A 72,089-nucleotide genomic window follows, 5' to 3' on the forward strand; every position below is an offset into this window, starting at 1 on the left:
GTCCCTTCTGGCTTTGGAATCTATGAATGGCTTTCCATTAAATTCAGTAGCCATAAAAGCAATAAAACAAAGACAGCTCCCCCTCAGTAGAACCAGAAGCAGCTGTTTGTGATCAGGCCTGCTTGGAGTCTTGAACATTGTACAAACTAAAGCTGCAGCGACTTGAGTTAATGCAGAGATTTTACAGCGCTAAAAGGTAGTGTTCTAGAATGCAATTCTAGAATGCCCAGGAAGCACCAATTGGATTGCTTTATCCAGTCTCTCCATCTTTTCTTTTTAAGCAGTGTTGCCATGCTCCCTGGCCTGACTAATCACTGAGTAGAATGCGACATTGTTACTGTCACTGTGCTCTTCAGCTTCTTTAATACGTTTTAAAATCTAATATTTACAGTAGCTGGGGGTCTATCTAGGACAGGGGTTCTCAAACTTCATTGCACCACGTCCCCCTTCTGACAACAAAAATTATTACACGACCCCAGGACGGGGGACTGAAGCCTGAGCCTGCCCAAACCCCACTGCCCTGGGTGGGGGGGCCAAAGCCCAAGCCCCACCGCTCTGGGCATGGGGGGGTCAAAACTGAAGCTCAAGCTCAAGGGGGCCTGCAAACTGAGTCCTGTAGCCCAAGGCTGAAGCCCTCTGGCTTTGGCTTCAGCCCTGGGTGGTGGAGCTCGGGCTTCAGCCCAGGGCCCCAGCAAGTCTAAACCAGCCCTAATGACCCCATTCAGAGGGGGCAGTGACCTACTTTGTGGTCCTGACCCCCAGTTTAAGAATCGCTGATCTAGGAGGTCTTTCTGCTGGGATGTGGCAGCCCTACCACCTCAGGCTTTGATCAGTGCTGCGGCTGTGACTTGTCCACAATCCTAAAATTAATAGGTGTTTGAGGAAGGGCTGTTGGTTAATCACTGGGCAGCATTCTACCTGCTGGGTCCATGCTGAACTAGCTCCCCCACTGCCTTTCCTGCTCTCTCAGAAAAGAGGTAAAACCAGTGTCCCCCTGATCAGTCATGGTCTCTAACAAGCTAATGGCATTTTTGTCACTAATAGGGATGTTCTAGTGGTAAAAGCCCTGTTTAGAGGATTATATTCACTTTACCTAAAATCCCCTTGTAACTCTCAGAATTATTCTTCATTTTGCCTCCTATAAATCATGCTGTGTTCTTTTACTGGTGCAAAATGACTGACATATTCCATGCTGTAATAAGGGTGTGAGTGCCTGTGAGAAGTTTTGCTTTATTTCCAGGTCCAGGGTAGGGGTTGCAAAGGTAAATAACTATGTCTTGTGTCAGGGTTAATATACAATGGTCCAGCTGCGTTTCATGGTGGATAAGAGTGAAACCTCTGTAGGGAGATTTTAAAAAGCATTTGAATCCCCTGACTTTACGGTTCTGTATAAATATAAAGTATTACTATTGTTTTAAAAGATTTAGCAGTTCAGAGGTTCTTTGTAGTTTTATTTGCCTTGCAGCCCTCATCCTCCTGCCTGACCAGCACTAATATGAAACAAAAATGTTCCATTCCCCCCCTCCGCCCCCTTTTGCATTGTTTCCCTTGCTATCTTTTTCTCTTCCTGTCAAATAACTAAGCAGGAGATTTCCTGCTTGATGGTGTGCCAAGCAGAATTCCAGCTCCTTTACTCTGCCCCTTTGAAAAAAAAAATCTGACCCCAATTTCCATAACCAAAGAAGAGACAGGTTGCCATTGTTTGTGTTTCAGAGCATGACTGTTTTTCTTAGATTTGCACCCAGTAAAGAGAAATGATGCTGTTATTCAGTATAGAAATTATCCCAGTGACCCCAGCGAAAGCAGCAGTAACAGGGACATAGTAAGCTTACTCCTGCACATGGTAAGATTACTCCTGCATACAAGAACCTGTGTCTTTAGCCAATACCTTTCCCCCTTTTCATTTTCTTTCAGGCCTTGTTTAACCCTGGGAATTGCCTCAACAGGCATAAGGTGGCCATCAATTGGGTATCCGCATCAGGGCTGACCCTGCTGCGTGTAGACAAGGACACGCAGAGCTTTGCACTGAATGACCTAATTGAGGTTTACCTCTGCTTCTAATTGGGGTGAACTTTAATTAGCTCAATCAGGGCAAACCTTGACTTGCCCTGCTCCATTATTATCATCATCTGCATTAAAAGTACCTAGAGGCCTCAACCAAGATCAATGGCCCATTATGCAGGCTGCTGTACCAACACAAGGTAAGAAAACAGTCTCTGCCAGGAAGAGTTTAAAATCTAAATAGATAATATAAAAGGTGGGAGGAAAGAAAAATCATATGGCCCATTTAACAGAAGCACAGAGAGATGAAGGGTCAAATATTGAAAGGTATATTTAGGCTCCTAACCATGCTGATAGGCACCTGGGCCCAGATCCTCAAAAACATGTAGTTGCCCATTGAACTCAGTGGAGTTAGGTGCCTAAATATCTTTGAGGATCTGGGCCCGAGAGAGATTTCCAAAAGCATTTCAGTGCCCAAATCCCATTGAAATCTGCATCTTTAGGTGCCAAAATAGATTTTAAAATCTGGCCCCCAGGAGACTCTTCCAAGGTCACACAGGAAATCAGTGGTTGAGCTGAGAATGTAACCCAGATCTCCTGAGTTTCAGGCCAATGCCCAGGCCATCCTTCCTCTCCATTCATATATTACAGCTCTGGTGCAGTTACATCAATTGCTGGACACCGATGGCTGAGCTGGGCTATTGCCAAGTATAAATAAGGCCACAGACTAGAGGTGTACTAGTGTTGAAAACAAGACATCTAAGAAATTATAGAACTGGCAAAGAGAGAAAAGGAGAAAAACAGAAACAACAACAACAACTGAAGATATACTTGATGGGTTTTGTGTAATGATGAACTAACCTCAACAGGTAAGAATTTCAGTTTGGTCCAGAAAAGCGTTCTGGAGTGTAACACTGTGCTATATCTGATGTGTATTTGAACTTAAGGCTCGCTTTCCTCATCTCTACCCTTCCCAAGGATTGCAAGACCATGATGTAGTTGGAGGGGCTAGTACGTTTCTGTGACCCGGAGAGCTAGACTGCTGGTAGCATTGCTACCATAGGATCTCCCAAGCCAGGCAGGTCTATGGATAGGGGTCAGACTAAGGAGCAATCTACTGAGCCTGCAGGTTAGGGGTTGGGCATAATGTTAACTCTTTTATCCCATAAAAATCACAACTGATAAGAAACTCTCAAATAAGTCTCATCTGTAAAATGGGGATAACAACTCTTAGTTACCTCACAGGGCTTTTATAAGGCTTACAGGTCCAGTCTTGTAAGTTTACTCATACAAATAATCCTTATCATTGGAATATTCCCATTGATGTCAAGACACAACTCAAATCAATGACAACTACTTATGTGAGTATGGGTTGCAGGATCAGGCCCCCATTCTTTTTGGAAACTGCTTTGAGACACTCAGAAGAAAGGTGCTCAAGAAGTGCATTTATGAGGACGATGATGATGTAACATGTTGCTCAAATATGTCATATTTCCCACTAGAAGTTGGTCTATGTAAAGATCAGAGTCTACTGCTGTTACCAGCTCATGGAGTTACTCCTTTAGCTCAAGAAGCAGAGAACTGTGATTTTTAACTGCTGAAGATCTTGGGTTCTATCCTTGCTGATAGTCCCTGGGTAATAAACCTCTTTGATCTTGAATGCCAGTTGCAAATCTCATAACATCAGTCATAAGCTGAGCTGGAAATATCAGAAGAAGAATTTTTCCCATTGTATGTCAGCTCCCAGCTGAGACAGGAAGTACAAAGAATGTGTTTAAAATAAAAAATTAGTCACGCTTCTTTGTACCACACTAAAAGTTTAGATTCAGTTAGGGCTTTGGGCGATGGTGTTCGTCTCATATCTTACTTTATTAGAACTGGTTCACCCAGACCCAACTGTACAATAAACTGCAACAACTGGGCAGTATTCGTGGAGTTCTGTATTGCTGTGCAATGTGCATCAATTGAGGAATGTTAGGATATATGTTGACAGAGAGCAGTGGAGGCAGCTTTAGTTGGATTATATTGACATGCAGCAGCTAATGTTGCTTTAGTTAGGTGGTATGTTGATAAATATCAGTTGAAGTAGCTTTAGTCAGTTTGAATGCTAATGCATAGCAATTGTGGTAGCATCAATTGGGTTGAGTGGTGAAATAAATGAATTGTCACTGCTTTAGCTTGGTTAAGAATACTAGCTGCTGTCATCTTAAATTCTTCCACAGTGGTTAAAGTAGACTAAAGCCCTGATTCAGGAATGCACTTAAGCACGTGCTTGAATTGTTTTGATATCAATGGGGCTAAAGTTTGTGCTTAAAGTTAAGCACCCTTCATAGAATCATAGAATATCAGGGTTGGAAGGGACCTCAGGAGGTCATCTAGTCCAACCCCCTGCTCAATGCAGGACCGATCCCCAATTAAATCATCCCAGCCAGGGCTTTGTCAAGCCTGACCTTAAAAACTTCTAAGGAAGGAGATTCCACCACCTCCCTAGGTAACGCATTCCAGTGTTTCACCACCCTCCTAGTGAAAAAGTTTTTCCTAATATCCAACCTAAATTTCCCCACTGCAACTTGAGACCATTACTCCTCATTCTGTCATCTGCTACCACTGAGAACAGTCTAGAGCCGTCCTCTTTGGAACCCCCTTTCAGGTAGTTGAAAGCAGCTATCAAATCCCCCCTCATTCTTCTCTTCCGTAGACTAAACATTCTTTCTGAATGCAAACCCAGGGCTGGGAAAATGTTAGGAAAACTCTACATATAACTTATGAATCCGGAGAGCAAAGAAATCTCACATTCACAAACCCTGTGGACAAAGACATAGGCCTTGTATACACTATGAAATTAGGTCGAATTTATAGAAGTCGGTTTTGTAGAAAGCATTTCTATACAGTCGATTGTGTGTGTCCCCACACAAATGCTCTAAGTGCATGTAGTCGGCGGAGTGCGTCCACAGTACCGAGGCAACTGTCGACTTTCGGAGCATTGCACTGTGGGTAGCTATCCCACAATTCCCGCAGTCTCCACCGCCCATTTGAATTTTGGGTAGAAATTCCAATGCCTGATGGGACTAAAACATTGTTGCGGGTGGTTCTGGGTACATATCGTCAGGCCCCCCTTCCCTCCCTCCCTCCATGAAAGCAACAGCAGACAATCGTTTCGCACCTTTTTTCCTGGGTTACCCGTGCAGACACCATACCACGGCAAGCATGGAGCCCGCTCAGCTCACTGTCCCGGTATGTCTCCTGGGTGCTGACAGACACCGTACTGCATTGCTACACAGCAGCAGCTTTTTGCCTTTTGGCAGCAGACAGTGCAGTATGACTGGTAGCCATCGTCGCTGTACTCCAGGGTGCTCTTTTAACTGACCTCGATGAGATCGGGGTGCCTGGGCAAACATGGGCGTGACTCAGCCAACTTTTAAGTTTCATCTCATGGCGATTCAGTCCTACCGGCAGTCCTACTGCACCGTCTTCTAATGAGCAGCCAGGAGACAACGATGACTAGTGGTTGTACTGCACAGTCTGCTGCCAGCAAGATGTATAAAGATAGATGAAGTGGATCAAAACAAGAAATAGACCAGATTTGTTTTGTATTCATTTTCTCCTCCCTTCCTTCCTCCCTCCGTGAAATCAATGGCCTGCTAAACCCAGTTTTGAGTTCTATCCTTGAGGGGGCCATTCTGTTTCTCGCAAAGTCACCCCCTTTGTTGATTTTAATTCCCTGTAAGCCAACCCTGTAAGCCATGTTGTCGGTCACCCCTCCCTCCATCAGAGCAATGGCAAACAATCATTTTGTGCCCTTTACCCTGGATTGCCCAAGCAGGAGTAGACGCCATAGCACAGCAAGCATGGAGCCCATTCAGCTCACCGCAGCAGTTATGACCACTGTAAACACCTCACGCATTATCGTGCAGTTTATACAGAACCAGCACCTGAAAAACCAGGTGAGGAGGCGACGGAAGCATGGTGATGAGGACATGAACACACTTTTCTCTAAAATCGCGTTCCCCCGCAATTTGGAGATCATGGTGTTAATGGGGCAGGCTCATGCCGTGGAACGCTGATTCTGGGCCAGGGAAACAAGCACAGACAGGTTGGACCAAAAAGTGTTGCAGGTTTGGGATGATTCCCAGTGGCTCCGAAACTTTCGCATGCGAAAGGGCACTTTTATGGAACTTTGTGACTTGCTTTCCCCTGCCCTGAAGCGCAAGAATACCAAGATGAGAGCAGCCCTCACAATGCACAAGCGAGTGGCAATAGCTCTGTGGAAGCTTGCAACGCCAGACAGCTACCGGTCTGTCGGGAATCAATTTGGAGTGGGCAATCTACTGTGGGGATTGCTGTGATCCAAGTAGCCAATGCAATCATTGAGCTGCTGCTATCAAAGGTAGTGACTCTGGAAAATGTGCAGGGGGGATTCCCTAACTGTGGTGGGGCTATAGACGGAATGCATATCCCTATCTTGGGACCAGACCACCAGGGCAGCCAGTACATAAACCACAAGGGGTACTTTTCAATGGTGCTGCAAGCACTGGTGGATCACAAGGGACGTTTCACCAACATCAACGTGGGATGGCTGGGAAAGGTTCATGACGCTCGCGTCTTCAGGAACTCTGGTCTGTTTAAATGGCTGCAGGAAGGGATTTACTTCCCAGACCAGAAAATAACTGTTGGGGATGTTGAAATGCCTATAGTTATCCTTGGGGACTCAGCCTACCCCTTAATGCCCTGGCTCATGAAGCCATACACAGGCACCCTGGACAGTAGTCAGGAGCTGTTCAACTATAGGCTGAGCAAGTGCAGAATGGTGGTAGAGTGTGCATTTGGACGTTTAAAGGGTCGCTGGCGCAGTTTACTGACTCGCTCAGACCTCAGCGAAACCAATATTCCCATTGTTATTGCTGCTTGCTTTGTGCTCCACAATCTCTGTGAGAGTAAGGGGGAGACATTTATGGCAGGGTGGGAGGTTGAAGCAAATTGCTTGGCCATTGAATACGTGCAGCCAGACACTAGGGCGGTTAGAAGAACACAGCAGGAAGCGATGCGCATCAGAGAAGCTTTGAAAACCAGTTTCATGACTGGCCAGTGTACTGTGTGACACTTCTGTTTTTTTCTTCTTGATGAAAACCTGCCCCCTTGGTTGCCTTTAAATTCTCTGTAAGCCACCCGCCCTCCCCCCTTCAATCACAGCTTGCTTGCAAAGGAAATAAAGTCACTATCATTTAAAAAACATGTATTGTTTATTAATTGATTATAAAAATAGGGAGATAACTCACAAGGTAGCCTGGGTGCGGTGTGGGAGGAGGGTAGGAGGGAAGGAAAAGGCCATCTTAAAACTTGTTGAATGACAGTCTTCTTTTGCTTCAGCTCTTTACTGGGGTGGAGTGGTTGGGTGTCTGGAGCTTCCCCCACCCCGCGTTCTTGGGCGTCTGGGTGAGGAGGCTATAGAACTTGGGGAGGAGGGAGGGCGATTAAATAGGGGCTGCAGCAGCAGTCTGTGATCCTGCTGCTGTTCATGAACCTCCACTAGAAGCTGGAGCATGTCCGTTTGGTCCCACAGTAGCCCCAGCGTTGCCTCATGCCTCCTCTGATCTTCCTGCCACCACCTCTCCTCACGTTCATCGGCCACTTTCCTGTGCTCTGCTATTGTGTCCCTCCACACATTCTGCTGAGCTCTGTCAGTGCCGGACGACTGCATGAGCTCAGAGAACATTTCATCATGCGTGCGTTTTTTTCACCACCTTATCTGAGATAGCCTTTGGGATGGAGGAGGGAGGCTTGAAACATTTGCAGCTCCTGGAGGAAAAAAAGGGAGTGAAGTATTTAGAAAAATACATTTTACAGAACAATGACTATACTCTTTCACGGTGAACAACACTATTCACATTACATAGCACATGTGATTTTGGTACAAGGTCGCATTTTGCATCTTATATTGAGTGCCTGAGGCTTTGGTGTTAGAGATCACACACGCAGTGCCAGAAATCAGAATTTGGCTTGCAGACGGCCATGGTAAGCCATAGTCTTTCGGCTTCTGCAACCTTCATAACAGCAGCGCCCTCCTTTCCCATACCAAGCAAAGCCCGTTGAGTTGGCCATTTAGTGCTGCGGTTTTCCTGTTAACGTGCAGCAGCAGAAACCAAACTAACCCCCTCCCCCCATCCAATTCTCTGGGATGATCACTTTTCCCCTCTCCCCACCACCTGACTGGTATCAGAGAAGATCCCTACTAGCCAAACACAAACAGCTCAGCGCCAATGCCGCCCCAACACCACGTGACTAACTGTGGGGAGGATTTCTTTTCAGCCACAGGCAAACAGCCCAGTAGGAACGGGCATCTCTGAAAGTCCCCTTAATTAAATTCCCCTATTTCAACCAGGTGACCATGAATGATATCACTCTCCTGAGGATAACACAGAGAGATAAAGAACGGATATTGCTTGAATGCCAGCAAACACTGGGACCATACACTGCCAGGCTTTGTCATGCAATGATACCAGATTACTTGCTACTAGCATGGCGTGGTAAAGTGTCCTACCATGGAGGACGGAATAAGGCTGCTCTCCCCAGAAACCTTCTGCAAAGGCTTTTAGAGTACCTCCAGGAGAGCTTCATGGAGATGTCACTGGAGGATTTCCGCTCCATCCCCAGACACATTAACAGACTTTTCCAGTAGCTGTACTGGCCACGAATGCATCCGAAGTCCTCAGGGCTACTTAATCATTAAAAAACGCTTGCTTTTATAACATGTATTATATTTTAAAAGGTACACTCACCAGAGGTCCCTTCTCCGGCTTCATTGGGTTGGGAGGGTATTTCAGTCAGAGTGATAAAAAGATCCTGGCTGTCAGGGAGAACGGTGTGCTGTGTGCTCTCCCCAAGCTCATCTTCCTCCTCCTCATCTTCCCCATCTGCAAAATCCTCAGGCATGGCGGAGAGTACCCCATCATCGGAGTCCACGGACAGGGGTGGGGTAGTGGTGGCGGCCCCCCCTAGAATTGCATACAGCTCAGCGTAGAAGTGGCATGTCTGGGGCTCTGTCCTGGAGCGTCCGTTTGATTCTTTGGTTTTCTGGTACGCTTGTCTGAGCTCCTTAAGTTTCACGCGGCACTGTGTTGCGTCCCTGATGTAGCCTCTGTCCCTCATGGCCTCTGAGATTTTTTTGAAATGTTTTGGCATTTCGTCTTTTGGAACGTAGTTCTGATAGCACGGATTCCTCTCCCCATACAGTGATCAGATCCAGTACCTCCCGTTCGGTCCATGCTGGAGCTCTTTTCCAATTCTGGGACTGCATGGTCACATGTGCTGATGAGCTCTGCATGGTCACCTGTGCTGATGAGCTCGCCTGGGCAAACAGGAAATGAGATTCAAAAGTTCCCAGGGCTTTTCCTGTACACCTGGCCAGTGCATCCAAGTTCAGAGTGCTGTCCAGAGCGGTCACAATGGTGCACTGTGAAATAGCTCCCGGAGGCCAATACCTTTGAATTGTGTCCACACTATCCCTAATTCAAAACGGCAATGTCAGTTTCAGCGCTAATCCCCTTGTTGGGGAGGAGTACAGAAATCAGTTTTAAGAGCCCTTTATGTCGAAAAAATGGCTTCGTTGTGTGGACGGGTGCAGGGTTAATTTGGATTTAATGCTGCTAAATCCGACATAAACTCGAAATGTAGACCAGGCCATAGGGATAAACCTGAATCAGTGACATGAGGAGGAATGAAATGGGGGCAAACAACCAAAATCAGGCAAAACATCTCATTTTCAATACATTTCATTCAGCTTTGCTGTGACAGTTTTACACAATCAAGAGTGAAAATGTTGACTGCTGAGTTCTCATTAGAGTGGTTTTATTTTTTAACTTCATGGAGTCATACATGGCAGAATGTAAGAACAAAGACAATTGGGCCAGGCCCTCAGCTGAAATGGAGTAGCATAGTCCCTACTGACTTTAATGGAGATAAACTGAGGATCTGGCCTTATCACTGTTTTTCTTAAGTGGATAGTCATCTTTTGGGTTTGAGCTCATCTGAGGGCTTAGCTCTCACTAGATTACTGGGAACCAGAGATGTGAACCATCTTTGGAGCAATGAAAATATCTTTTTTTATGATAAATTTCAAAAACACCTCAAAGAATCTCTCCCAGGGAGTGGAACTTAGAATCTCCAATTATGGCATTACCACAGCAGTTCCTTCCTAACCCACATCCCAGCTACAAACTTTCATCCTCGAATACCTCATAGGGTGTAAAAAACAAAACAAAAACACCTCTCCAAACATATACATGCTGCTGGGACTGCTCTGACTATTTAACATGACAGACAAAGTTGAAAAGTTAGTTGAGGTCAGGGTCTCAGGACGCAAACTTTGCATGCATTGAGGGAGGTTTGTGAAAACTCTTGGAAGTGCTCCAAAGAATTTGAAACTTAAAAGCAGTATAAAATACTTCATCTAACATGTTTTACAGTCTCCACATTACAGCCTATTAAATCTACCCCCAGTGCCAGTTTTGGAGAGATTTTGAGAATCCCTCTGAAGAGGTTTTTCCCGGCACCAGACAGAGTCTACAAGGAAACTGTGGCCTGCTGCTGTGCACTTTAGTTTCGGGGGTGGATGACAAGCCTTAGAAGGGGCTGCCTCATGGGAGGTCACACAGAACAAGCAAACGACCACCCCTCAAAAAACTAAACATAAAGTGAGCTATTGTTTGGTGAAGGCGTCACGGAAATGGCTGAGTCTGTCAGTGCTCTCTGATTAAACATATGCCATTTCCACCCTTTGGGTGTTTTCTTGACGTTTCCTTTGTTTTTCCCATAATGCACACGCATAGGACAAAGAGTGGTGGATGCTGGGAAAAGAGATTTTTGGTACAGAACAGGCTGGAAATAAATCTCATGGCTCGATCAGAGATTCTCTTTGGCAGAACCATCTTTGACTTACTAGGGAGCCTGGCAACAGACCTATCCATGCTCTGTCCTTCACCAACTGTCTTCTAAGTAGACTAAGGCAGACATGTGGGGCCAGACCAGCTGGTTTAAATCAGCACAGCCCCACTGACATTCAACTTTTGCAACTGTTTCTTTAATGCACCAATGTTAAATGGATCAAACCACTGAGGCAATGTTTTTCAAAGCTGCCTAACGAAGTTAGGCACCCAAATCCTATTGAATTGCCTTAAGAAAAGTTTAAAATCCCAGACTGAGTCTCTATCAGACGTTGGTACACTAGAGATAAAATGCACTGTGGTAGGAGATGATCTCAGCATCACTGTGTCCCGCCAGGAAAATAAACATCTCAGTTTGGTCTCAATATTTATTTTCCAACAATGCCTTGACTTTGCCTTTGCATTTATGTATCAGCACGAGACCATTATCCCATGACATTTCTTCCTTTCTACAAGTAAACAGCATGGAGGGAAAGGAAGAGTGGTCAAACCTGCTATACCTAAGATGAAATTGAGCAAAACAAAATGTAAGCTAAATATCAGGGAAGATTTATTATTCTAATTATTATATGTGTTACAGTAGAGCCTTGATCTCCCAACCAAGATCAGCACCCCATAGTGTTAGGCGCTGTATGTACACATCATATACAGCACCTGCCTTGAATAGCTTTACAATTTAAATAGACAAGAGAGAGACAGTGGGGAAAAGGAATTATGATCCCCATTTTACATATGGAGAACTTAGCCACAAAGGGTGAAATCTTTGCCCCATTGACGTCAGTGGGAATTTTCCCATTGACCTCAATGGGGTTAGGATTTCACCCAAAGTGATTTGCCCAAGATCACATCAGAAGTCTGTGGCAGAGCAAGGAATGAATTCTGATCTGAGTGAGTCCCAGTTCAGTGCCTTCTTAGCCACAAGGCCATCCTTCCTCTTATAGCTCATAGCAGTGTGGCCTATTAGATTGTGAATAATCATTTTAGGAAAGTGGGAGAGAGAGAGACAAGCAAATAATTTGCAACAAATAATTTATTGGAAAAATATAACCTCTTTTTCTCCCTTTCATCAAATCTACTTGATTTTCAAAATCATTCAACAACTTTTAATTTACATCATTTGTAAACTTCTATCTAAAACTCTTTAAGTATTTAATACTTGTTGGTCAAACTATGTTGCTTACTTGCAGTTGATTAGACAGGGCAACCTTGTTTCTGCTCCCTGATATGCTGAGCGTTCAAGCACTTCAGGTGTGACTGTTCACGTGAGCAAGTGCAGGCCAATGAAAGTGAAAGCCAGGAGAGTGCAGTGACCCCGTTGTGTAGTTTTCATTGCAGGACCAGTTTGTTACAATGCAGTTTCTAGCCCAGATTAAGAAAAATGCTTTTATAAATACAACTTTGAAATTTGCTTTGTGCAAAAATTTGGGCTAGTAAAATTGAGCCATGAATGCAGCCAAAGTGAATTAATTACAAAACTCAAGTGAGTACAGTGGAACTCAGCAAATGCACACTTTGCTATATATGTACTTTATATTCCCTACAAAATATTGGCCACTCTTCACCTTTTATCAGACAGAAGCAAGAGTGAAGCATATGTAACAATATGCTATGGAATATAATACATAATTAAAACTAGTACATGGTAGACAAAATAAATGAACAAAGTGGGCCAGATTCATTTCTACACCGCAGCTGCCTTTGCATCATCAGGCAGTGCAAAGCAGCCAGAGCATACTGGTGCATCTGGCACAATTCATGTTGTTTTTACATTATCCTTGTTGTTTTAGGACCTGATCCAAAGCCCATTGAAGTCAATGGAAGTGAGTGGATTTTCATTTACAATGGGCTTTGAATTAATCCTATACTTGCTAATTCGTAACATTCAGTATTTCCCAGAAGGTCTCCCAGTCATTAGTGCAAATTACTCAGGTGCCACTTTTTTTTATTACCACTTTGTTTGATTGTGTTGTTATTGGTTAACATTGTGACGGCTGTATCCTTGTAATGGGGGAACCAACACCACCACAATCACCATCACAAGAGATATGGTAAAAGTTTCAAATGTGCTTTAGTGATTTAAGATCCCAAGAGTAAGAGTATTTAGGTGTCTAGCTCCCTTTCATTTCTAGTTACTAAAAGCAAGAGCAAGGTATTTAAATTGTTCAGTAACAGTAATAAAATGTGGCCAAATGCAAATACATTCAAATACTAATTACATTCAAAAGAGTCAGAGTCTGTTCCCAAGCAACTTGCAAATTGAAAAAGAGGCTGAAGTTGTCTCATAAGATTTTTGTTATGAATTATTTGCCCACCTCTAGGGCCTGTTTCAAAACCAAATAAAAGTAAAGGAAGTCTTTCCATTGACCTTAACAGGCTTTAGATTAGGCCTGTAATGAGGGTTATGTCCATGCCAAGTTTCAAGTTTTGTCCATTTTTGGTGTCGCCTTCTTCAGAAAGAAAGCAGTTAGTTTTTTGTTACAACCAGAAAAATGCAATTGTTCATTTTCTCCTCTCTCAAAAAGGGCTGGTAGGATTCTGCTCAAATTTCCTCTTCCAACTTCAGGCAGAGACTAAGTCCATGAAATTTCAGCCCAAAAGCTGAATATTTTGGAAAGTTCATGTGCAATTAAGAGCTGATAATGGGAAGTTACTACTTAGTCGTCTTAATTATTGAAAACTGTATCAGGTATCCACTACACTAGGGAGATCATGGAATTAATGCAAATCTATATTCCTTTATTATCTGAATTATAATTGGCACTGCTCATGACAGAAGTCTCAGGTAACCGGAGAGAGCTGCCTATACCTTCTTCATTCTATAAGTAATCAGTATTAATAAAAATAATTATATATGGAACCTTGTTTCAATATCATTTTACTATATATAATGACTTTCATCTCAAAGGATCTCAAACCACTTTACAAACCAAGTGGCCCATTTTTTTCAATGTCTTACTCAAGTATTCCTTAATCAGGCAATGTGTCCAATTGAAGTTAATGGAGCCTTTTGCTTGAGCAAGGATTAATTGCATTGGAATGAGTGTGTAGGCCTGGTACATGCAGGAATCGGTCACTGGACTCTGAAATGCAGTATCCAGTAGAAAATGGCAACTCTTTGAGTGCCGTATTGGAAGTTCATTGGGGTCAATGAAAGTCTTTCCATTGATTTCTTTGGAGTTTGCATCATTCCCTAACAGCACAGAATAAAACCACATAACAGTTTAGAACAGGAGAAGAAAAATACCACCCAAACCTGAAAATCAGGGGGAATCTAGGTAAGCAGAACTCATTACCTATAATGGAATTTGGACAGGAAAGCTGGATACTCTTGTCTTGTCTTGTTTTATACAGTACATTATGTATGTAGAAAAGCTACAGCAGCACACCAGGTGTTTTGAAATATCAAAAATTGTTAGCTTTGCAAAATTTGAAGGTAGTTCATGTGTGTTGAAACACAGTTTAGACACCCACATATTTTAGGAAATGTACCTACAGCTTATATGGAAAAGAGTCTGTAGAAGTGCAAATATTTTCTCTAAATTAACTGTTGCTATATGTACTGATTTGGAAAATCCAGAAAAAAAAATTATTTGGAGCAATAAGCAGGCGGAGGAGCTCCCCAGCAGAGATTGTCTGGAAGCGTGAAAACAAATTCATATGACTCTGTGGCCAGCCTCTTTGTGCTAAAATAAACAGTGGTGCCGTGTTTGTCTGGGATATATACACACACACACACACACACACGCGCGTGCCGTAGGTATATGTTGTTGATCTCTTCTTTGGATATAGATATCTGCCCCTAATTTTGGAGCCCGTTCTGTTTCAAGCAGAACTGGATGAGACAGAAGGCGTGAATGGACAGCCAAGACAGAGCACAGCCAAGGGACTGGCTTGGCTCTAGAAGCCAAAACGCAAACTGAGCCATTGGAGCCGGCTGTACACAGATGAGAAGGAAAATGCACAAAGTGATAAATAACTTTGCTCAGACCTCCAGGAAGGGCTGCCAGAACATTCTCGCTTGGCTGCGCTCTTCCTTGGCTCCCCCTCCCCCTCCTGAACAGACAAAGAGCTGCACCATAGCCACGCATGCATTTTGAGACTTGTTTGGGATGTCATTGGTACTGCCCAGCTGCTGGATTGCTCGGTGATCTTTCCCAGCAGATTCTGAGGTGAAAAAGGCCACTGCTCCCAAGAGCGTGGTCTTCCCTACTCTTCCTGTCAAGATAGCACACAGTCACAATGGGTGAAGGGGAAGTGGGGATAAAAACAGGAATCTTTCCATTAACTTCACTTGATTTTGGATCAGGCCCAATCCTTACTCCTCCATTGCTCTTGGCATTTTGTACTACTACTGCCCCCTAGTGTTAGTACATAGTGCTACACACGTAGTCAGGGAATATCCTGTTTCCAAAAGCCTGGGAACTCCTTACGCACGCTGGTGAGTAGTTGGATGCACAGATAGTCCCGGAGCCTTCGATAGGACTACTCATGTGGCTAATTGCTCACCAGTGCACATAAGGAGACCATGGTATGGCCCTTAAAGGCCAGTTGGATATAGTGCATGGGTCCACTCAGACCTGAAGTCAGTTTTCAGCACAAAATACAGTGTGCTATAAATGAAGCTGCACTTTCTCTGCTGCCCTATGGTGTCAAGTAAACTATTCCATTAATTTGGCTGAGTCTAATAACACTTGCTCTGGATGAAAGGAGAGGAGCTGACTTTTCAAGAAATTTGTCAGGGAAAAATAGTCTTGAGAGCACTTCTTGGTTTCAGCAAAAGTATGAGAAAAGCTGTTGTAATATCTCATCTGCTGTTCTGATCTATGATGCACATTAAGCAGATGTCTTCATTTAATTGCCCATGATTTCACCTACGTCTTTTTCCCCCTCTGAGGTTACAGTGAATGCAGGATGTACAAGTGGTTTAATCTGTTTCCCAGTGCATTATCTTACACTTGTCTATGTTGAAAATCATTTGTCAAGTCAAGTTATCCAGTTAGTACCATACTGAGTTCTTCAAATTATCCTATTCTTATCCAACCGAAATGATTTGTATGTCACAAACATTGCCACTTTGCTATTCACTCACAATTCTGCTGGCTAATACATATATTCAACAACACTTGACTCAGTACTGATCACTGAGATGTCCTGTATAACCCTCTTTAGTTGCTGAATACTGCCCCTTTATGCCTACTTTTTGCTTCTTCTCTTTTAATCATGACTGAACTGCTGGTTACCAAGTTTCAATAACAGCCTCTTGTGAGAGACTTGGTCAAATTCTCTTCAAATGTCTAAATAAATCATCTTCCTTTATCTCTTTGAAGCTCCAATTCAGCATAGACTTAAGCATGTGCTTAAATGTTGTCCTCAGTCAGCAAAGCTCTTAAGCCCCATAACTTTAAGCACACGCCCAAAGTTAAGCAAGTGCTTAGTGCTTTGCTGAATAGAAAAGACCTGCTGAATCAGGGCTTGACTCCCTTCACTGGTTTCCCCCCACTTTCTTCATCACATTTAAACTTGTCTTAATGTTCAAGGCACCACACCCATGCTTATGTGCTTTGTTGAAACAGGGTCTAAATCTCTGCTTCCATTTCACCTACTTTCCACCCCACTGCCTATATTCTTCCCATGCATCCTTTGGGAACACACGATTTTCATTTTCGTCCATATGCCATTTTCCTATGCTGGTCTCTCTATTTGGAGTTAGCTCCCTTAGCTTATTTGCCCACCAATCTTCACCTTTTCATTCAAACACTTTTAACCTGTGAGACCATATAACAACAGCCCAACAAAAATCTTGCAGGACCTGAGACCTGAGCCAAAGCCTCCCATTGATTTCAATGAACTTTGGATTAGGACCTGAATTTTCAAACTTCATTGAAGATACAGTTAGGGTGAGATCCCGGCCCTGGCAAAACTCTCTTTGACTTCACCAGGGCCAGTATTTCTCCCTTAGACTGTGCTTAATTTTTAATGTAAGCTTTTGGGGGCAGAGCAATATGTACTTCTGTGTTTTTATAAAGCAGCTGAGGCTCAATTTATAACCAATAACTGTAATATTCTTGATATTTTGTTTAACTTTTTTAAAGAATTCTAGCAGGTTGGGGAAGGGTGATTTGCCCCTATAATAGCTTCATTGTCCTATTACACGCCTCATTTCAGCACTATTTACATTTTTGGCACTGTATAAATAATAAATAACACTATGATGTTTTAAAAAACTGTGCTTTTCAAAAGAGAAATTTGATCCTGGCAAACACTGACCTATGAGTGTAACTTCAGTCCCTAGTAGCATAATGGAATGCATGTTAAGGGGGAAGAAACACATAAAGCCTGATTTTCAGAGATGCTAAGTGCCCCACTTGACTCCAGTGGTACTGTCAGGCACTCCGCACCTTTTATAATCAAGCACCTAGAGGATAACAGAAATGAGCAGGAAGACATTTGAGTTCAGAAAAAATAAATTACATCAGGCAAACCAGCTTGACTGATAGAACTCTAGACTTAAGTCCCACTCCAACACATGCTTCATAGGGGGGATTCTTACAGGCGTCCACGTGTTTTACAGGAGCAGGGCCTTAGTGGATGAAGAGGACACACAACCATCATAGGACTCAACCGCACCAGCCACACAATCAGGGGTCATTCACCCGCACATCTATGAATGTGATATATGCCATCATGTGCCAGCAATGCCCCACTGCCATGTACATTGGCCAAACTGGACAGTCTCTATGCAAAAGGATAAATGGACATAAATCCGACATTAGGAATGGTAACATACAAAAGCCAGTAGGAGAACACTTCAATCACCCGGGACATTCAATAACAGATTTAAAAGTAGCCATTCTTCAACAAAAAAAAAAAACCCTTCAAAAACAGACTTCAAAGAGAAACCACAGAGCTACAATTCATTTGCAAACTTAACACCATCAATTTGGGCTTGAATAGGGATTGGGAGTGGCTGGCTCATTACAAAAGCAATTTTCCCTCTCCAGGTATTGACACCGCCTCATCAATTATTGGGAGTGGAACACATCCACCCTGACTGAATTGGCCTCCAACACTGGTTCTCCACTTGTAAGGTAACTCTCTTCTCTTCATGTGCCAATATATATTTATGCCTGTATCTGTAATTTTCACTCCATAAATCTGAAAAGTGGGTTTTTTACCCATCAAACCTTATGCCCACATAAATCTGTTGGTCTTTAAGGTGCCACCAGACTCCTCATTGTTTTTGTGGTTATAGACTAACACGGCTACCCCTCTGATACAACGAAAGAGGTACTCTTGAGCAAGGCATGGGATACAGTGTCACAAAATCTCCCTTGTAAAATAGCTTCAATCTGAGCACTGTGATGTGGACTAAAAATGGCTAAAGGTCCACAATCAAAGGGTAATGATAAGTGGCAGCATACAATGCCAAGTTAGGAGAAGGTGCTCAGTGAGGTGCTACAAGGACCGGTGTTAGTTATAGTCTGATTTAACATTGTCATTAATGATGTGGAGGAGGGGATAGATAGCATGTTGAAGAAAAGTGCAAATGACACTAAACTGAGAGGTGTTATGCCAAGGAGAAGAGACAAAGAATACAAAGGGACCTAAGGCTGCAATGGGCTTTGGGATCGGGCCCTTCGATGCTAGAAATATGGGCAAGACATGGCAAATGGAATTCATCTTGGAAAACTGAATGTTAATACATCTAGGATTAAAAAATCAACCAACATAAAACACATATTGAGTGAAAGGGAGAAAACTGGAATGTGCTAGTATTAATTAATTAAATTAATAGGATGCACCAACTCAAAAAGCTATTGGTGTATAGAAAATAATAAATCCAGTGATAGTTTCATAAGCTCTATGGTACCAAAAACTGCCTGTGTGAGTTTGGTCTACATATTCAGAGGTATCACAAGATAGAGCAAGAAGGTGATATTAGACCTACTATACACAACTGTGGAGAAACTGTACCTAGAATACTGGGTTCAGTTCACGTGATGTCAATGAATGTCTTACGTGAGGAAAGATGTAACCAGAGATCCAGAGGAAAAAATTGCTACATTGCTTTGATGACCCAATCCGGATGCAGAGTTGCGTAGATTACCACAGTAATACCTTAGAATTATAATAGATAAAAAGATAATTAAGAACCTGCAACAATCTAAAAGTTTTAATAGCTATTTATGTATTTATTTTAAATTCTAGAACCAAAATATTCTCAAAGGTTCTAATTTGTAGAATCAATCAAGTTATAAAAATCTCTAAATTATGGATCTGGTTTCCCCCTACTTGAAATTATTTAGGTTTTTCAATCAGTTTCATGATATTTCTCTGGTCATATTATGGCAAGCTGGCATTTTAGTTCTACTGTAATGACCGCTAAACAGGAACAAAAGGAGGTGTAAAAGAATGTTATTGGTCTCTTTGACTGGGTAGAAACTGGCCATCAGATGGTTGGGAATGGAGAAGAAAGAAAGCAAAGGCCAGTTCCATGGATGGTGTAAAACGGTGTAGCTCTATTAACTTCAGTGGTGCATGTAAATTGACATCAGATGAGGATCTGGTACTCCAGGCATGTATTTTTTTTAATCTAGATTATATTTAACTGTTGATACAATTATAGACCTCAGCAGACAGAGTGAAATCTCCCCAGGTTTAATCTATTATGCACAGTTGGGAAAAAGTAATAGCCAGAGACTACCATGGCATTAGTGGGCATTAACATTATGCCAAAAAGGAAAATAAAATTCAGGTCTGGACTCTCAAAAACCTGTTGTTACAAAATTTACTGTCCAAAGGTATTAGTGATCAAACATGAGAGGCAGGATTGCCAACACATAGGGCACTGGACTGCGAGTCAGGAGACCTAGGCTCTGTTCCTAGTTCTGCCACTAACCTACTGTGTGACTTTGGACAAATCACTTCACCTTCTTGTGCTGCTCTTTCCCTTCCACCCATTATTTGTCTTGTGTACTCAGATTGTTTCAGAGTGTCTGAAAAGTAGGCCCCTTTGAAGTGCCTCAAGTTGGACACACAACAATGAGTGCACCAAAATCACTAAACATTTTTGAAAATGCAGACCACTGAATGCCTAAAAAGACAGGGCTCCTGTCTGGAAAATCTTACAGTCCATCACAAACAAATATGATACTTGGAAAAACACTTACAAGAGTTCTACATAAAACCAGTATATTCACAAATGTGTGGTGTATGTTACAAAAAAATAGTGCCACCTACTGGCATGCAGGATTGTGTAGCATTGTTGATAAGTTTATTGGGTCAATAAAGTTGTTTTTAAACACTCAAAAAGTTTCCTGATTTCAGTGTATACCAACAATATGTTAGACGTTAGGAGGGTGTCAAGGTTCCTTTCACACTCTGAACTCTAGAGTAAAGATGTGGGGACTTGCATGAAAGACCCCCTAAGCTTATTCTTACCAGCTAAGGTTAAAAACTTCTCCAAGGTACAAACTTTGCCTTGTCCTTGAACAGTATGCTGCCACCACCAAGCGTTTTAAACCAAGAACAGGGAAAGAGACCACTTGGAGACGTCTTCCCCCAAAATATCCCCCCCGCCAAGCCCTACACCCCCTTTCCTGGGGAAGGCTTGATAATAATCCTCACCAATTGGTACAGGTGAACACAGATCCAAACCCTTGGATCTTAAGAACAATGAAAAATCAATCAGGTTCTTAAAAGAAGAATTTTATTTAAAGAAAAGGTAAAAGAATCACCTCTGTAAAATCAGGATGGTAAATACTTTACAGGATAATCAGATTCAAAACACAGAGGGTCCCTCTAGGCAAAACCTTAAGTTACAAAAAGACACAAAAACAGGAATACACATTCCCTCCAGCACAGCTTATTTTACAAGCCATTAAACAAAAGAAAATCTAATGCATTTTCTAGCTAGATTACTTACTAACTTTGCAGGAGTTGTAAGGCTGCATTCCTGATCTGTTCCTGGCAAAAGCATCACACAGACATCATCCAAACACTTTGTTCCCCCCGCTCCAGATTTGAAAGTATCTTGTCCCCTCATTGGTCATTTTGGGTCAGATGCCAGCGAGGTTACCTTAGCTTCTTAACCCTTTACAGGTGAAAGGGTTTTGCCTCTGGCCAGGAGGGCTTTTATAGCACTGTATACAGAAAGGTGGTTACCCTTCCCTTTATATTTATGACACACACCCCAAATCACAGATAGGGTGAAACACTGTCTGTGATTTCTTCCTGGAGCTCTAGGAGAAAACAGAGTTAATAAGACACGTACACCTCTAAATATACTACTAACTGCATGAAGACTAACAATATTTTCCACATCTCGAGGACGATTTTAACCAGTTGATTATGGGAAACTTTCACGGGAGAGTGCATCAGCCACTTTGGTAGAAGCTCCTGAAATGTGTTGTATGTCGAAATCAAAACCTTGGAGAGCTAAACTCCACCGAATAAGTTTTTTGTTATTTCCCTTGGCAGTATGAAGCCACTGTAGCGCAGCATGGTCGGTTTGCAGGTGGAAACGCCATCCCCAAACATATGGGCATAGCTTTTCCAGAGCGTAGACAATGGCGTAACATTCCTTTTCACTGATTGACCAGTGGCTTTCCTCTCAGACAGCTTCTTGCAGAGCAACATGACAGGATGGAACTCTTGATTTGATCCTTCCTGCATTAAGACTGCTCCCACAACACGCTCAGATGCATCTGTGGTTACTCGGAACAGTTTGTCAAAGTCTGGGGCTCTTAGCACAGGGTCAGACATGAGTGTCACTTTAAGCTGGTTAAAGGCCTTCTGACACTCTTCAGTCCACCGAACTGCATTTGGCTGTTTCTTTTTGGCTAGGTCTGTTAGTGGGGCAGCGATTTGGCTGTATTGCGGTCCAAATTGCCTGTAATATCTGGCCAAGCCTAAGAAGGATTGGACCTGTTTCTTTGACTTTGGGACAGGCCACTCTTGGATAGCATCCACTTTGGCCTGTAGGGGGTTGATAGTTCCTTGACCCACCTGGTGTCCAAGGTAAGTCACTCTGTTTAGGCCTATTTGACACTTCTTAGCCTTAACAGTGAGTCCTTCCTCCCTTATGCGCTCAAAGACTTTTTGTAGATGTTCTAGGTGTTCTGCCCAGGAATCTGAAAATATGACCACATTGTCAAAGTAGGCAACTGCATATTCTCCCAATCCTGCTAGGAGACCATCCTCAAGTTTTTGGAAGGTGATGGGTGCATTCCTCAGCCCGAAAGGGAGAACATTAAATTCATACAGCCCGACAGGTGTGATGAAGGCTGACCTTTCCTTGGCGGATTCATCTAGCAGTACCTGCCAGTACCCCTTGGTTAAGCCAAGGTAGAGATCAACTGGGTCCATCCCAGTTTCTCCAATAGTTCATCTGTGCGTGGCATTGGATAGTTGTCTGGGCGAGTTACAGCATTTAGCTTACAGTAGTCCATGCAAAAACGTATCTCCCCATCTGGTTTGGGAACTAGAACCACTGGAGATGCCCATGCACTGCCAGAGGGGCGGATTACCCCCATCTGTAGCATATCCTGGATCTCCTATTCTATACCAGTTTTAGCTTGAGGAGACACCGGGTAAGGTTGGGCTCTAATTGGGTGAGCAGTACCTGTGTCAATGGAGTTGTATGCCCGTTCAGTCAGTCCTGGGGTGGCTGAGAACGTCGGTGCATAGCTAGTGCACAGCTCCTTGATCTGCTGTCGCTGCATACGCCCAAGAGTCATGGAGAGGTTCACCTCTTCCACGCCACCATCACTTTTCCCTTCATAGTAGACACCTTCAGACCACTCAGCGTTATCTTCTCCCTGGGCTGTAAACTGACAAACCTTTAATTCTCTGGAATAAAAGGGCTTTAGAGAATTAATATGGTCCACCTTAGGCTTTCGGTTAGAGGTGGGGAATGCTATGAGATAATTAACACCTCCCAGGCGCTCTTGGACCATGAATGGCCCTTTCCACGACGCTTCCATTTTATGGGCCTGCAGCACCTTTAAGACCATGACTTGGACCTCTACTTTGAAGGAACATTCTCTGGCATGTTTATCATACCAGGCTTTTTGCTCTTTTTGAGCATCCTTTAGGTTTCTTTAGCAAGGGCTAAAGAGGTTCGGAGGGTGTTTTGTAGGTTGGTTACAAAGTCCAGAATGTTAGTTCCTGGAGAAGGTGTAAACCCCTCCCATTGCTGCTTCACCAACTGTAATGGCCCCTTAACCTCACGGCCATATAGAAGTTCAAATGGTGAAAACCCTAAACTGGGATGTGGTACAGCTCTGCAGGCAAAGAGCAACTGCTGCAACACTAGGTCCCAATCATTGGAGTGCTCATTTATGAATTTACGTATCATGGCCCCCAAAGTTCCATTAAACTTCTCTACCAGGCCATTTGTTTGATGGTGGTAAGGGGTGGCAACCAAGTGATTTACCCCATGAGCTTCCCAAAGGCTTTCCATAGTTCCTGCCAGGAAATTAGTTCCTGCATCTGTAAGGATGTCGGAGAGCCAACCTACCCTGGCAAAAATGTCTGTTAGTGCCTGGCACACACTTTTAGCCCTGGTGTTGCTTAGAGCTACTGCTTCCGGCCATCGGGTGGCAAAATCCATGAAAGTCAGTATGTAGTGCTTTCCTCTGGGTGTCTTTTTTGGGAAAGGACCCAGAATATCCACAGCTACTCACTGAAATGGAACCTCAATGATGGGGAGTGGCTGGAGAGGGGCTTTGACCAGGCCTTGGGGTTTTCCCACTCTTTGGCACACCTCACAAGACCGGACATAGGTAGAAACATCCTTGCCCATTCCCTCCCAGTGGAACAACTTTCCCAAATGGTCTTTGGTTCTGTTCACTGCAGCATGGCCATTAGGATGATCATGGGTTAAGCTTAATAGCTTTACCCGGTACTTAATTGGAACTACCAACTGTCTCTGAGGATGTCAGTCTTTGTGATGTCCACCAGAAAGAGTTTTCTTGTACAAAAGTCATCTTTCTACAACAAACCTGGATCGATTAGAAGAGCTGAGAGGTGGTGGGTTGCTCTGTGCTGCCGTCCAAGCTCTCTGGAGGCTTTCATCTGCTTCCTATTCAGTCTGGAACTGTTCCCTTGATGCTGGAGACACCAGTTCCTCATTGGATTGTGGACCTGGGCTTGGTCCCTCTGGAAGCAATGCAGTTGATGGGGCTGTTTCCGTTGACTGTGAACCACTCTCTGCTGGTATACTATGTTGGGGCTCAGGCTCCGCCTAAGCTTCTTGTGTAGGGTTATCTGCCGCTGCCAGTGCAGGTTCGGTGGGGCCCTCTGGTGTTGGGGTTGCAAGTACTAGATTCAGTGCTGGCAATGGTTCTGGTGCTGGTTGTTCCGCTGGTTCCAGTTCTGGGACTGGCTCTGTCTGGGTCTCTGCGACTGGATCCACTACTGCTGTTGCAGACGTTGGCATGGGGTCTGGTTCCATCACCTCTGACCGGGTCCTGGTAGAAGTTTCCGGAACAGAGCTAGGTGTGACAGCTTGCTTAGCCTGGCTGCGGGTGACCATTCCGATCCTCATGGCTAGCTTCACATGATTGGTCAAGTCTTTCCCCAACAGCATGGGGATGGGATAATCATCATAGACTGCAAAAGTCCACGTTCCTGACCAGCCCTTGTACTGGACCGGCAACTTGGCTGTAGGCAAGTCAAAAGAGTTTGACTTGAAGGGTTGAATCATCACTTGGACCTCTGGATCGATTAAATTGGGGTCCACTAAGGAAGCATGGATAGCCGACACTTGTACTCCGGTGTCCCTCCATGCTGTGACCTTCTTCTCGCCCACACTCACAGTTTCCCTCCACTCTGAGGGTATCTGGGAGGCATCTGGGCCTGAGGCCCTCTGGGGTGATTCCAGTGCAATGATCTGTAGTCTGTTGGGATTCTTGGGGCAGTTGGCCTTTACATGCCCCGCTCGTTACATTTAAAACATGGCCCAGCTGACGGGTCACTGGGGTGAGGTGGATTGCTGGAGAATGGTGTGGCAAGACAATAAGGTGTCTGGAGTGTTCCTTGGGGTGTAGTTGGGGCCTTGGGCTGCCCCCGGTAGTAGGGTGTGGTCTGAGGGTGTCCCTTCTGGTATCCGCTCCAACTGCGACCAGGGTTGTTTCTCTCTCCTCCCTCCACCCGTTTTGTTCCGGTTTGCCCCGCCTCTCTGGTGATCTGGGATTGCTCGTATTGATCAGCATGAGAAGCAAGACTTCCTGCTGAGTCCATTTTCTTATCCCATAAACACTGTTTTATATCATCCTTGGACATATTCAGGAATAGCTCCTGTATCATCAAATCCCGCATTCCTCCAAAGTTAGGTATAGCCCGTCCGTTGAGCCATTTATCAAACAGATCTGTCATCTGGTTTACATAAGCCACATTACTTAGTCCAGGCCTTCTCTTAAGGGTTCAAAATTTTACTCTGTAAGTTTCAGGTATAACTTGAAATTGCTTTAAAACCAAATCCTTGAATTTATTATAGTCAGAAGCCTCATCAATAGGCATCTTATTGAAAATGTTCAGAGCTCTTCCAGTCAATTTTGTGACCAATGTGGTCATCTTGTGAGACCACAAGGAATTTTATGGAGTGTGCACAGTCTCTCAAAGGTGAGGAAAATATTCAGCAATATGACTGGATTCATCATACTGTGGACTAGTCGCTCCCATTTGTGGATTGTTGGGGAAGGATTGTTAGGGTTATCCGGTATATTCTGCTGAGCCTTTGCCTTCTCTATCTCCAGTGCATGCTTCCTCTCTTTTTCCTTGGCCTCCATTTCTTTTTCCTTTGTCTCCGTGGCTCTCCTGTGGGCAGCCTCCTGGGTTTTCTCTGCCTCCATAGCTGTCCTGTGGGCATTTCTTTTTCTTTGGCTTCCAGTCTGGCTAACTCCAGCCTCTGTTTGGTTTTGCTTTCTGTCATCCTAGCCACTCTGTTTTTAACCTAGCTATTCCCGAGAGTTAGAAAGAAAAGAAAAAAACCTGGCTTGTAAAATTTTGCTGTGGTCTAACCTGATACCTTTTTTCTCTGGTAGCTGTTCTCAGTTTACAGAAAAATCCTTTTGTTATGGAGATGCTCTGTCCCCAGGCAAAGAGACAGAAAAAACTCTAACTACTTTCATCTTAAAACCTGCTTCCAAGCAGCCCAAAGGGAAAAAAAATTGTCCTTTTAAAATCCTACTGTGCTTCTGGTTCAAAATGATCCCACCGCTTTGCCACCATGTCAAGGTTCCTTCCCCACTCTGAACTCTAGGGTACAGATGTGGGGACCTGCATGAAAGACCCCCTAAGCTTATTCTTACCAACTTAGGTTAAAAACTTCCCCAAGGTACAAACTTTGCCTTGTCCTTGAACAGTATGCTGCCACCACCAAGCGTTTTAAACAAAGAACAGGGAAAGAGACCACTTGGAGATGTCTTCCCCCAAAATATCCCCCCCCAAGCCCTACACCCCCTTTCCTGGGGAAGGCTTGATAATAATCCTCACCAATTGGTACAGGTGAACACAGACCCAAACCCTTGGATCTTAAGAACAATGAAAAATCAATCAGGTTCTTAAAAGAAGAATTTTATTTAAAGAAAAGTAAAAGAATCACCTCTGTAAAATCAGGATGGTAAATACTTTACAGGGTAATCAGATTCAAAACACAGAGGGTCCCTCTAGGCAAAACCTTAAGTTACAAAAAGACACAAAAACAGGAATATACATTCCCTCCAGCACAGCTTATTTTACAAGCCATTAAACAAAAGAAAATCTAATGCATTTTCTAGCTAGATTACTTACTAACTTTACAGGAGTTGTAAGGCTGCATTCCTGATCTGTTCCTGGCAAAAGCATCACACAGACAGTCCAAATACTTTGTTCCCCCCCCCCTCCAGATTTGAAAGTATCTTGTCCCCTCATTGGCCATTTTTGGTCAGGTGCCAGCGAGGTTACCTTAGCTTCTTAACCCTTTACAGGTGAAAGGGTTTTGCCTCTGGCCAGGAGGGCTTTTATAGCACTGTATACGGAAAGGTGGTTACTCTTTCCTTTATATTTATGACAGAGGGAAAAGCCTGAATTGCAAAGTTTGTATCAGGATCTCAACATCTTCCCCATAGTTTGAGAGTGTTCAGATCTGAGGTTTTTCATTTTGCCCAGTTGCGAAATTTAGTTGAAATTTTCATACAGATCTGTATCCAAACTCTGCCAAAGTCAGAAGTCTGTGAAGGTTTTGCTTCAGTGCAGAGACATTATCCATAAGGATACAGGTTCTTAGTTTTCTCCATACTGTGACCCCAACTTACAAGAGAAGAACATTTTGAGAGCTCCCAACCACTCAGTTGTAATGATAGGGAGGGTATAATTATTATAGACTCATAGTATATCAGGGTTGGAAGGGACCTCAGGAGATCATCTAGTCCAACCACCTGCTCAAAGCAGGACCAATCCCCAATTTTTGCCCCAGATCTCTAATTCTTCTGGCCCTTTTCATGACACCGCCGGGGAGTTGCAAACCCCAGCTTGAGAACCTTTAAATAAGGAGATCAGTCTAGGAAGGATTCACAAATAAAAGAGGGACTGGAAGAAGAGAGGGACAAAGTCTGCTTCAAGCACATCAGCTGGCCTGAAAGGTGTGAAACCGAGGGGGTCTCGAAGACAAAGTCCACCACACCATCCCAGCAATGGCTATGCTGGAGCGAACTCAGTATCTCTATGGCAGTGAAGTGTGTACACAGAGTCTGCTAAAGAGAAAAGGCAGCTTGGACATACATTACTTTTGTTTATGTTTAGAGAAAATCCGGTTGAATCAAAGCGGAAGCCAGGTTTCCCCCATCCATGTCCCCTCCCCTTTTACTGTCTTTAGTACCTCAACATAAAGATCCTTCATGTGAATAAAAGTGGAAGACGTCTCCCTGGAGCATTTTTAAAAATTCCCAAAATAGTCTCAAAGTCTCAACCAAAAGTGAACATAGTCAGGATTTCTGTGGAAAATGGCTGTAGACAGAGGTGAATGAAGAGAGGGCCAGGGATTCAAATAGCTGGTGCCCAGACCCTTTCCCTTCCCCCACTCACCCTGCCCCCCAGCACCCTGCCACAGTATATGAGTCTGGCCCTGTCTAAAAGGCGTGATTTGCTTGTTGGCTGCCTGACTGACCCCCCAGAGAAATAGCAAACTCTCCTCAGTGGTCTTCCCTGTCCTTTGTCTGACAGTTCTTGGCAACTCTGGAACAACGTGTTGTTAACAGTGGTTTCTCCCTAATTAATGGGGAACATGTGTGTGTTTTTCAAAAAATCTCTTCTTTTGTTGTTTTTGTATGTGTGGGGAAATACCACAAAGCTGTTTATATCTACTATAAAAAGGGGTTTTACTATCTTCTGAGCCCAAAGGTTTCTTTTTCCTCAGATCAACCCACTTAGGATCAGGTACTTTCCTAATCCCTCAGATTTTCCCAAAGGCTTTCACACATCTGCACCCTGCTCTCCAGCATTCCTACCATACCACTCCTCCTATTGAAAAGTAGCAGCCTTCAAAACGCTGCCAAGCCTGTTTTTTGTGGAGGGGGGGTTGTCTAAATAGTTCTTTAATGTTTGTGGGTTGTTTTCAATTCTTCATTTTTTTGTTTTACTTTAAATTTTGCAAAATAAAGAAGTGTATTTTTCCCCGTGACATTTTTCTTTCTTTGGTAATAAGATTAGTGGCTTGTGCTTACTTAGCACCTGCCAGCTGACATTTGACAAGGCAGCTGCCAGACCCAGACACCCTCACCCCAGATATACCCTCTGGATAGGAGGCCTCCCTAAGAGGCACCAAGCCTCCACCCCACTGCTTGCAAGAGTTCCTGTAACCCACACACCTCCGGGGTGTGGTGCTCCATCCTATCTAGTGGCACTGAGACCACTTAGAGAGAGATTAATGAGTCTGCTCTACAGCCTTAGCTCAGAGACATGTGGCTTTTAGCTCATGTAGTAGAGGCTCATGCACGAAGCTCTAGAGGTCCCAGGTTCAATGTTGATGACCGGGGTCTGTCAGGGTTACATTCCCACCACAGGAGATGTGTTGGGGGTGAGCAGAGGAGGCAAGGACCATGGCCGTGCTCAGGACTACACTGATATACACTATGCTACACTTTCCATTGATCTGAGTGGCAATTAGGAGCCTAAATACCTTGGAGGATCTGGGCCATAGTGTCCATTGCAGCAAGGGTTCAAGTTAGGGCAGCCCTTGCAGCCCCAGGATATGGGAGGGCAGGTCATGCTCTTCAGGCCCTGTTCCCACCGGAATTTTCTGAGTATGGACAGCTGAACATAGTAGCAATATCTGCAGTTTACAAGTATTTAATCCAAGGCACGGGGAGCCTATGAAGAATCTCACAGGTGGGAGTCCTGGGTGGAGGAAAACTCAGCCTGGTTTCCCTCATGGAGGTTTCCCCAAAATTCTTCTACAGCAGTTTGGGGTTTGCCCTTGAGCAGGAAGACAGGGGATTCCATCCCATAGCCCTCCTGAGACCCACAAAAGGTTTGGGGCCATCTACACTGGCTGATTGTCTACATACTTGGCTCATCACCATAGCATCCGAGCACCTGTTTGCTTCTCCCAGGCAGTGCAGCCCGACCTCGCTAGAGCTTCTTCCAGGGGTGACTAGTGAGGGGATCCAGAGCACAGAGGGGGACTGTGAAGCCCTCATTGTGCCTTCAGGTTGTACTAACATTTTTGTCGGTTCTCCAGTGGGCTAGTGAGGATGACACAAGTTTCTTCTACTCCCAGCCTGGCTCCTCCCAAATCTGTGACCCAATGGAGTATCTCTGCAGGCACCAGAACAGAAGGGGTGGTATTAGGGGTTGCTATCCACTCTTCAGCGATGAGGAAAAGTTCTTAAAGCCAGACAATGTGAAAGCCTGTTTCAATGGAATGGGTAGCTTATTCCAGCTATTTCGTCTGCAACCCCTTAAACTTGACTTCCATAGAAAGTTGTAGGAGAAAGCGGAATAAATAGGGAGCAGTGTGATGAGTAAGGATCACTATGCAATTTTTGCTGATGGCAACGTTTTAACATTCTGCTGGCAAAGGCGAGGTGTTCTGGTGATTTGGGCATTTTGCATTCAGAATCCCTGAAATTCCACAACTCAGACATTTTCCTACATTTGCTCCAAAGGCAAAAAGAAAAAAAAATCTAAATAAACCTGTGATGAAGTGGGGATTTTCCCTTGTTATGTTATATGTGAGCCTTACTGTTTTGCGTGAATGCTGTGTCTGCCTCAGTTTCCCCGTGTATTGCACCAATATCTATGTGATGGGAATAAAGGTGTGTGACTTTTGCGGGGGCTGCTCCAGCTGCCTGCATGGATGCTATGGACACTGACTTCATACCTGAGACCCAGGAGAGGGTTGCGACCAAGCGACTCTTGGCCCAGGAAGCGAGACAAAGACCAGAGGAGGAGCAATGGGCAGGGCAGGGGCCAGGCAGCTGGAAGCGAGTCAGTCTTGGCTGGCTTGGGGCGCAGGGGGAGGGCCAGAGCCCTGGCTCTAGGCACCACTCCCCCAAAGATGGACTGCATTAAATGTTCCTGTTTTCTGTGCTTACAAATTCTGTTGTATGCTGTGTCCCTGTCGACTAATAAATCTTTCTGTTCTACATGCTGACTGAGAGTCACTGCTGACTGCGGAGTTGGGGTGCAGGGCCCTCTGGTTTCCCCAGGAGCCCCACATGGGCGGACTTGCTGGGGGAAGCATATGGTGTGGAAGGGGATGCTGAATGTTCTGAGGTCAGACCCAGGAAGGTCGAAGCTGTGTAAGCTTCTGGCCTTGGTGACAGTATGCTCACAGAGAGGAGGCAGGTTTCAGAGTAGCAGCCGTTGTTAGTCTGTATTCGCAAAAAGAAAAGGAGTACTAGTGGCACCTTAGAGACTAACCAATTTATTTGAGCATAAGCTTTTGTGAGCTACAGCTCCCCCAGAGTCCTGACTGGCTTCATATGGAGTGGTTCCAGAGCATTGCCCGGTGACTCCGTGACAAAACCCCATTTGTGAAGTGTGAAACATTGTCCTTTGTTACTTGTGGGAGATGGCAGAAAATTTGAGACCAAAGCAACGCACATTTCACTTCTCACCACACCAGTGGGAATGTCATGTTTTCCCCCAGAGCTACAACCATATTCATGCAACTGATGCTAAGAGACTTCAGTGGAATTGGGGGATTTATATCAGCTGAAGATCTGGCCCATTGAGTTGCCACCCATCTGGGAAATTCATGGGATAAATTTGATTCTTCACAGCTCTGCCCACACTCTGCAAAGCATGCTGGCAAGATAATTAAAATGACCCACCTTTATTTTGGGAGTCACGGCATGACATCACGTGACCTCATCCTTGTGTGGCATTGCGTCATTGCGTGCTGGTGTTCTACCATTGTATGGCAATGTCACAGTGAGAAATATCCAAATTTATGATGAGGTACTGCTATATTATGATAGGATTATTTTGTTTTATAGGACAAATGAAAATAGATGGCAACTCTAGATAGCATCCCCCAGGGAACAGAAGAGACAGGGCTCAGCTATAATAAATATAAAGGGGATCTTTATTCAGGTCACCAGCCCCAGCCAGACCTCAAAAATTCTCCCTGATTCCTTATCTCCTGGACTAAGTATACAGCATGTGCTTATTAAGCTCACCAAAATTTGATAGTAGCCATTGGAGTCAGTAGATACTGTCCCCTGCCACATGAAAGGAATATTAACCCTTTGTAAGAGACTCAAGGGCGAGGGAGTAAAAAGCATTTTGTGCTACTGCAATTCCGTGTGTCACACCTTTATCACTGGGTGTCAAAAGTAAACAATTTGTTTTTTTGCGGGGGGGGGGGGGGGGAAGGTGGGGAATAAGGGGAGGCAAATGAAGCCACCTCTGTCTGGGATGGAACCTGGCAGAGAACTAGAAAGGGTTGGGGGTTGCAGCACTTCCCAATTTTCCTAGGAGGAGGTGATATTGAAGAGAAACCAAGGAGGGTGAAATCCTCTACACTGCTGCCTATGCTAGGCCTTGAGGCATTGGAGAGCTACAGTACATTGCACAAGGATCATGGAGAGATGGCATACTGCTAGACATCTGAAACCACATGGGATTCTTGATTGCCCTTGGGGTAAGATTGTCACAAATCTATTTGAATTGTATTAGCTCTTATTGGTAGACCAGAGGTTGTTTTTTTTTCTTTTAATGAGTTGATCCACAATACATAGAGTAGCCATGTAATAACACATTGTAAATTGCATTGTGCTCATCATGAGATTCCAGATGAGTTAATAATAGAGAGTGGCCCTGTTACAGGGGGCTGGCCCCTTTAAGAGGGAGTAGGTCCAATCCACCTGTGCCTGATTAAGTGCCTTCTAATGGGACTGGAGAGAAGACACTTGGCTTATATAAAGGGTCAAGTAGCAGGAAGCCAGGCTTTGTGAGCGACTTTTCTAGAGAGGCAGAGAGCTGGATAAAGCTCATGGCTAGGAAATGAGCCAAAGGGAGGTTTGCCCATTGATTTCTGTGGGCCCAGGGAGAAGATCCAGAGAAGCAATCTCAGGGTGGGGGTGCCAGATAAGGAAGAGATAGCTGAGTAGAATGCAGGAAGGACTAAGAGCTGAGGAAGCCCAGGGGCAGGACAGCAGCCGAGGGAAGTTAGTCTGCTGCCCCCTTTAAGATCAGGGAGAAGGAAGGTCTAGGGGAATAACCCAGAGTTGGGAGAGAACCCAGGAGGGACTAAGGATTTTAGCCCAGTGTGGGTGGGCCTGGGTTACTTCACATCTTTGTCAAACCCAAGGCAGGCAGACACTGTTTATTTTGTCCTTTTTGTTTGGGCTTGGAGTTGGGTTAGGGAACACTGTGGGAGAGGGAGTCTGAAGCAGAGCCTGGCTTTTGGTAGCGGGCTATACTGTGAGGGTTATTCTGAAGCCTTTAGGCTAATAAATTAGCCTGCAGCAAGAGTAGAATTGAACTGCAGAGTAAAGATAGAGTTTGAAGGATCTTAACATGGGGGAACTGAAGTCAGGGTACCCACAGGGCTACCTGTAGCTTGAGGGGCCACTCGAGGAGGGCCTGCTTGAATACAGGCCCACAATTCACAAGTGACTCATTCTCTTCGCTGTGGCAGTTCAAACTCACCATATCAAACCCTGACTATCCATAACCAAAGAGATTTTGATTAAAAACTGATCTAGAAAAAAAGCCCTGGTGCATTCAAGAGCTGTATACTATTCTTAGTGTGCCAAAGAGCTATTTAAGCTACAGGATGATGATGATGATGGCACAAGAACATATGGCTGTAAACTGGCCAAGAACAAATTCAGGCTAGAAATCAGAAGGTTTCCAACCATCAGAGGGGTCAGGTTTTAGAACAGCCCATTAGGGGTTGTGGGGGCAACCAACTCAGTTCTAAGAGAGAGCTGGACTAAATTAGAAGTACAGTTGTATGATGGGGTTGCTTGTGATGGTAAGGGCTGCACTCAGCATCTTTGCTTGGGACTCATTTCTGACTTATTTGTTTTCCTGAAGCTCATGCTTCAGGGTGTCAGCTGGCCACCTGCAGAGGTCAGGAAGGGATTTTCTCTCTCCCCTTCCCTTCCCACTGTAGTATGTTTTTTAAATCTCCTTCCTCTGAAGCATCAAGGATGGCCATAGCTAGAGATGGGACACTGGGCAGGGTGGGCCAGGAATCTGAGGTGGCACCAAACATTCTCTCTCTGATGCTTAGCTGGCTGGTTCTTGCTCACATGCTCAAAATCTAAATGATTGTCACATGTGCATTTGGGAAGAAATTTCCCACCAGGCCTGATTGGTAGTGATTTTGGATGTGGGGTGGGGGAGGCGGGGTCACCTTCCTCTACAGTGTGTGGGTCACTTGCCAGGTTTATCTGGTTATATCTCATTTAATTATTACCTTGCTATTACAGAGGCCTCAGGCACTTGTGCCCCTTGCTCCCTCCTAATCTCTGTCTGTGGAACATAATGCTCTGGTCTCCTGTGGGCTGGAGTACTTGGTCTAATTTCAGTTGTTGAATTTAGGTGCTGGGTGGTGTTGGTGGCCTCTGCTCCACAGGAGGTTAAACTAGATGATTGAATGGTCCATTCTGGCCTTAAACTCTATGACTCTTAGAATATCACAACACACTTTACATTGTTTCATTGGGATCACAAGTGCAGACACTTATGGGCAGAGGATGACAACAACCTTTCAGCTATCTAATGAGCTTGAGTTGAGGGCAATTAACCTTGAAGTAGAAACAAAAGAACTATACATCAGGGTGAAATCCTGGCCCCACTGGCCCTGAAATATGAATCTGTACCTGAACTGCCCCAAATTTCAGTGACTAGCTCCTGGGCTTTGTAATACAAAACAATCCTACAGCTCTGCGAAAAGGCAGCTAAATAAATAAACGACTTAGGCATCCAGAGAGGACTGTAGCAAACTTTCTGATTTCTCACCTCTACCTAGCGGCCTGAGAATGGAGGGAAGTGGCTTTGTTTTTCTCGGAAAAGTGGTGCTGGTGAGCGAGCCATAGAACAGGTACGACCCAGGCAACAGCAATGCAGGCAAAGAGACTGCGCCTCCCACGCACACGCGCTGCCACAAAGTTCTAATCCCGATGCTTTACCCAGGAGTGCCAGAAGGCCAGGACAGAGATTTATGAGGACCTGATACTCCACTGTACTAGATTTATGGCAGTGGAATTCAATGAGGCTGCACTGGCACAACTCAGTAGAGAATTGGGCTTTAAATTCCCTGCCTGCCTTAATGTCCCCTCCTCTCCCTCTCTTATTAGTATATTTACATATATTGCTTAGTGAACAACAGTAACAATGTATTATTGTTCTTGAGCATGTTTATTACAGTAGTACGTAGGGTCCAACCCAGATCAGGGTCCCAGAGTAACAGAGAGATTGTCCCGAAACGCTTTAGATTATGGAAGCAAACTTCCTAGAAAATATTCTTTAATATTTTCACTGTTAAGCCCAAACTTTGCTGTAAACAATAGCTTGTGCCTTTCCAGGGAATTCCTTAGTTGTTACTGCCATGACCCCATTCCCATGTATGCTCTTTAGTTCAGTGGCTATGGTACTTACGGGGGATGGGAGAGACCTCGGTTCAAATCCTTTCTCTAGAACAAACCTGAAACAGGCTTTTTTGATTCACTAGAATTTCCGAAAAGTTACACTTTTGGCTTGACCCAAACCATTTTCCCCCCATAATTTTGGAACTGTCACCGAACTGAACAGCCATTCACCCAGCTCTGCTTTGGGTCAGAGTCTCAGCTGGTGCAAATTGTCTTAGATAGCGCCAGATTCTTAGTTATTCCTGCATGATCGCTCTGACAATTTACCGCGGAAGCCCACGGGAGTTTGCCTGAGTAAGAACTGAGCAAAGCCTTGAGGATTTGGCTCTCTGTGTGCATGTTTTGCTTTGTTGAGCTGGAGGGAGGGTTTTGAGCCAAAGCTTTCTAGATCAAATCTCTTAATTACTCTTTTTTTAAGAGAGGCCACAGATGCTCAGCATGTTGTCGAAGCTGTCAGTGCCTAGAAAGAAAAAAGGGGACAGGAGCCATCCAAGTTTAAAGGTTAGTTTATTCCAAATGGTTTTGTGACGTCAACAGGAGAGTATATATATAGCAAAATATTTTTCCCTCTTCACCACCGTGCTTTTGAAATGGCATCTTTGTTGTCTCTGTTGCCATAACGATGACTAATGAGGATATATATATAAGATGAGGGATTCCCCCAACCCCGAGTTTGATCTTGCCGGCCTATTGTATGCTTCTGTGGTTGCATTCCCTTCCCTCAGCCAGTCTCTGTCTCTCTTGCTCTCTATCTTTCTTTCCCCTGTTTGTGGATTTCTGGGTGCACCAGGGATCTAAGACAAGTGGAGACAAATTCTAGAATGAGCAATATTTGGTATTCTTTAACAGAAGTGCCAGAAGTACAGACAGGGTCACATTGTGCAGTTGGACAGAGCTCTGCTAGTTAGTGGTTTTCCTTGAAGACAGGTAGCAAGCCTCACATAGATCAGAGGAAAGATCTCATCCCATGCCCACTGTGCCTGAATGATTAGTGTGAGAGTGAGGAGAGGGACAGGAGAGGTGACGTGTCTCCCTAAATAAATTAGAATGCCCTTAATAGTAAATGCTCTCTTTATGCTGAGGGCCCTTTTGATAAATTCAGCTCATCCTCATCTTAGAATAGATTTTTATCTCCAGGCTCATATTTTAAAATTGTCCTCCCTTCAGCAGTCAATTAACATATGCCAGGTTTTCGCTGTGGTTTTCTGTCACATTACCCTCCTTCCCTATTTTTCTCTCTCCCCCTCTCTCTTTAAGTATTTATCATGATAAGTCATATTCATATATCTAAACTTTGCTGTATCCTCTCACAGTAGGTCTCCAATCTAGACCCGAAGTAGCCCGTGAGGGCAGCCCATAGGAGGTGAAAGACTTGAACCAGATTTGTCTTTCCTTTTGGACCAGATTTTGGGTTCAGATCTGATCTGAATCGCTTGCTCTTTCTCTGTGTATACCAGTCTACACGTTCATTCTTTCCCTGGTCTGCAGGTAAATTAGCTGTGCCAAAGCAGAAACAGGAATGGATGGATGGATAGATAATCTGCAGACGCAAGAAAAAGAAATATGTTTTTATTCCTGTCTTGTTTTATTCCCTCTGAAATCACTTTCTCAGGGAGAAATGTGTCACTCTGCCCTGCAAATAATAAATCTTCAGAAAAGCAAAGATTCTTCTTCTCTCCCTGGCTCGTTTCTCTTTCTGTCATTTGCCGTATGGTTCCAACACTGCCTAGGCCAACAGCTTCTGGGGATGCCACAGTCAACATTTTTCCATGTCCAATCAGACAGGCAGAGCAATCTTCACTGTAAACTCCCTGTGCACAGAGAGAGAGAGAGAGAGAGAGAGAGAGAGTCTTCTTCGAACAATTGCAAGTTGTGACCTTTCGTGGTGCTCAGTGGGGGCAGGAAGGAGTGGGGGTTTGGGGGCAGGAGGAAGGAAGGAAGGCATTTGCAGCTAGCTACTCCCTTTTCCAAACTTTCCTAAAACTAAATGAGTTGCTCTGTACATGTATCCCTGCCTTTAATTGGCTTGCATAGAGGCAGTGGGAAGGGGTGTTGTGCCAGGCAACTCAGTGGGTGGTTTTTGGTATGGGGATGAGGCCACTTACTTCTCTTGCAATGTGGTGCTATCACGGATGTTAACATGTCACATTCTTGACCTCATCATACCATTAGGCTGCCTTCCAGCCTCCTCTCACAAACAGACATAGGGGAAATCGGAGACAGAAGCCTCAGTGAGGGCGTTGCTTTGCCTTGTTTGCTTTCTGACTAGCTTTTGCTTAGCAGCATTGGTTTATTTCAGGTGCTGTCATCAGGACAGCAGGTCAGCTGTGAATATGATGAGGGTAGAAGCTTCATCCTTAGGGCTTTATAGTGTTGCTGGGGTCAGTGTGGGGGTGGCAAAGAGGAAGGGTATTTCTAATCAAGACCACTGGAAGAATTTCTGAGCTCAATGAATATTCTTTCTTGATCTAATTGTAATTCACATGCACACACATCCGGGCTGCCAAGCAAGCTGGGTCTGGTCATATATTGATGTAACAATTGCAAATATAGCACACAACGTCAAAAACAAGGCCACACAACTGGAGCAGAATGGGAAAGTGAACATACCAGTTAATCCAGACAGAAAAACAATACTGTTTAAAAAGCAGTTTTGGTTTGCCCATATTTATTGTTCCCTCAGATCAGATTTGCTCCCTTTCCATAACAAAGCCAGCCCTTTTAGCACCAGCCTAGTCAGCTGAAAATCAGCCTCTCTTCCTTCTGCTGCATCCATCCTTGCTGACAGTAAAGATGCTGGACTCAGAACTTGGTTGGCCATTGTGGTGGTGACACAGGAAAGAGAAGTGAGCACATCAGACTGTGCATGCAAAGCAGATTGCGTATGCAAAAGGATATTTAGCCACCTACATGAGAAGTCATGAGAGTTGCACACATGGATGTAAGTACACATAGGCATACAGAGCTCAGGCCTCTCTTTCTGAAATATAGCTCTATGCATTGTCCACACCTGTTTAAAATAGGTGCTGGTTGGGCAGCATACATGTGGGATGATAGTTCTGGTGCCCAGAATATGCTGCACCATGTGGCCAGTCCAGTAGGGGGCTCCAGAGACTATTATGGTATCACAGCTGGGTTCCCTCCAAAAGCGTCCAACAGCCACAGTGCGCTGCAGTATGTGTGTGTGAAAGACAGAGAGAAGACTTGGTTTTTAGTGTGAATGCAATAAATTATCAAGTTATCAAGCTGCAGATAACTGCAGGGACTGTCTGTGTGTGATAGATGGGAGGGAAAAAGAATAATCTCAACTAGGGCATCATTAAAGTGCATGGAGGCAGGAAGTGGGGAGGCCTTGGTGAATCTGAGCAGTGGGAGGTGGGTGAGTAAGAGTCCTCTCTTCAGAAGCACTCACAGCCTCTGGATAACACACCTTTGGTCTATATGGGTTAAGAGGATCCCTGAGGCCAAATCTCTCTCCTATACAAGAAAAAAAAATAGAGATCTAAGAGATCACAAAGGGATGGGCAAAAGCAGTATGTGGAAAGTTAATACAGGCAGCATTATTGTACCACCTAGGAGAGCAAGAAACAGTCCTTCAGACATTGAGCTTACAGTCTAAACTGACAAGACCGCCAAAGGGTGGGAGGGGAAACAGAAGCACACAGAGAGAAAGTGACTTGCCCAAGGTCACACAGCAGGTCAGAGCCAAGACTAGAACACAGATCTCCCTATGCTCAGGCTGCTAATCTAGCCACTAGAGAACGCTGCCTCTCAAGAAGTGCCATATTGAGCCTTTGATAAGAGCCATGAATGGAAGCACGTTTTAAGTTTGAAAAAAACGGGTTTAACAAAAATACCATGTTCCATTCCTTATTGGTTTTCACCATATTCCAACCTGGCCCAGAGCAGGAGATACAGGGAGTCCCACAAGAGAGATGGCTCTGGAGAAACTGATGGCTCAGTTTTGCAGACCGAAGTTTGAGAAGCATCTAAAGTGTGTGTGGGCTTAGCCAGATCTTCTGAGGATCACCTGTCCATATGCACAGCTCAGCTGAAAAACAAACAAACAAAACTGGCCGCTCATCAAGAGGAAAACATGTGATATTATGTTAACTAGGCAGAGAGAACTCCAGTAGGTGGCATCAACTCTCAACCCCAGGAGCCCTAACTTTAAAAGAAAAAAAAATCCAATTAGTGAAATGCTGCAAAACCCTCTATATGGAAAGTAAAATGACATGCCAAATGTCTTCAGCATTTAGATAGATATCAAGTGTGCGACAGTAACAAATGCTGGCTCCGTAGTCTGGATGACAGAGCTCATTTAATTTTTGTGAGTTGATTCTCCACACAACATTCACAGTGAAGCTCCAGAATAGGTGCAACAAATCCAACCTGAGCCCAGTTTGCAAACCTGGGCTGAGTTGCAAGACATCTCCAGAGCAAGTTTTGAGCTTCCCCCAGGTCATACTTCAAGTGACCCCCGAGTCCAGGATTTGAACACACCTAAGGATGAATTTCAAGCATGCTTGTGACCGAATGCCAAATGTGACCAAAAGCAAGTTTCAAGTGCATCCGGATCCCAGTTTTGATCATGTGTGGGACTGAATCCCAAGTGCTCCTGGGGCTCAGTGTGTCCATAGCCCAGCTTTGAGCACAGCTTGGGCTGAGTTTCAATTAAACTCCATATGGGAGCTGGTAGTTTCATTTACACAAGATTTCAAAGTTCAGCATTTTTGGCTGAATTTTCCTCTGAGCTTCTTGTCCAGACACAAAAGTTCCACCGATGTAACTAAAGTTGTTTGGTTTACATTTATTTTGTCAAACCAGTGCAAACCTCCATGTGGAAACATTTAAATTGGTTGGTTATTGAGTTAAGTTAAATCGATAGACACTTATGTAAGTCTGTCCCTACAGGACTTTGTAGTGGATTAACTAAATTGATTTAAAAAGCTTGATTTTAGTTAAACTAGTTCAATTTTGGCTGTAGGCAAGGGGTAAAATTATCAGAGCAGCTTGGGGTACGATCTACACAGCTCATGGAAGTGAGCCTCTGAATCTGGGGCCACAGACTTGGGTTCACAACACTCACGCGATGGCGCCAGAAGTAGTTGTGTAGATGTCATGGCTCAGGCTGGAGCTCAGGCTCTGCAGCCTAGGGAGAGGGTCGGGCTTCAGAGATTGAGCCGCAGCCTCAACTACATTATAAAAGCACTTGTCTACACCACCATTTTTAGTGCCATAGTGCAAACCCCAGCCTGTCGATCCAGACTTGGAGGCTTGCAGCTACAGGTTATATAGATGCGCCCTAAGTCAGTGGTTCTCCACCTGTGGTCTGTGGACCCCTGGGGTCCACAGACTATGTCTAAGATTTCCGAAGGGGTCTGCACCTCCATTTGAAATTTTTTAGGGGTCTTCAAATGAAAAAAGGTTGAGAACCACTGCCCTAAGTGACTTAGAAGTATAAGTCTCATTTTCAAAAGTGACATGGGCTCTTTGGAGCCTATGTTTTTCAGAGATTTAGGCTTCTACGTGCCTACTTCACTTAGGTGCTATTGAAAATTATACCCAAGATCTAAACCTGAATGGGTGTGAACTAGGGCTGTCAAGCGATTGAAAAAATTAACCTTGATTAATCATGTGATTAAACAATAATAGAATATCATTTATTTAAATAGTTTTGGACATTTCTGACATTTTCAAATATATTGATTTCAGTTACCACACAGAATACAAAGTGCACGGTGCTCACTTTATATTATTATTTTTATTACAAATATTTGCACTGTAAAAAACAAATAGTATTTTTCAATTCACCTCATACAAGTACTGTAGTGCAATCTCTTTATCATGAAAGTTGAACTTACAAATGTAGAATTATGTTTTATTTTTGAGTGCAGTTATTTTTTGTACAATGTAAAACTTTAGATCCTACAAGTCCACTCAGTCCTACTTCTTGTTCAGCCAATCACTCAAACAAGTTTGTTTACATTTGCAGGAGATAATGCTGTCCGCTTCTTGTTTACAATGTCACCTGAAAGTGAGAAGAGGTGTCTGCATGGCACTGTTGTAGCCGGCGTCGCAAGATATTTATGTGCCAGATGCACTAAAGTTTCATATGTCACTTCATGCTTCAACCACCATTCCAGAGGACATGTGTCCATGCTGATGATGGGTTCTGCTCAGTAATGACCCAAAGTGGTGCAGACTGATGCACGTTCATTTTCATTCTGAGTCAGATGCCAGCAGCAGAAGGTTGATTTTCTTTTTTGGTGATTCGGGTTCTGTAGTTTCCACATTGGAGTGTTGCTCTTTTAACTCTTTTGAAAGCATGTTCCACACCTTGTCCCGCTCAGATTTTGGAAGGCACTTCAGATTCTTAAACCTTGGGTCGAGTGCTGTAGCTATCTTTAGAAATCTCACCTTGGTACCTTCTTTGCATTTTGTCAAATCTGCAGTGAAAGTGTTCTTAAAACGAACAACATGTTCTGGGTCATTATCCAAGACTGCGATAACATTAAATATATGGCAGAATGCGAGTAAAACAGAGCAGGAGACATGCAATTCTCCCCCAAAGAGTTCAGTCACAAATTGAATGCATTTTTTTTTAAATGAGCATCATCAGCATGGAAGCATGTCCTCTGGAATGGTGGCCAAAGCATGAAGGGGCATACGAATGTTTAGCATATCTGGCACGTAAATACCTTGCAATGCCAGCTACAAAAATGCCATGTGATCGATCACTTGTTCTCACTTTCAGGTGACATAAATAATAAGTGGGCAACATTATCTCCCGTAAATGTAAACAAACTTGTTTGTCTGAGTGATCGGCTGAACAAGATGTAGGACTGAGTGGACTTGTAGCCCCTAACGTTTTACATTTGTTTGTTTAGAGTGCAGTTATGTCACAAACAAACAAAATCTACATTTGTAAGTTGCACTTTCGTGATAAAGAGATTGCACTACAATACTTGTATAAAGTGAATCGAAAAATACTATTTCTTTTGTTTTATCATTTTTACAGTGCAAATATTTGTAATAAAAATAATATAAAGTGAGCACTGTACACTTTGTATTCTGTGTTGTAATTGAAAATGTAGAAAAACATCCAAAATATTTAATAAATTTCAATTGTTTAACAGTGCGATTAAAAGGGCGATTAATCGCGATTAATTTTTTTGAGTTAGTCTCATGAGTTAACTCCGATTAATCGACGGCCCTAGTATGAACCATATGAAGTGAAGCCCCCCCCCCCCCCCATTTGTGCTCATCTCAGCTAAGAGGAGTTCACACACTGCTTTTATTAGCACTGTTGTAAAGCTCGTACAACTTGTCCCCATGCAGAGTTGCACCATTTTAGCTTTGTTTAAATTAAGGTGTGATTTTTAAACTGATTTAGTTAAACCAATGCAAAAGGCTGTGTGGATGTTCTTATTTCGGTTTAAACCAGGTATTCTTTTCGGTTGAGTTTACATAAGGCCTGTGGCCTGTAGCCCCTACAGAGTGACACCTGTTGGTGAACAGGGAGAAGAGCGGCCTAGAGCTGCTTAAGAATTCCAGAGGGACAGCGGCTCCAGAGGGGAGGGTGCTCTCTGCCCCCAGCTGTTGGTGAACAAGGGGAAATGACTGAATGGGCCAGCCCTCATTTGCATTTCAGTCATGTGACAGTTCGGGGCAATTTGATAAAAGTTCAGTTAAGTGTTGCATTTGGGTGAGGGTGACGGAACGTTATCCCTGTCGAGTAATGAAAGTATAAGAGAACTGCACCAAATATGCCTGGGGTAATGGGTCACCCTGACCATAACTATAATCTGGAATGGTTGGCTAGACAACATACTGGACAAAGAGAGAGTGAGTGTGGGTATCCGTGTACTCCAGCTTTCTGCTGGGAGTGACTTCCTGGGAACTGGGATTCCGTTAAGGGTCCTCTATGCCCTTGGTTTCTCTCTGAAAACTCAACACGGAGAATGGGGTAGAGATAGCTTTAAGACAGTGAACAAGTGTAGAGGTGACTTCAAGGTGGGTGGACAGCCCTGAAGGGATCAACTCTGCTGAGGTAGTTTGGGCTGAAGCTGCAGAGAGCAGCAGCCTTGCTGAGGGCCACCTACTCAGCACCAAAGCTGTAATCACTTCAGCTGGTTCAGGTAGTACAGCCCCCGGAGCACTTTCCTTAGGGATTGGAGAATTCTGGAGTCTACCAGTCCTGGACAACAAACTGTGAGAGGGATGCTGAGGAGGAGGAAGAGGAAGAGAGGAAAGTGGCTAAAGCTAGAATGCATTGCCTCATCGGCCACAGCCTTCTGTGACAGAAGGAATGCAGTAAATGTCTTACCTCATGATATTGTTTTATTAATTGTCAGATTTCCCAAAATTATTCTCTTTATCCCCTCACTGCCCATAAAGTTCTCTTTGTTCTAAACCTATGGATTCACAGCATGTGAGTAGAGCTAGGCAAACATTTTTCTCCAAAACTTTTTTTTGGGGGGGGGGGGGAGACGCTGCACAAAATGCAGATTTGGGTTGACAGTAACATTTCACTAATTTGTGTCAATTTCACCAAAGTAATTTCATTTGGAGAGAGAAGGGAAGTGGAAAAAAACTTTCAAGACATATTGCTTCAATGTTTTTGAAATGAAACATTTTGATTTTTAGATTCAAAATTACTTTTTGTGTTGAAATTGCCTTCAGTTTAATTTTAAAAATATGAAAACATGTACATTTTGTTTAGCCTGAAATGATCGTTTCCCCCAGCTATTTGAATTGTTGAACGTTTTTTATTTTGGGTCAACCCAAAACACATTTTGTTTTTATTTTTCAGAACTGTCCGTGCACGGCAAAGCCAGTTGTTCACAGAGCTCTATTTGCGAGTGGGGAAGTATCGTCTCTCAAGGATGCCCAGAGGAGGTAATTTTCTCATGTTTCTTGGTGCGTGTTTCAAATTAATGTATTTTAAGTTTTCTGAAGGAACCCCTAGATAACTGAACCCAGCTCCTTTTTCTGCTGACAACACCTGGCAGAAGGGTTACACTTAAATCAGTTGGGAAAAAGTTCAAGCTAAACTGAAATAAATTACTCCTAACTGAAATAGAGTGTACACTTAGCCTTTTGCATCAGTTTAACTACACTAATTTAATTAACCTGGAGTACAGGTTTGCCTGTAGCCTGGTCTTCATAGGGGCACAGAGAAGATTCACAGCATAGCCTGATTGTCGCTCGGCTCTCACCGCAGGAAAGATACATTAACTACCTTTTCCTTGCCACTTTCCCATCTGCTTCCACACATACACAAACATGCAGGTGTGGGGCGCACACACGCACGTGTGCACACCCTCAAAACTAACACGGCCAACAGGATCTTGATGAGTGATATGCGTGCTATGAAATGATCTGATGCTGAAAGCCTGAAGGGGGAACGGCAGAATTCACTTCCCCATATATGGCTAATCTTGGAACAGAGATTAAAATGGGACAGTCTCTCTATTCCCCTTCTCCATGGCCCCTTTCAGAAAATTAGGGGGCCTCTCTCCGAGGAGAAGCTGTTGAAAATTGCACACCCTTCCCCCTGAATGTAGCCAGAACAGCAATATACATTTCTGAGGTTTGGCAGCAGTATCTGAAAGCACTTTTTTTGCCAAAGGAGAACTGGCTGATGTACTTTGGGGGCTGAAGTATGTGTGGGCTTGCGAAAAACGTGGGGAGGAGAAGGAAAGAGAAAATGCCTGTACCCTCTCTGCTACCCACTGCCACTGGCAATTCTATTCCCCCTTTCCCTCAGCAGCATCCAAATATCGAGTATTTATCTCTCAGGGGTTGTATTCCAGTTTTTGGAATGAAAAGCATCAGCGGAGAGTGAGATTCATGCTTGTATTTTCATGAAGTTACAAAACCAGACAATTATTCACGCGATGGGCCTCTTCTGAGTTGAACAAGCCTTTGCAAAAACATATAGGGCCCATGTGCTGCCCATACCCACCAGAAATGTTATTGGCTAAGGGAGCAGCCAGCTGAAGCGCCTGGTTTTATGCTAAATTCCGTTCTTTGTATTGTTACCTGCTCCTTCCATTTCACTATTTGTCTGTCCATCTGTTGTCCATCTTGCCTGACAGCAAGACTATAAGCTCTTTGGGGCTAGCACTGTCCTGTTTGCTACCTGTTTGTACAATGGGCACACTGGGCCCCATATCCCTGATGGGGGTTGCTAGCCGCTGTTAATTAATACTAATACAAATACTAGTAACAAATATCAAAGCTAGCCTAAAAATGTTTTATGTTTTCTGTGAAAAAATTGGACAAAACAAAAACCAGCTTCTGTTTGAAAATGTTCACTATATTTTTCAGTTTATCAATGAAACTAAAAGCTAATTTTTTTCTGTGTTTAGAAAGCCAAAAGTTTTCCAGGTTTTGTTTCTCCTCCCTCATCCCCTTTCTCTCACTAAGAAAAAAAAGGGGGGAGAAACAGAACCAGAAACTAAAAAGTTTTTTGTTTTTTCCTTTAAAAATGTGTACCACAATGAAAATTTTTGTTGTGGCTGAAAAACATTTTTATTTTTATTTTATTTTTTTGGTTAAACAAGGTTCCTCAAAGATGTTGACTAGCTTTACTTGCTGCTCTGTTTAGACTGTGATGCCTTTGAGGCAGGGAGTGTGTTGGGTCTGTGTTTGTACAGCACCTAGCACAATGGGGTCCATGACTGGGAGCTACCACAATACAAATGATGATGGTGATCAGGGCCAGATTTCCAGTTAGGCACAGTGTAGGGGTGTTGCTGTTCTAGGGTGCCTAAAAGTTAAATGTGGGTTAAAAGTTAAGAAGTTAATACATGCAGCTCCCCTGTGGGTGGCCGGGCTCCTGGCACGGGTTGGTGGCCGCTCAGCCTGTAGGGCTGGAGCAGGGTGAGCGTCCAAGTCAGCCCACCTGGGCGTGCTGTGAGCTGCGGCCAGGCAGGGAGGCTGCTGAAGGTGCTGGAAGCATCCCAATCCCTTCCCAGTCTCGGCTGCCTCTGCCCTGTGCTTGGGGGGTGGGGCAGTGGGGCAGGCAGGGCCTGCTGCACTGGGGTGCAGGAGGGGCGGAAGACACCTGGGAACCACTCCCATGGGGAGAAATACAGTCCCCGGTTTGCCCCTCGCCTGGGGCAGGTGGTCTGTGCCTCGGCTCGGGCTGGGAGCGTTGTGGCGGAGGGTCTGGTGCCTTCCCGGAGAGGCTGTGTTTATATTTCTCTTCATTTCATTTTTTACAGAAAACACAAAGATCAGCTGTAGGTGGGGGTGGGGGCGCTGAAGATGCTGTGCCTAGGGGCGCATAAGGTGTAAATCCAGCCCTGATGATGATGAACTTCTTACTATCCTCATCATTGTACAGAGCGTAACAAAACTCGTGGGGTTCATTTTGAGGCTAGCCTTTGCCAGGTTGGGATTGAAGGGTCCAAATTTTAAAGCGAAACCCCAGGGGCATGAGAGCATGTGAATGCTGATGGAAAAGTTGGCTGAAAGCCCTGCAGACCAAACCTGGTAAACGTCGCGTGGCTCTGGTTGAACCGCTTGTGATGGTTTAGAAGCATTTTCACTTCCCTTGAAGTTCAAGCTCAAAGTGCTGCAGATATAGGGGTGGGAGAGGAGAGAAGTGTTCCTGCTGTGCATTTTTTTGCATGACTGTTCTGCTTTGGCAATAGGTACAGATTAAAGTCTGAGAGATATGGGCTGATAAGTGGTTTCTGAGAGATAAGATATGAAAGGGTCTGTAATTCTGGATTAGAGCGTTGTGTGCTTTCCATGTGTAAGTCTAGATGTTCAATAAAAGGAACTGTTCCAGCCTTTCAGCTGTGTATGTCTGCATGCACGTTTGTTTCTGTGTGCTTGGGGCAGTGATGTAGTTACCTATGGTCCAGATGCAAACAGGAAACAAGGGTCCAGTGCACCGAAAAGGAATAGCCAAGAGATTTTTTTAACAAAATGCTTCCATTTTCATTTCATTGGGTTGTATGTTTCGCTCTGGCATCCCAGTTGCTCTCTGATCACTTAACGTGAGATATTGATTGAGCCACAGATCTGAGGTAAGGGTGCTGCATAAACGGTACCACCCCAGAAATAGACCTGGGAGGCTTTGTGTGTCAGACACACACCTCTGAGGCACAGTGCCTCTCTGGAGTCCTCCTCGGTCAGTGTGGAGATAGTAATTTTCTACTGGCTTGGACCAACAGCACATGTCATGTGCTGTAACAGCAGTACATGCAGTGCTGGGTCTACTATCCTGGCCAGCAAATGGAGGTCTGAGCTGCAGCCAAGAATCTGCCAATTACCCGCTTATTCCTATCTAGATAGTGAGCGAGTAGGAAAGTAGTAGCTCCATTTACTCGTAGGTACCTGGGGCCCAGTTCCAGGTACTACTGCAAAGGTGTAAGGGGGAATCAAACTATCTCTTACTCCTTTGTGTGGGCACTTAGTCCAAGTAATAAGCTAGTTCTTGGACATCATGTCTGATGCATTCTTCAGTATGCTTAAAGTTTTTTCTCTTTGTCAAATTCAACTCCCATCCCCTATGTAATTTGAATTGCTCCATGCTGCAAGACTGAGGGTAATGTGTTTTCTCAACTAGAGCAGGCTACGGAAAGCATTTTTAGTCTGAGGCCAGGCCCACAGTAGACACGCAGGCAGCAGTGGAAGTGTTGGTTAGGGGTGTGTGATTGTTATGACAGCAAAAGCCCTAGTGCAGTTATACCGGCATAAAAGTGCTTTTGCTTCTTTTGCCGGGGGAACCAGGCTAAAGTATATGCTCCCTTGCCAGTGGAAGTCGCGTCTACTCTTGGAGGACTTGGCTGCATAGTTACACAGGTATAGCTATGTCAGCAAACCTTTTGCTGGTGTAGATTAGGCCTTAGTCCAGTAACTGTAACGTAGTAATGCATGGAAGTGCAGGAGCAGTGTACAAAACTTTTTAGGAGTAAGCACATTAAGGGCCAGGTCCCCAGCTGGTTTAAATCTCTGTAGCATCACTTGAGTCCCTGGAACTCTCTCTGATTTACACCGGCTGGGAGACTGGCCCAGAATATTCAACAAGCACTTGAGTTCTCAGTGTGACTTCTCAGAACAAGCACATCATTCTATATAATGAGCCGTATCCTAATAAGAAAAAAAGTTTAGACATCCTGTAGCTCGAGTTTGGGTGTTTCTTTTATCTGTAGATGTTTCTACAGTTCCTAGGGCTGGGTGAACGGGTTCAGATAACGTTTGTTGACATGAGCCCAATATTTGGATAAGTCCAGGTAAGCATCCATTCTTATGATTCCTCCTCAGAACCAGGCTTCTGAACATTCCAGGGTTCATCCATTCAGGTCTTTAAAGGTGTGTTCATGCATGACTGAGGCCCCCACTGCCTTTATTCTGACCTGATCTCTAAATGGAGCAGAAGGGCTGACCATCCATAAACCTGTCATGGCCATTCACAGTAAGTGTTTGATTGAAGTATTAATTTCATGTTCCATAGCTGCAGAGGGCAACTCCGCTGCATACCTTTGGAAATACTTCCCACCCACCAAAACCCATCAAATGTTACCATCTGCTTTTGCATGACAGTGCAGTACAGAAACACAAATACCCAATGTTCTTCTGTTCCACATTACAGCTTGAGGTCCGTTTCTATCGCTGTTAGCACACAGTTCTGATTCCCAATGGCATCTCTCTCGGCTTCTTATTCATTACCCAAACATCTTGGCTAGCAGGGGCCTATTAGTGGCTTAGGTCTTTTGGAACACATGGTGGAATCTTATGGTAAACCCAGAGACACTTATGGAGGTGTAATATCTTGGTTTTGGTTCCCTCCACATTTTCATAGCACTGAGGCCAAAGCCACATCAAAGGCGCAAAATCTGGCAAGGAAGGTCAACCCCAAACTCATTACAGTCCAGTTAGACTATTAAGAAGAGATAAAAGAAGAAGAAAAGCTTCTATGTCCTCCTCAATTGCTTGTTTGCTGAGATTTCTTCTTTCTTTTGCGGCATGGGTTCCCAGGCATCTTATACCACTAGCCCTGGCAACGGTATGTGCCTGGGGAGAGCTGAGACATTCATATTAAGCCTATGATTGGATCATAGAGTTTGCTGGTCCAAGTGGAAGTCCTAAGACTTTCATGCATCCCCTTGTTAATAGTCATGTTTTCACCATTTAATCTCATTGCTGTCTTCCCCCTTTTTTCTCAGCGGCTGCACCGCTGGCAACCAGGAGGGTAAAGCCAATTGCAGCCAGTCTCCAACAGTGATCTGGTCACTAAAAGCTGCTGAAGCAAGAGCCGCTCTATCTTGGTGCCTAGTTCACGAGCACTGCCCTTCCGGTGCTGCCTGTCCTGGAAGTCCCAACTTTGCTCATCAGCCTGGGTCTTTCACAGGGCAGTGGCGTGAAGCTACATGCACTCGGCTTTCAATCTCAAGAACATGATTCAGAAGCTTTGTCACAATTCAGAAAATATGGAGACCAAAGGGGAAAAAAAAGTGCTTGTGAAAATACTCGCTACCCAATGGGAAAATAACTGCCCGCAATTCCATTATATCTTTCAGTGCCTTGTCAGCAGTGATGTCACAACACTGGCTATTCATAACTTCCAAGGTTGTGCTGTCATTCCCAGAGCTAGTGTGTAGCATTGTTTACTAGAGTGATCTGGGATCTGGATGACAAGAACATCCAGGGTGTACCCTGGCTACTAAATGCCCTGCTCTCTACAGACTCTCAAACGTCTCATGTAAAGAATACTACATTTGCCCAACCTGTTCATCTTATCTATGGTTAAAAAAGCTAAGGTTACAAGTTGACTTAGTAGGGGGAAAATGCCCCATTTTCTTGATCAACATTTGAAATGTAATCAAAACCTTGACATTTGAAATTCTATAGTAGGTCCGAATATAGGGAAGTATTTTTCATAAACCCTTCAAAAACATTTTCCCCGTTTTCAACAAAATTTGAAATGTTGACAAAAAACGTGAATGTTCACCCAGCTCTAGTTATAAGACACAGTCCAGCCCAAAATGGGTATAGCTTTGACTTAAGGTTGAAGGATGTATAGAGAATCCAGAGAAATTCACACAGCAGCAAGCAGAGTGGCAGCAAGATTGTTGAAAGATAGAAAATATTTCCATGAGGTGAGAGTATTAGCTTTGTGGGACCAGGCAGGATTCGGAGACTCCTGGCTATGACAGAATTGGATGTGAGACAAGATTATGAGGCAGGAGGGCTTCCTTTAAGAGGCCTGGGGAAAGCTGATGAAGAATGCCGTTAGAAACCATGCAATGAAACATTCTCTGACCCAAGAGATAGCTCAATCCTTTAAAATATGATACAAGTGTCACAGCTTCACTGCAGGAAATATTCTGGGTAATTTGCTATCAAACATGCCTTGTTACTCAGATTTTAACAAACAAATTACCAAACAATCTCTTCCTCTTCTCTCTGCAGCTTTGTCTTCACTGGGAAAAAAAGGTGTGTTCTTAATTTGTGTTAGCTAACACATGGTAACTAACATGAGATAAAATCCGAATGAAGACAGTGCAGTTGCAGGTTTAACATGATCCATGTAGTCTTTCTGTTTAGGAGTGAAGCTGTGGTGTAGGTGATCCTCATAAAAAGATTCTTTTGAAGCTTCAGGAAATGGTGTAATGGCCAGCTTCACAGTATGCTCATCCACTGAGAGCTTGCTCTGGTTACATCGTATTTCTAACCTGGCATTTAATTGGTTGAGTGTATTGTCACTTAATAATCTGATAGTTTAAGGGGTGGTGGAGCTTTGTGGAAGCCCAGAATTTCTTCTCTACATCTCATACACTTCTTGATATCAACTTGTTTTTTTTTCTAAATAATTGGGAATTTTTAAGTACTATTGTTCCAAACACAGCAGAGATTAGGGGTAAGGATGTACATCTCAAAAATCAACATCCGGATGGATGTCAAATTTTGTCACATCTGGGGTCAGCATTTTACATGGTCTAACCAGTGCTCTGAATGGGAGTTTTGCCTGAGTAAAGACTGGGGAGACAGCATAATTTGCACTTACATTTGTAGAAAAACAGTGCTTCCATTAATATCAGATTGGGCTGTTAGCTCTCAGTCCCTATAAATAGAAGAAATCCTGGAAAGGAAAGAGGGTATGGATCAGAACTGAGGCTCGACCCAGAGAGAGACTGACCCAAGAGCCTCAGACAGGTGCTCCTTTCACCTTTACATCTGAACAGCTGCTTCCTTTGCATGTGCATATATTGGTGTGTGTGTTTTAGTTCCAGTCACTAAGAATGGGAAAAAGCCACCCTACCCCTCCAACTTCTGCGGATGCCTGGTTGATGATCTCATTCATTAGGCCCCTGTTACCCTGTTGCCTGTGAGGAAATGGCTCCGTTCTCCAGCTGAGGGCAGGAAGTGTCAAAGGGATTCTTTAGAACTGTCTGAAGAGTGTTTCCCATGGTGTTATGTTTATAGTCACCGCAAAGCCACGGGGAGATCAACCTTTCAGATGCTTTTGATTCAACATGCTTTGGCACAAACCACACGTCCTTCATCTGCTTTCCGAAGAGAAGTTTTGAGCTCGGACTCTCTTCCCAAACATGTGGAGCCTGCCCTAGTACTGTGTTCAAAGGGCTACATTCTGGCTCCGTCCTGCGTGGGGATATTAAGGCAGGAGAAAGGGCAGCCAGGAACTTCTTGTCCTCTTCTCCTCAAAGTGTATGCATACGGGAGCCAGGCAAAGTGCTGACCTTCCACGGCTCTGAAATCCAGGTGATGAGGCAAGCTAATGCACTCGGAGGTACTGAACTGCCTCAGAGAGGCAGGGTCAGCTGATACGGGGAATGGATGCCCAGCTCAATGGCCCTCATCTGCCAAAAGATGAGGCGGAAGCACCCATTGCCTCTCTTTGAAACAGCAGTAAGGAGCACTATAGGACACAGTTGGCTGGGAAATGATTGAAAATTGAACAATTTTTGCTTTTGTTTTCAACAAGAATCCCCAAGAATGTTGATGAAAACAGAACTTTTTTGGTGACAATTCCACTTTACTGAAAAGCCGTTTTCTGTCTAACAAACAAATATTTCTACAGAAAACTTTTGACTACTTCTGCTATGGAATGTGCCTCCTCCAGACCCACAGAGCAACTTTACCGTGCTCGGTCAAAACAGCTCCCCAGACCTCACCCTGTTGTTCCACTCCATCCCCACAACCCTCCAATGTTCCAGGAAATGTTGTCAGGAGTGAAGACCCAGCACTTCTATTAACTGAATGTGCACCCAGCTCAGCGTGACTGTGCTCTGGCTTTTGAAAACATCTATCTCACATTGGGCATGCTCAGAAGCTTCATACTGGCATAGCCACTCCCATACTAATATTATACATCTCATTTGCATAGCCACAGCCAATCTTAGTAACATGACACCTTTGCTTCCCTCTTTGACCCTCTCCCCATAAAATATTAGAATTTTAGCACTTCTAATGCAATTGTTAAACCAGTGGAAGTTTCACTCTGTTCCATTTTAGCTCCCCTTCCAGAATATTATTCATTTTATTTAATTAAGTTTATTACCTACTTACCTACCTACTGCACACTCTCTCCCTTTTTTCTCTATCTACCAGCTTTCACGGCTGTTACCACAAAGGCTTGCACAACTGATGTTAAAAGCCAGCAATTTAAATCAATATACATTTTTATTAGAAACAAAACTGAACCTTTTTTCTAAGCCCCACATTCCAGTCTCTAAAGCTGAGATAATCTTCCGAGGAAGCTAATGGACATTGTTAATAGCTGGATCAAATTTATAAAGAGTTAGGGGAAGACAAACAGGAGAGCAGGAGATAACCTTCAGCAGGAAAGTTGTGACATTAAAACATCGTTCCAAGGTTCTGTGGGTCTCGTGCCAGCCACTTCATTCATTCAAGGTAATTCAGAAACACAATGTTTAATTATTTGCAAGGATTCTTTCTATTTTGTCTCTACCAGAAGTTGCTGGCTCAGTTGTCCATTGCTTTTAGAATAAGATTTGATGTTTATTACATATACCATGGGCACTACAGAGCTATCTCCCAGCCTCCTATGTTACATGTGCTTTGTTTTAGAGATCTAACCTGTGCCACTGTTTGTGATAGATTTATTGTAATGTCACCACTGTGATATTATAGTTACATTAAAAAGTGATCTCCATCTTAAGTCTCTTTTTCCAGTTGCTTAAAACTAGAGAGAGGTCCTGGCTGGAAAGTATGGCTCTAGAGCTATAACCTTCCCAAACTTCTGTAGACTGTTTAGTGCAAGGAGATTTCTTCACCAAATTCCAGAGCTGGGGATCAAGTGTAAAGATCTGGGGCCTGATATGCCACCTCCCTAGACGTTATGTTATTTACAAATGAGCAAAATGAGTGCAAAGAAGGTGTACAGCCCTCCCAAGTCAGGCCACTGTATGCTTTGCCCAGTGGCATCTGTTACAGGTGTAAATGATGACACAAGGTGTAGGGCAGTGGCAAATCAAGCCCTTGGTCCAGATTTGGATTCAGACTTCCCCAACGTTCAGGCTGTTCAAATCTGGGTTTTCAGTTCAGGTTTGTCAGTTTGTATAGCTTTCTCAGAACCTCTCCTGGTGGAACTTGGGGGAAGTTTCAGAAAAGTCCATTTTGGAGTGATTCATTGGTGAACAGAAAAGGGGTTTCTACCAAAGACATTTTTCTGATGCTTTTCTTTAACTCAGATAGCTTTGTTTTAAAACCTTTGATGTGTCATTTCCATTGCACTGGCTTAGGAGTGGTACCTTTGGCATGTTTCAGAGTACTTGAGTTTTGAAATAACAAAGTCATGGGTGTTTTAAAATAGTGGATAGCGAGGACTGGCAGCATATTGCATTCTGCAGCTTCAGATTGTTCAGCGAGATTACCATGCTGCAAGTGATCCTATTTGACTTTCAAATGGGGTAGGGAGCTTTAAAACAAGTTTATATCCTCTTCTGGGCGTATCTTCCTATTTTTGGTTAATACCCAGCTTCTGTGTCCATCCCACTCTGCACACATCTGTCCAGCCATCAAGTGTGCTAGGAATCCCATTCTGACTTCTGAGTGAGCCCTGGAATGTCTCTATCTTTAATGGGTAAAACCATAACTGAAAATGTCTGTTTTGCTTTCAGATCAACCTGCTGTCCCTTGAAGATATGATATGCTTGGAGAGTGGCCTAATGTCAATCTGTTAACAGTTATGTTGTAGTGTTCATGAGCATTTTGGCTGGAACTTCCCTGCTCCTACCCTGGGAGAGCCTATATATTTACCATCCATTTGTCATGTCTGATCTTTACCAGCCTTGGGCAATGGGAGTCATCAGATCTTTCTCCATCCTGGCAGAGCAGCTGACAATATGCTGTTTTTTGAGTGCTGGAATCTTGGTCCCTATTGTGTAGCCCCCTAATCTGACCTCGACAGAGACCACACACGGGTGTCTCTGGAGGAGAGGGAATGTATGGAATGTTTTTCAATGAACAGTTTATGAAATTCCTTCCTTATATGTTTTCAGAAATTCTTTAAGTTAAACAGCACGAACATTTCTCAAAGAGAGTCAGAGTTCACAGGAGCTCAGATAGAGACACTTGCTTTTAAAAACATTCCTTACTGGAAAAGGAGGGAGAATAAAAGAAAAATAGAGATGTACATGGCAAAGTATACATACACACACACAAAACAAGGTAGGAAAGACAAAAGCAGTGAGCCATGATGGCTCAAGGGACTGGTAACACGGTACAGTTCCACCGCCAAGGAGCTAATCCAGTGTCCATCACAGTCAGTGGAACTGATCCAATATCCATCAAAGCCAATGGGTCTTTTCATTGACTTCTATGGGCATTGACTCAGACCCTAAGTCACTAGCTCACATCCAGCTTGGGTCAGTGGTGAGTGCAAGCCATTGACACCTGATCGCCATTCAGTGGCCTCTATTATATGTTTGCCGTTTAGTCTAGGGGGACAGGTGCACACATCACATTTGGCACCCTCCTTGGCAGTCTCAGGAGAGAAGCTGCTGAGTAGGCAGAGAGGGTGAATGACCTCCTCACCATTAGGAGTGGTTTCTCCAGTCAGGGATGAGACGTGCATGTTGGAACTTGTATGGCCACTGCATGTCCCATGGGACCTTTAACCAATATGAATAATTTTATCAGTAGGTCACTAACAGTATCATTTAATGGCTTACTGGGAGAAATCCTGACCCCATTCAAATCAATGGATAAACTCCTTTTGACTTTAATTCAACCAGGATTTCACCATTATATTTATTTTTAATTTTCATGTTGCCTTTTATGGTGTCTTTATGGTTGGAACTAGCTCCCTCTCCTTAGTTCTGATCCAAAGCCCACTCAACTCTATGGGAAACTTGCCACTGACTTCAATAGGCTTTGGATCATATCCTTTGTGCACCAAACAATCTTCTTTTCAAGTACTTCTCGTAAAATACGCATCCTCCGCAGTGGCTTTCAGCATAGATGATCCATTACAACATGTGCACTGCTTTGTGATTGACTTTTATCTGATACATTTTGTGTCACAATAGAAGAATAAACATAGGATTCACTGAACAAGTTGGCACTATGTGTTCCATAAGAACACAACAATATAAAAAGATACTTCTTGCTGAAACCAATGGTGTGCTTAAAAATAGGACCGGCTTAAAAACACATCTTTTCTTTCTTTCTTTTTTTTAACTCTGTAAATATGATATGGATTTAGAGTAGATATCAGCAGTTGTATGACAACTGTGTTAGAAATAAGTTTTGGGGGATGCATGGAAATAATAAAGTTAGGTTTATTTTTGTTAACCTAGTGTTTCAGTGGCCAACAAACAGGAAGCATGCTGGATTTAAAAGGCAGGAGGACATGGATGCAGAGAACTGATAGCTCCAGTATTCTTCCCAGAATGCTTTGGGTTATCTCCCTCTAGTGGTGGAGTTTCCATTTCTTTGTCCCTATTGTGGTTCTCTACAATCCCTCTGTGGTCAACTCTCCCTCCCTCTGAGTGGGTAATCCATTCCTTTTAAATGAGCTTCTCATCTTTCTCCTTAATCTTTCTTTCTGTCTTCTCCCTTCTCTGCTGCAGCTGACATCTTGTCTATTCTCCCTATCTTCCAGACACACATTGTCAGTGTAATATTTGACTTCTCTCTGTCGTTCTCTCCGTCACATCCCAGCTATATCATTAGTATTATTATTCATAATACAGTAGAGCTTAGGGGCCTAAATTGCATTTCAGGCCTGGGATGGGGTGTACCAGGCATTTGCTGCCCCCTGCTGGAGGTCCATTCACTTGTCACACCCCACTGAAAGAAGGTGTCCTTTTGGAGAAGAGAAGCACTGAGTTCAGTCCTCCAAGAACTGCATAGAGAGTCCATCCAGGATCAGCCGCAGGCAGAACCAATGAAGCTTGGTTCCAGTGGCTAGAAGGGCCAGGAATAGGCAGAAGCCAATCAGGGCCCAGCAGACAAGATAAAAGGGGCTGGCTGCTTCTTCCAGGGGCCAGTTCTAGGTGAAAGTGGGATGGGGGATGGAAGAATCTCCCTTATCTTAACCCAAGAACCCGGGCTTGTTCAGGGGACTAACTCTGACAGCACCTGCTGATTAGGTCAATGAAGGGCTGTTGTTTTATGTTGTAGAATTTTAAAGCTCAGGGGGCCATTTTGATTTAAATATCAATTTACTGCTGTAAAATCAGAGCAGCTTGTTTTGTGAGACATTCCCATTGCTCAGGCAAACCCGTGACAGGGTGCTGTGCAAACACATAATAAGAGACAATCCTTGCCCTAAAACAGCTTATTATAAATAGAAAAAGGGGTGCAAGGAGAAAGAGCGGCATACAGAAGTTTGCCCAAGGTCACACAGCAAGTCAGTGGCAGAGCGGAGAATAGAAACCAGGTCGCTGGGCTATTCACTACACCACACTACCTCTCAAAAATCACCCCTTCTTCCCTGTCCCAACAGGCTTGTCCTCCCTTGGGTTATGTTTCTTCCTTATTACTGTAACTTTTTCCTCCCCGTCTCTCTGATACTCCCACTCTGGTCTATCTAAAATGCCACTGCTAAAGTCATCATCCTTTCTTCCTGCATTGACCACATCACCTCATCCTTCAGTTCCTTCAGTGATTTCCTCTCTTTCACCATATCCAAGCTGCAATTCGTCTACCAGGTTCTCATCCCTGTCTAAAACTCTGCTGTTACTTACCATGACTTAGGATCTGCACACACACAAAAAATGGGGTCCCTGCCCCAAAGAGCTTGCAATTTGGGCAAACAATATACAAACCCAGGGAAGGGGCATGAATGAGCAGTTAAGTACTATAATGCCTGGCATGGATTAATTTTATTTTACAAAATTGTTTTGAGCAATTCCCTCAAGGGAGGGATAGAGATTAGCTGGCCTGTTGGAAAAAGCACATCTGAAGGAGGGGGGAGGTGTGGCAAAACTGGTGATGGAAGAGGTTCCAGGGGGAAGGGCACATGGGAAGAAGATGCAGAGATGAGAGAGGGTGAAGGACAATGTCAAGGCTGATTCCCCACTCTGGCACTTTGAGTGCAGAAGGTGGGGGCCCGCAAAGATTCTAAAAATTAATACTGGCCACTCCAGGCTTGTACTAAACCCCCAAGGTTACAGCTTTTCTCTGACCTTGGATGGGTAGATGCTGCCACCACCCACGAGCAGAACCCCTTTGAGAGCCCAGGAAGGCGCACTTGGGAATTCCTTCCTGTGGGGTACCCTCAAGCCCTTTCACCCCTCTCCCCCACTGGGGAAGAGCTGAGAAAGAAAAATAATAAATCAGCTTTTGCCACCAGCTAATTAAACAACATGTGCACAAACCTTTTAAGACACAAAAATCCAATTCTGTTCTTAAAAAGGTAAATTTTATTTAAAAAAAGAGAGAGAGAAAATATATCTGGGTACTTAAGCATTTGCTAGATTTAAAAAAAAAATCTACAAGGATTAAGCATTAAGAATAGCTTTCTTTAGGTCCAGCTTAAAGGTTACAAGCAAAACAAAAACACCTGGGTTTAGCACAGAGGAATCCACAAGCCGTAAAGAAATAAAAAGAGAGAAACCGAATCGCATCTTCCTAGACATTTCCTGATCTACTTACATATATGGGGTTTCAAATGAGTAGTTTCTAGCTATGATACCGAGGATTTTTCAAACCTGGCCCCAAACTTCTTACAGCATAGCCGTTGCCCTGTCCCTTCTCCAGCCAATCGAACCACAGAGACAGACAACAGGGGAGTCTTTGTTTTAATTTTAAAAAGTTCTAGCTTTCCCATTCAGGAAATGGGAAGGGGAAATTTGTGGTGTGGGCAAAACAAAACTGATGAGAAGGGAAACAGAAGGAGCCCAAGAGTGGAAACTTGCAGTTGCTGGGGCCAAGGGGGTGTAAGGTCTTCCCTTCATCTTCTGTTTTTCTCCTGTTACCAGAGTTCTATATAAAGGACATGCATATTTGGGAATTATAAGTGGGAATCATTTCAGACTACCTTAGTAAATGCCCAAAATGCCACAATCGAAGAAGAAGGCCATATTAGTTAAAAAAACACTGACCTGGTTTAGAGGGGAAGTGAAGGCACAGTAACATTATTTCTTCCATTTGTTATATATAAACAAATGGAAGAAAGGGGAAGTTGATAGAAATGAATATAAATCAGAGCTAGGAACTGCAGAAAATTGATAAGGGAAGCAAAGGGAGATAGAGAGACATCTATTCCAGCAGAGTTAAGGACAATAAGGAGTTTTTAAAATACGTTAAGAACAAAAAGTATCCTGACAATGGTCTTGGTGCCTTACTAGATGGAAAAGGTAACATTATTGATAATAATGCAGAAAAGGCAGAAATGTTCAATAAATATTTCTCTTCTGTATTTGGGGAAAAACAGATAATATAGTCTCATCATATGGTGATGATGATAATCTTTCCACTAGTATCTCTGGAGGATGTTAAACAGAAGTTACTGAAGTTATAAGCAGCGTTGTATCCATGTCAATCTGGGGATATTAGAAAGACAAGATGGGTGAGGTAATATTTTTATTAGACCAATTTATGTTGGTGAGAGAGACATGCTTTTGAGTTTACACAGAGCTCTTCTTCAGACTAAAGTTAAAAAAATTTAAAACTAGAGGTCCAGACAACTTACATCCAAAAGTTTTAAAAGAGCTGGCTGGGAAGCTCACTGGACTGTTAATATTGATTTTCAATAAGCGCTGGAGCACTGGGGAAGCTCCAGAAGACTCAAAGACAGCTAATATTGTGCCAATTTTTAAAAAGGGAAAACTGGAGGACCTGGATAATTATAGGCCTGATATTGATCCTGGGCAAGTTAATGCAGCTGCTGATACAGCACTTGATTAATGAAGACGTAAAGGAGGGTAATATAATTAATGCAAATCAATGTGGGATTATGGAAAATAGATTCTGTCAAACTAACTTGATTTTTTTAATGAGATTACAAATTTGATTGATAAAGGCAATAATCTGTAAAGTGTTTGACTTGGTATTGCACAATATTTTGATTAAAAAGCTAGAACGATGTAAAATTAGCATGGCACACACGAAATGGATTAAAAATTGGTGAATGGATAGGTCTCAAAATGTAATATTAAATGGGGAATCATCATCGAGTGGGTGTGTCTCCAGTGGAGTACCGTAGGCATCGGTTCTTGACCCTACACTGTTTAAACATTTTTATCAATGACCTGGAAGAAAACATAAAATTATTACTGATAGAGTTTGCAGATGACACAAAAATTTAGGGAATGGCAAATAGTGAAGAGGACATTTCACTGATTCAGGGAGATCTGGATTGTTTGGTACACTGGGTCCAAGCAAATAATGTGTTATAATACAGCTAAATGTAAATGTACATATCTAGAAACAAAGAATGTAGGCCATACTTACAGGAAGGGGGAATGTATCCTGGGAAGCCGTGACTCTGAAAAAGATGTGGGGGTCGTAGTGGATAATCAACTGAACATAAGCTCCCAGTGGGACACTGTGACCAAAAGTGTGAATGCAATCCTGGGATGCATAAACAGAGGAATCTTGAGTAAGAGTAGAGAGGTTATTTTACCTCTATATTTGGCACTTATGTGACCACTGCTGGAATACCATGTCCAGTTCTGTGTCCACAATTCAAGAAGGATACTGAAAAATTGGAGAGGGTTCAAAGAAGAGACACGAGAATCATTAAATTATTAGAAAACATGCCTTATAGCAGTGGTTTTCAAACTGCGGGTCGTGACCCAGTACTGGGTCGCGGAATGTAAGGCACTGAGTCGGGGCGGCTCTGGTCATCACCACTGACTGGGCCGTTAAAAGTCCTGTCAGCGGTGCTGCCCAGCTAAGGCAGGCTAATCCCTACCTGTTCTGACACTGTGCTGTGCCCCGGAAGTAGCCAGCCGCAGGTCTGGCTCCTAGGTGCGGGGGCCACGGGGCTCCACGTACTGCCCCTGCCCCGAGGACCAGCTCCGCACTCCCATTGGCTGGTTCCCATTGGCTAGTTCCCAGCCAATGGAAGTTGGAGGGGCAGCGCCTGTGGGCGAGAGCCACTTTCGTGCCTCCGCCTAGGAGCCGGACCTGCTGCTGGCCGCTTCCAGGGTGCAGCGCTGTCCACAGTGCAAGGATAGGCAGGAAGCCTGCCTTAACACCACTGCTGACTGAGAGCCACCCAAGGTAAGCCCCCGCCCCAATCCCCTGCCCCAGCCCTGAGCCCCCCCAAAACCCAGAGCCCCCTCCTGCACCCCAAACCGCTCATCCCCAGCCCACCCCAGAGCCTGCACCCCAGCCCAGAGCCTTGACCCCCTCCTGCAACCCAACCCCCTACCCCAGCCCAGAGCCCCTCTCACACCCCAAACCCCTCATCCCCAGCTGTGGGCATCCCCACAAAAAAGTTTGAAAACCACTGCCTTACAATGATAGACTCAAAGAGCTCAATCTATTTGGCTTAGCAAAGAGAAGGTCTAGAGGTGACTTGGTTCCCATCTATAAGTGTCTACATTGGGAACAAATATTTAATAATGGGCTCTTCAGTCTGGCAGAGAAAGGTATAACACGATCCAATTGCTAGAAGCTGAAGCTAGACAAATTCAAACTGGGAATAAGGTGTATATTTGTAACAGAGGGAGTAATTAATCATTGAAACAATTTGCCCAGGGTTGGGGTGGATGCCCCATGACTTGAAAATTTCAAATCAAGATTGGATGTTTTTCTAAAAGAGATGGTCTAAGAATTATTTTGGGGAAGTTCTGTGGCCTCTGTTATACATGAAGTCAGACTAGATGATCCCAATGGTTCCTTCTGGCCTTGGAATCATAGAATTATAGAATCATAGGTTTTGAAGGGGCTGCAAGTAACATCTAGTCCAGTGGTTCCCAAACTTGTTCCGCCGCTTGTGCAGGGAAAGCCCCTGGCGGGCCCAGCCAATTTGTTTACCTGCCGCGTCCGCAGGTTCGGCTGATCGCGGCTCCCAGAGGCTGCGGTTCGCTGCTCCAGGCCAATGGGAGCCGCTGGAAGCAGCGCGGGCCAAGGGATGTACTGGCTGCTGCTTCCAGCTGGCATGTAAAAATATGTCGCATGGCTGAGAAGGGTCAATAAAGTTGCTGTAATACACTTCAAATATCTTCCTGATTGTACCTCTTTAGCCTCCTGCCAGAAGTGACCTCCCAGTCCCAGCTTTCAGACCTGTGTGCTTGGAAGAGATTCCCTGATTCTACGCACCAAGTCCCCTTCTTCAAATCCCTCCCTAAAACCTGTTGCTTCCTAAAGTTTTTACTATGTGAGTCTCTCTTCCCCATTAATCTCTACTCACTATTCCTTAAATGAATTGGGATCCCATGTTTTGCCTTCTCTGTGTCAGACGCTAAGTGCTTTTGGGGTGGGACAATGTGTCTTAGAAGTGCTGTGTGCATTTATAGTATTGTATACTTTCATTAATTACTATTAATAATCAATAATTCATCATTCTTCCTTGAACCACTTTTACACTTCCCTTCAGGCCCCGTACTGTATTAGAAATCCTTCCAGCCAATGTTATTCCAGCTCCTCAGCTGGTGGAAGTCAATGTATCTCCACTGAAGATAACAGAGCTACATCAGTTTGCATGACAGAAGCTGCAGTTTGATACAAAGTCAAATTCCTGCCAATGATAAGCTGTAAAGCAAAATCAAGTGTTCCTGCCGCAGAAATGTCTATGAATACCAGGAAGATTAAGTTAGAAATCAGTAGAGTGGGCACAGGAAATACAGTAATTGGACAATAACAAAGGATCAAACAAAACAGGAAGCCATCTTAGAAACAGAAAAAATAAAAAATCAGCAAAGTGACTGTGGCTACAGAATTAAGTTCAGTGTCTGAAGAATCAGAGCAAAGGAGTCCTAGAGAAGTTCTCTTACAAAGAAAACAGAACCAGTGACTGATCAAAACCAGAATCCCGATAGGAACAGTTTTCTAAATCTTTTTTGAAAAATTCAGAATAGGAAAACAATTTCCCATCCACCTCTACTGAAATCTTTTGAAAAAAGTGGTAAGTCATGAGATTTCTGCCAAAAATGGCAGAAATTTCATAAAAGAAAACAGCTGATTTCATGAGACTGCTACCATTTTTAATAGGGCAGAAATCTTGCAAGATTAGATGTTCTTACAAAGTTACCACCATTTGAGGGTCAAAACTGTCTGAAATTTCAATAGCAGTGAATCCAGCCTGAAACCCCTGCCTAATTCAATTCCAGATCCAAATACCACTTCTCTACCCACATCTAAACACAATCTACACTTAGCAATGCGATTTATGACAAAGTTAAGACATGATCCTCCTGAGCACAGCCCAGTTGTAATGGAAGTTTTGCCATTGACTAAAATAAGAGCAGAATCCGACTCTTAAGCAGAAGACTAGCTAATATAACTTCAGTTTAGGTTTATAGCCATCTGTCAAGCAGCTGACAACAGAAGATGACTTCTGGTCCATGCGAGACAGTGCAGGAGCCCAGTTAGATTTTTCTTTCATCTGGCCAGGATTAAGTATTTTGTTTTTCTCTTTTGCATGTGCTAATGGGAACAAAATGTCACCAAGGGACTGTGTTGTTATTTCATGTAAGGATATAAAAGAATTTCCAGAGCTTCAGTGGATCCTCAGCGGAGGGTGATAGAAACTGTACTGTGCTCAAAAAGGGGTGATGACTTCATTGCCAGCTTCCAGGCACGGAGTGAAGTCATCCAGCTGTCTCTCTCCAAGGAAGAAGGTAAAGCTGCAGATCATTCCAGAGGTGAGCGGGTGAATTCAGAGAAGAAATAGCGAATGTGAATGGGAAATATCATTTGCTGATTCAGAGTATGTTTATTATGGAATCATGGAAATCAAGGATGGGAAAAAATACTGTATTAGGCCAATTTAGCCTTCCCTGCAACCCATGTAACAGTCTTTCCCTACACTGTGTGTTTCAAACTAGCTTTAACCCTTGGAGGATCTGGAATGAAAGTCACAGCTCAATCCAGAACAAATGTACTCTCTTTCCCTCCCCACAGCAGCAGGGGCCTCATCTTACCTTCCTAATCAACCTACCATCTCTCCTTCACCTGCTGTGAGAGCCACAACTGGGTCTCCCCTTCCAGGCCAAACGAAAGGTCAAGAACTGGTAGGGCAGACCATCTGGGGAATGCAGACTGGAGGTTCAGTAAAGGTGGTTCTTATTCCAGGCAAGAATCCTGCCCTTCCTCCTGCTGCCAGAAACCCTGCTTTTGCTTCCCAGTACCTGCTTCTACAAACACTTAGCTCCCAGGTAGATAACAACTGGTTACTACCTATTGCTATCTTGTTTTCGGAGGACAAGGGCCCAAGGTACAACATGACAAGAAGGTCTTAAACATTCAACAGCAAGGTCCCTGGGCTCTGCAGCTTTCCAGTACAGCAGGCTTGAAAAATGTGTTGCAGCTCCATGTAAACTGGAAAAAAAATTGGAGAAATGTAATGAATTAAAGATGGGAATGAATAATGCACTCAGTAGAGTGTCCTCTGTGTCATGTTGAGATTCAGTTCATTTTATGCTGTCTCCACATGATCCGTTTTCAGTATGCTGCAGATTTATGTCTTGGGAATGCAGAACTGCATCCTAGAAGTTGTCAGGCAGGAAACTGGAGCTTTAGCCATCTGGGTAGGGCACAATATAGGCTTTTAGGACCTGGGGAGGCATTGGAGACTGTTTGGAATCTGGGAAAATCACAGTAGCTGGCAATTTCTGCTAAAGTGATCAGCATTACCAATGCTGACATTCAAACTGTCAGCTTTCGGTGTTAGACTTACTATCCCATGGTGCTGAAGGGTGGGGGAGATGAGCTCAGACCTTTCAGAGCTGTTGCCCCTATTGGCTATAGGTTCAGAGTTCCTATGTGCTTGAGGAGAAGGGGGTGGGTGGGATATCTGTCCAGAGGGTAGAATTCTATCCCCCTAAACAGAAAGTCTAACACCTTTAGCAGACTCTGGAAAATAATATGGGATCAGTTTTAAAAAATGAAAGCGTAGGTTCTAGAGCTGAATTCTGCAGAGTGGGATGGATTCTGCAGCAAATGGTACTGCCTCAAGTAATAACTGTCATAATGGGGATTCCAACACCCACTTTATACTCTTTTTGACCATCCCAGGTAACTCCGCTCCTCCTTAAGGGCTGTTCCTGAGAGGAGTTGAATTCAGCGGGAATTGTGGCTGTTCACCATCTCTCGGGATCAAATCCTTAGAGCCTCAGTTTGTTCCCACTGATATCCATGGCAAAACTCTTATTGGCTTCTATGGGAGGACAATTTCTGTAGTGGGGGTGCTGAGAACCATTGAACCAAATGTGAACCCTGTATATGATGGAAACCACTTCAAGCCAGAGGGTGCAGCAACACCCCTAGTTCCAGAACTTATACATGGTAATTGATGTTTATAGCTGGAATTTTTAAAGGAGACTAAGAGAGTTAGGCACCCAAATCCCATTGAAACTCAAAGAGCCTAACTCCTGTGTGGCTTTCAAAATCCCTTCAAATATTTGTAAGTATAATCTTCCCTCTACCCCTAAATCCATGGAAGGAGCTTTCTTACTTATAAAGTACCCCCACTGCATGGTGTGAAACCCTTAGTTAGGGGCAGAAATGGAAGGGGAAACCCCCTGAAGCATGGCTCATGCAGGACGTTGGGTAGGCTGACTATTAAGTGTGACCTTTTTCCCCGGGGTGGACAGCAGGGTGAACCCTGCCCTGCAGATGGAAGACTTCCCAGCAATGGAGTCTCCCCTCTAAGTGGGTCTTTCTTAAGAGAATGGAGCCTTTGATTGGCAGCGGGTGTTGCAGGTTGCTACTGGGGAGATGTATGGAGGAAGCTTTCAAAGAACCCGTCTGCACTATACCATGCTTTACCCAGTGCTATCAGTCTTTTAGTGCCTCCCAGCCTTCATTCCACACTGACCTCCAATCTATGATGTATATGTAATCAGTAACAAGTTATCTGAATAACAACAGCATGTCTCGCGGTTTATATGCCTTGTCCTTTGATAGCCACCTCCCTGCCCTGTTTTGATTGTCCTCTCTTGGTGTGTTGTGTCTAATTTAGATTGTAAGAGTCCGGGGACAGGGTTCTGTGATTTTTGTAATTGACTATGGAATGTCATGAGCCTCTCAGAAGTGTTTATTATTTATACCACACCATATACTTTGCATTCCAAAAACTCAGGCCACAGATTTTTAAAAGGGAGTGTCAAGGCGGCCTTGAATGCATATCTGAGCAGATGGAAATCAGTGCATGACTTCACTGCGACAGTGAGCCGCTGCACGTGTAGCAACTGTCTTCCAGTCTGTCACCACAGCACTCCATCATGCAATAGCAGGCTTCTTGTATCACCACGTGTCTGTATCCTGGGACACCAGCTAACATAAAGCCAATCACAGCAAGAGGCTTCTTCCACACTGAACAAAACAAAATGCATATTCTATCATTCATTGCTCCGTCAGATTCCTGTGGAGAAGATCTGGGATGACTAAAGCTTAACCATCCTCTCTTGGTTTCTATGGAGACGAGGGTCCCCATGCAGGGATCAGCTAGTGAGAACTCTGAGGGCAGAGGCCTGTCCCCTAAGTGGGGAATGGGACCAGAAATCCACATAGGCTAGCAAGATGTTAGACGCTAACATCAAATATGCAAACCCAGACCTTAAGTCATTGACATAAAATCTCCATATTTCTGAACCTTCAGCCTTTACCATCCTGCCACAGAGCTGCCCCATCTCATCTCCAGGAGGAAAACCAATGGCAACATGTGAGCGCTCGCAACAGGGCGTAGCTTTTTAGGTGAGTGATGAGCATCCAAAATCCTTAATCCCACTTTTTACAGCATGTAATAACCACAGCACAGTCACGGACGTGATTTGTTTGTCAGCCATCTTTACTCAGCTGTCTCCTATGCACTCTCACCTCTAGGTGGCAATATAACACCATGCACGTCACATACTCCACTTTGGCAGAGAAGTCCCATGCTGGTCTCTCTGCTGCCAAGAATTGTACCCTGAATCCAATCCAGGCTGGAACACAAACTCAGTTCATGTTCATGGGGTCCAGACAGTCTGCAGACAATATTCTCTCAGGGTGGTGCCAAATCTATGTCACCAGGACAGAGAAATCCAGTTCAGGTCCTTGTCATCCCAGGGCTATTCTCAGAGTCCATTCTAGGTGACCCTTGTAGACATCCATATGATAATGCCATGCATGACTGCTGCAGAGAAGTGCCAGGGCTGACCAGCAGCAGTCCTCTTTCCAGGGTAGTCATTTTCCCTAGGATCTGATCCTGACAGCCTTACTCACACCGAGCAGCACCTTCCTCGGCAAATAGTAGTCCAACTGAAGGAAACAGGACTTTATGGAGTGAGGCACTACCTCAGCATGAGTAATGGGGTCATAAAATGGCAGCCTTAGATTGCACATGCTTTCCATTAATGTAAGAGGAGTGGGGGAGGATGGGGGTTGAATATGGGATGTTGCCATTAATGGGTTGCTTTTGTCCATTTAAATCCATCAACCAAAGAAATAAGAACCAGTGAGATATATAACTTTAGGCATCTTCTATAATACGGGCTGGAATTTTGTGAATTATCCCCAGATTTCAATACCTCCCCCACAGCGTCTCTTCTGTCTTTTACAATAAAGATTTGCTTGCCAACTTCTTTGATGGGGGACAATGAGCCAAAACAGGCCTGGAAGGCACTATGCAATGCTGTGCTGTGTTTTGGGAAGTCCTCCTTGATAATCTGTGTCTCCCTTCAATCTATTCATTTTTGTGAGGTTCCCCCACTGATGTTTTGTGTGCTTTCTTGAGGTACCTTCCCCAAAAGTCTAGTGCAGTCTAGCATGGTAGTGAGTGAAGGGGGTGCCAATTCCTTAAATTAGTCAGGCTAGGTCCATTATGTAATAGTGAAGGGTTGTTGTTGTTATGAAGGAGTTCTGTCTTCTTCTGAAGCATTGGGTATTGGTCATGTCTGGAAGCAGGACACCAGCTTAGATGGACCCAACAATCCAATCTGGTATGGTAAATTTTAAGATCTTTGAAGCCTCGGAGGCGATTTCCAAACCACAAATTATTTCCAGAAACTGGGACGCTCCGGTGAACAAGAGGAGGGAAAGCCAGCACGTGGCAAACTTGACACAGAAGAAAAATCCTTTGCAATGAAGTCATTGCAGAGAAAGTAAACTGCTCACAAGCCCTTTTACCAGAAGAGTTTGGATCCAGAGCTCCCTGAACAGGCAATTACATGCAACAGATAGTGTATGAACTAAAAGGGTATTAAGGGGGTGTTGTCCGTGGGAAAGTCTGAGGACTTCCACTTGAAACCTGTGTGTGTGTGTGTGTGTGTGTGTGTGTTTGTGAGAGAGAGGGAGTGAGGGAGAGAGAGAGGGGGAGATATATATTGACAGATTGAGATTGATTCACTGGGAGGATCAGTCCACGTGGCCCCTGTTCCAGAGCCAGGTTAAAGGAAGAGTGGAGTTTTTCACAGAAAATAGAGTCAAACCATTGCTTTATCAGGTTTGCCGTTCACTAAACTTTACTTAACTTGTGTAACAATTCCTGGCTCCTCTGACTGGCCTTCACCTTTGAATAGTACTGATTAGCTGGTACCTAGACTGGCATATGAGCTGCATCCCTGTTAGATCTTTCTCTTCTTTATCTAATGGAGTTGGCTATTTTAACCCTTTGTTTGAGAAATCCACTCCTCTGGTCATGTGGGAGACACCTATGAAGTTTCTAAAATAGACAGTCTTTTTAAGGCGCGGAGGAAAAAGAAGAAGACTGCAGATCCTCCAGAGTTTAGCCTTAACTCTTCAGTTATTGGTGTTGCTAACGATTTGTGTTATAGTAGCATCTTGAAGGCCACCCCAACTAAGATAGGAGGTCCCTTGTGGTAAGTGCAGGACAAGCACATAGGGAGAGACAGCGCCTACCCTGAAGAACTTACAAGTGCAGTAGACAAAACTGAGAGAAGAGTGGGGGGGGGGGGAGGGGGGGAAATAGAGGCACACAGAGAGGTGAAGTGACTTGGCTAAGGTTATCCAGCATGCCAATGGCAGTGCTGCAAATAGAGCCCTTGTCACGCAAATAGACTCATGTTTCCAATTCAGCACCCTACCCAAGGGTCACACAGCCTCTGGCTTTTCACTGGAGTGTGCCAACCATTGGCTTTTGATGCACAAATTGGTTAGTGACTATTAAATTAAAGAACCAGGAACCATTAAGGTTTGTGCTGTGGTACTTCATGCCCTTCCAGAATGCGAAGAATGGCAAAACATAATGGTCTGAAGACCAGGAAATGAAGAGTTAAGGTAACACACATTTAAACCTCTGAAAACCAGGAACATGCCACCCCCGTAATGCCGCCTTACCTCTGCCCTCTTTGATCACGGCCCCAGTATGCCAACAACACACTTAGTAGCATTCTTTCTTCACATATGCTACAGAACTCTCTGGGACAAGAGCACACGAGAACTGTAGGACAAAGTCTAACACCTTCTCTTTACTATGGCAAAAAGTGGGTTTAGGTGAAGTGTGGCAAACAGGAGCTACCTACACTTGTCCTGCACTCAAACACTGAGCCAACTATAAAAACCACCGCAGGCATACTAAATGTCATCATCCTTTCACCTTCACCTTTGCCCTGAGGAGTCCTGCTGAGACATTTCCTTCACTTACTCCTCCCTAAACCCTGGAGACCAGTGTCCTATGGGCCACCAGATGGCAAAAAAAACAACAATCCTTGAGCACTTCTGTGGATACGACCTACAAAACACAGTGCTGAAATGAGGCATAATCAATGCCTCAGGGTATATGTGGACCTCTCATTACCTCACTGTGATAGCTCTGCCAAGTTGCTCCAACCAATCCCTCCACCAGTCAGTACAGTGACATCTAACAGTGAACCCAGCTGGAGTACATGCAGATAAATGCTGCAATTCAAATCTGAGGAACGTAACAAGCAATAAAACATTCTATTACTGCTTCCTCATATGTTATTATAGATTAATAGCCAGAAGGGACCAATAGGTCATCTAGTCTGACCTCCTGTGTGACACAGGCCATAGAATTTTATCCAGTTACTGCTGTATTGAGCTGAATACCTTGTGGTTCGCTAAAGAATCTTCAGGAAAGATATGACTTGTACCCTTGTCCAAAATCCATCATTTTGAATCCATTTTGTAAAATTCTGGATTCTTGTTTTATGGGTGAATGAGAGGGGCTGTATCTGAGGAACCCCTTCCTAAGCAACCCCAAATTTGGATTACTAACACTACCCACATGAGGCATCAGCAAAATTCAAGACAATCCAAAGACAATCCAAAATTCAAGACAACCCAAAGAAGCATAGAGCTGTCCACCTTTAAACTGAAAGCAAAGGTCAACTGTAACTAGGGTGGAGTTGGTGCGTGTTCATGCTGGTGGTGTATGGATTAATTTAATTTAACTCCCCTTTCATTTTAGTGGAAGGTGGTTTCTTCAGATCATGGTTTGGGGTCCATTGTGAAGCAGACTGTGCAGAAGCCCAGGAATAAAGGACCATGGAAACTGATCTCCCCTATCATTAGTTGGAGAGAAGGTAATCCCTCTAGGGCAGGGTTGAAAAGTTCTTTCTGGTGGGTGTGGAAAGGAGACCCACATTATGTCTGCCTCTCTCATGCTTTTATCTAGCGTGTGAATAAATAAGTTTATCTTGTAGTCCTTCACCCAGCAATCTATTCACCACTCAACCTCCTCCGCAAAAAGTAATCAATAAATAGCTATACTAGTGATTCTGATTAAATAATGCAGGGATTGCATTAGTCTGTATACCCAGCGATAGCCTTCGTAGGCCTTTTCAGTAAGTGGCCACATGAGGCATCAGGGCTGAAAGGACACTCACATCTCAGTGCCTCTCAGGAGAATAAACTTCTTGTTAAGGCCTGGATTACGACTTGGGAGACCTGGGGGTCAGTTCCCAGCTCGGCCACACACTTCTTGTGTTACCTTGGGGCAGTCACTTAATCTCTCTGTGCATAAGTTTCCCATCTGTAAAAGGAGGATACCACTCCTTCTGTCTTATTTGTTTCTATTGTAAGCTCTTTGGGGCAGTGACTGTGCCTGACAATTGAATCCTGATCTTAGATGGGACCTCTAGGTGCTACCGTATTAAAAATAATATTTTATCATTGTTCTGCCCCCTTAAACCAGCAGTTATGGATGTGAAAAATCCTCCTTTTCCTTATGCACCATACCTCAAATGCTAGCTTTTGTTTTTCATTAAATAGTGAGTGAGATTTGGCTAGTCAGGGAATTCGTGCTCTCTTGTTACCCAACAAAGCTTCCTGTTAAAGCTTGGTGAAATATTCATAATGAATAAATTATTTGACCAATGTTTCCCTTTTCCTGGGCACAAAGTGTGAGGAACTTCCCAAATGTGTTCATTGTTCAAAGTTGTTTGTTGAGTTAGTCATCCAAACAAATTGCAGCTTGTGGTTTACTGACAAACTGAGCACTAGAATTAACAGTTCAATGTGATTAGGTGCATAAGTCACATGATATTGTTTCCATTTCCTGATTGGATGACTGGAACTTCTTAAAAAGGAACTTTTTAATAAGTGGCAAGTAACAAAGAACAAATAATGGATAGTGAATAGCTTCCTCATGCATGAATGTTATCCAGATGTGAATACAGATAGTTGTATAATGAACAGCATCTCCACAAATATTCGTGTGAACAGAGACTGAACTTCTAAACACTGAAGGAAAAATGAATAGCAAGTGGCAAAAATATGGCTGAATGAAATCATTTGCAGAATCATTTACCCATCTGCCCCTCATCATCATAGTAGCTCCGTACCTCACAATCATTAATGGATTGTATCCTCCCAACATCCCTGTGAGGTAGGGAGGCATTATCCCTATTTTGCAAGTGGGGAACTGCAGCACAGGATAGATTAAATGACTTGCCCAAGATAATGGAGGGAGACTGTGGCTAAGCCTGGAACTGAACTCGGGTCTCATGGTCCAGTCCAGCAGCTTGTCCTCTAGACCATCTTTCCTGTCCTCCCTGAATACATTTTCCTATTATTTCAGCATCTCTGCCTCATACTACCATGCTTCCTTTTGGGGACACAAGGTCTGTTTCCATTGTGAATAGTACACCAAAGCATCAGTGGCCATTTGGGCAACCACAAAGACCTTCACTGATATTTTGGGGACTGACTTGGCATTTCTTGCTTTTCATTGTGGTTTCCACTAAACAGCTGAAATGCTAAATTCCCTTTGCACATGTTAAATTTGTACAAAATGTTTCTCTTAAGCCCATCCTCATTAGGGCAATACAGCTAATGGAAGCTGTTCCCCCAGAAGGAACAGAGATAGATCTAACATGAACTGGCAAAACAGTGTGCATTGTGTGTGTGTGTGTGTGTATATATATACATATATATAAACTAAAAAGCATATGCTAATAATTATATCTTCAATAAATGCAGTGTGTTGCCGTCTCCCCTGTAAAAAAAATCTCATGTGCTTGATATAAGC

General features: G+C 43.9%; 1 long non-coding RNA gene across 1 annotated transcript; it reads left to right on the forward strand.

Annotated features, from left to right (window-relative positions):
* Positions 1-2,244: 2,244 nt before the first annotated feature.
* Positions 2,245-17,728, forward strand: LOC122466110. Its single transcript, XR_006291379.1, has 3 exons — positions 2,245-2,257; positions 13,107-13,111; positions 17,537-17,728. It is a non-coding gene; the product is annotated as an uncharacterized LOC122466110 (long non-coding RNA).
* The last annotated feature ends 54,361 nt before the right edge of the window (positions 17,729-72,089 follow it).

Source organism: Chelonia mydas, chromosome 6 (genome assembly GCF_015237465.2).
Source record: "Chelonia mydas isolate rCheMyd1 chromosome 6, rCheMyd1.pri.v2, whole genome shotgun sequence".
Lineage (NCBI taxonomy): Eukaryota > Metazoa > Chordata > Testudines > Cheloniidae > Chelonia > Chelonia mydas.